We start from the raw sequence: 51,287 nt of genomic DNA, 5'->3' as shown, positions 1-51,287 counted from the left end.
CTTTGAAATTGAGGGGTGAGCTGTTGGTTGCAATTTTAGATGTCACTAAAATTTACACACACCACCTGTAAAGGTGTATGGAGATAAAAATAGTTCATTCTAAGGTGATAATAACGATACAGTTCATTATGCAAGGTCTTTATACACCTCTGATAACATAGTTATGTACATTACATTGCATTTCTGTCAAAAAATCTTTCTAAAAGTTACACAATGAGCCTTTAAGATGGGATTTTCCAGTTACTCTGGCTAAATTTAGCCCTGACTCAGTTGCATGAAGGTAGGCTAAATTAAGCTTCAATGGAGATTCGATCTTTTAGTTCTTTTTTAGCATGATTAACTATAAAAGAACTAAAGAGCTTTCCAAATTCAGCTTGTAATAAAAGACTGAATCCTTTAGCGATGTGCTTTTATAATGTTTCTATGTTGTGCAACTTGTTTTTGGGCAACATCAGTTTTGATTATTATTCCCTTAATGAGTGACGAGACAAACATGCTTAGGACCACATTAATGTTCCTGTGTAAAAGACAGAAAAAATTTTTTAACCAGCAGTAATAGATGTTATGTACAATAAAAATGTTACTCCGTGTGAAATAAGTTCCCTTTGAAGCAAGTATCCAGTTTTGTCTTATTTAGACAAAGTTCAATGTCATGATTTCTTTACTGTTCTGTGCATTGAACATAAATGGCTATTAGAAACAGTTGCATTTTTTTCTCTTTTGATATAAAAAAATCTTACTGCACATCCTTCATTCACCACATTCTTAAGAACTGCTTAAAAGGCTTGGTGTATTGTCAACTCCACAAAAGAGAGGAATACACCATCTTACAATCAAAAGAAAATAAATTTTTCTTTTTAATTAGTAATAAAATGTTTCATTAGCTGTGGGTTTAGGAAAAAGCAGCTGCTCCATAGTTAGTCTCTACAATAGTGTCTTAACTTTTAAAATCTGCGGACCCAGTACCGGGTCCAAAATGATGTCATTAAAATATTCTTTACATTTTCTGTGTCTGTCATGGACCCAGTACCCCATATGTGATACTATTTGAAAGCTTAGAATGTCTATTTTCTGCAGACTTGCATCACTTTATCATATATTTTACTCTAAGAAAGTTATTTACACTTTATTTACTACTAAACAATAATTACAACAAAATACAACATCATTTCACAAAAGATGTTACTTTTATTTATTTGCTGTAATCCACATCTTTAAAATTCATACGATTGCGAGGAACAGATCCAAATTCAGCCCTTTATCCAGCGATCTTGATACGAGTTCTCATCAGCAACCGTAAAGTCAGATCACGCATTCCTTGATGTGAATTCAAATATCCCGCCTCAAGAAGCTTTACGACACATTGCTTAACGGCAGTGATATCAAAAGCTTATTGGTTCTTTGAGTGCCACGTGACATATTTACGTCATTTCCATTTCCGTTGGATACAGCAATCTTGAATGAAAGATACGTCAATGTTCTACGTTTTTTAGCTCTCAAAACGTAATAATGCTACGTTTAAATGTTGTAAATATGTCTACATTGTACGTTTTAGCATCTATTTAAACGTACAAAAAATATGTTTTTTTGTTTTTTAAAGTTACGTGTAAATACTACATATTAACAGTGAGACCAGGCTGGTATTTTCTGAACGTGAGCATCCCTTTTATAATAAATGGTTTTGACGCGTGTGCAGCAGGCACTTATTTTGACAAAACACATGATGCACATGGTTCACATGACGCAACAAACACATATTTTGAAAACGCAAGCAACACAAATGACACTCTGAACACATATTTTGAATTTGTGCCCCTCGGATGAGCAGTCATGAGCCGCCTGTTGGATATTCATATTTTTCATATAGCTTAAATATGACACACATGTGCAAGTCTTATATAAAAATGAAAGCTTTAATTCCCAAGAATCCCAGGAGGAAAGCACCTTTTTTTATATATATATTTATTATAACACAGACAACATACAGTATAAAATCATTATTATCACTTTTAACAGTGTTTTGTGTAATTTCAAAGGGGTTTCTGTAAATTTATACCAACCTTTTTTTTATCTTAGCCTACACCTCTGCATGTGGGTATTAACCATCAATTAACCATGTTTTTACTACAGTTAAAACAAAACAAAAAACATGGTAGTAAAACCCTGGTAACCACAAAATAACCATGGTTCAGTCCTTGGTTAGTGTGGTGTAGTTTTGCTGATAATCAATACACCAAAAACCATGGGTAGCCTCCACTTTTACCACAGTAAAACAATGGTCGATTTTCGTAAGGGTTGTCCGAAAAACAAACAAAAGTAATAGCCCTTAAAGAACAAAGTTAGTTCAAAACTCTTTCAGACATAAATCAGAGAAATCGCTAATTGCCTAACCTTACTTCATCACTTTATAAATATCCCAAAGTGTCGCATTGCTAAAACACGTGCTACGGCTAAAGTGGATTTTTAACAACGGGATCTGGCAACACTGCAAATTCTTCACACGCGCCCTCGCGGCTTGAGTCAAATCTCCGTCATTTTACACGAAGTTATACAGTAGTAAACTGAACAAAATTAATTATATACGCGAATGATAATATGTCGTTTTAAAACAAAAACAAAAAAAAAGTCATTTAAAGAACTTTTAGATTTTATTTTTTAATATGAAAAAGGTCCGGACCTCATAGCTGGCTATCTATTTGGATTCGCAAGTGCTCTAATAAGATGACATTTGAACACTGTTTTACTTGAGATAGAAATAACTTTTCAGTTCCCATAGCAACCACAAGAGCGCCTCAGCCGCCCATAACACGCACCGGCTCTCTCACTCAGTAAAAAGGCTCGCACATTCAAGCAAGCCTGAGCTTTTCAAAGTGCTTGTCAAAGTTTGTGTCACTAGTATTTTAGTTTACAAACCCAGCGAGGAGACACTGAGTTTTTTGCCGTGTATAAAGAGGGATTTATTGGTGATATTATGGCGACACGCGTGCTGTTAGTGTTGATGCTGTCACCTGTGTGTGTGATGGGACATTTCATGTCATGTCCTCGTGGTTGTGAATGTTCTCAGTGGAAATCCTTCTCTGTCTCATGCACGGACATTGATGTTATTCCCACGTTTCCGGCAATAACAGAAGCAATGTAAGTATCTTTTATGATCAGCATTATACACAACAGTACATATAGTTCATGGTGTTGTCTTTGGACTTTTACAATGAGAAATTTGGATTTAACAATTATTGGGTAACACTTTTAATCATTTTCATTATCAAGATTGTTTTAAATTATTACTTTATTTCATGATGATTAGTGAAAAATATAAATGCCATGACACTTAATTTTCAAACATGTATCTATGCGAATGTACCCATAAAGTGATGACTGGGTTTAGTAGGTTTATTTGAACGAATATTTTAGTAGAGGATAAGTGTACCCATAAAGCCCACCAAAATCTAAGTTAAGGTGTTTATCATATATAGATAATGAGATGGTTTATAAGAAAAATAGTCTGTTGAAATGCCAGATTTATCTCTCATTTGAAAAGTGTATTAATTTGTATATATTTTTATTACAAAATAAGGATTATTGATTCAATGATATTTTATTAATAAAGTCAAAAGTCTGGAATGGGCTTAATTGGTACTTTGGCACCATTTTAACTTTTTTTTAAAGGAAGTAAAAATCAATATATGTATTCAGTCAGTGACAAGAAAATATAGAAAAAAATCATTTTACAAATGTTTTCTAGCTCATCACTTGTACAAATAACTTAGATCAGGTCTCCAATCCCTGATGAACATTAACTCTTTACTTTCTGCTTTCAAACTGATTTACTAATAGACAAATTCTAGGGTGCTCTTATGGTATAAGTTTTTCTCTCTTTTTTATTTTCTTGGTGAGAACAAATGATAAACAGAAAGCAGACTTGTTTAATAGTGCTTTATAGTGTGTGATTTGTAGGCCTATCTTAAGGTAAGAAGTAAGGTAAGGTAAAAGGTTGGTAAGGTAAAAGCACACAAAAATCTGTTATCATTAAACATTTTCACTGAGAAAATCAAATCATCAAAGTTTGTAATCAGAGGGTTTCCTCATTAAAACACATAATGTGGGTTTAAATGGTTCCACTGTATTTTTAAATGAATGTTAAATCAATCACAAAACATTTAGTGTTTGTAGTTTACATGCTTAGTTCTTCGGCAATCTGTTTTTTTAGTAAGGCTTACTGTTTGATTCTGAGAATGACTGACAGTTGCAGAAATGTGTTAATTTCTAAGGGTTCTAAAGGTTCATAGGGCTAATTCTACATTGCCAGATGTGATTGGCATGCAACAAAAATATAGTGAACTAATGAATCACTGGATTGCTTAAAATAATAAGCTGCATAAAATATGATTTTCCCCATCAAAGTTGAAAGTGGCCTTAAAGGCTACCTAAAGGGTCCGTGCCGGTGGGCTTAATGGGCATATTTTCAGTGGTGTAAAAAGTGTTGGCCCCTTCCTGATATTTCTTTTTTTTTGCATGTTTGTCACTCTTTAATGTTTCAAATCATGAAACAATTTAAATATTAGTCAAAGATAACACAAATAAACACAACATACATGTTTTTAAATAAAGGTTTTTATTATGAAGGGAAACAAAATCCATACCCACATGACCCTGTGTGAAAAATTGTTAAAGTGCACCTATTTCATTGCCAAAAAACAACGTTATTTTTGTGTCATTGTTTAATACAATGTGTTTGCGTGGTTTATGGTTAAAAAAACACATTATTTTCCACATACTGTTTTTTCCGTACATGTTAAAATTATGGTTGTCCAGTGTTTGTCACAAGATGGCGCCAAACAGCTAGTAATCTTTATTTGCGCGGAGCGATTTTAATCGTACAAGTAGTACCGGCTATGCGTTATTACTTTGGAGCCGTTATTATTTGAAAAGAACGAACCGAGTTGAGAAATGTCTCAACTGACCAATCAGAATCAAGCATTCCAGAGAGCCGTGTAATAACAGGAGTTAACTTATAGGCTGAGTCCAAAGCGGGAGGAATTCTGATAATGTTGGTCTTGTTTACATCATCAATCCCAGGAAGTAAACTGTTGCCTACAATCCGAGTGTCTGTTAATGTCCAAGAAAAGAGATTTACGTTGGAGACGATAACTTTGGGGTATGTACCTTTTTCATATTGCTAACGTACTAATTCACACCAAGGAAATGTAAAAACGTGAATCGGACAATAGGTGTTCTTTAAATCATAACTTAACTGGGGGTTATCACAAATTGTGAAAACATGGAACAGTGGTAAAAATTCCCTTCCGATCAAAACGACCCCAAGAGCGCAGCGACGACTCATCCAAGAACTTTGGTTCTACAGCAGGACAATGATCCAAAACACATCAGCAAGTCCACCTCTGAATGGCTGAAGAAAAACTAAATGAAGACTTTAGAGTGGTCAAGTCAAAGTCCTGACCTCAATCATATTGAGATGTTGTGACATGACCTTAAAAAGGCGGTTCATGCACAAAAACACCTCCAGTGTGGCTGAATTACAACAATTCTGCAAACATGAGTGGACCAAAATTCCTCCACAGCGCTGTAACAGACTCAGTGCAAGTTATCACAAAGCACTTTTTCACACAGGGCCATCTGTGTTTCCTTCATAGTAAAAACCTTCAGTTAAAATTAATCACATATAAATATTTGACCTGAGAACATTGAGAAGTTATTTTTTCACATGGATTTTTAGTATACCTGTCAGAATCCTGCCGGATCCTGTTGGTATTTAGATCTAGTTTAGCATGGCAGGGTTCTGACAGTACATATGTTCTATGTGGGAAATGTGTGGTTGTAGTATTGGTTTATTCCGACCACGCATTTCCCGGGTCTCGTCACTTTTTCCCCGATCCCTTACTCGTGATTATTTTCAGGTCTATGTAATTTACTTTCTCCCTATTTAAGAGTCCTTGTGTTTGTTGTCCAGTGCACGTTCGTCTTGTCCCATGCTTGTTTTATGCCCTGTCGGTTCCTGTAAGTTTTTGTATCATATCTAGTCTCGATCTGTTTATTGTGTTTGAAAGTTTTTTGTTAGTTTGTTAAGTTTAGTGTTAGTTTAGCGTCGTGTTTTCCCTTGTCTTGTTTTGCCCCCTCGTGGGTTTTGTTTTTCTGTTATCCCTGTGTGTTAAATAAATCCCTTTATTTTACGTCCGGTTCGTGTTCTGTATTTCCCCGATTCCTGACAATACCATGAATAATGACTGAATACATAAGCTTAAGCAACAAAATATTGTTTATTTTTGTTCAACCAAGTCGTTGTACCCAGAGTCGAGCTAATGTCCACGCTAGCTGCCATATGTTTAGCATTGAGATGATACTTGAGGCTCGATGTGCTGCGGGTGATATGTGAATTCCTTGTTGCATAGCTTACACACAACCATGCTCTTATCGACGCTTCCATCCGTTCGTTTTTTATAAAAAAATTCCCATCCACTGGGCCAACCAAAGCGATCTCATCAACTTCTTCGTTCATGTTCACTGTGGTTTGTTGTTGTCTGAAGTCATGAACGCTAGTTGGTGCTCCAGTATAATTGGTTTGCCGAAACTCATCCAATGAGAAATGTTCCGCGGTGCAAAAATAAGTGCGATTAAAATGCGTTAAAAATGTTTAACGCGTTAATTTTTGTGTAATTAATTAATCTTAACGCGTTAAAGTCCCGGCCCTAATATTTGCTTCATGATCTGAAACATTAAAGTGTGACAAACATGCAAAAAATAAAATGTTCAGCTTTGGGTAAAATGCTCAGTTCGTCAATGTCACTTTTCACTCAACTGTCCAATCACAGTGGAGAAGGGGCGGGACAAATTCCAAAACAACCAACCAAAACATCGTACAACGACTAATAAACAAAACAGAAATATCATACCAACCAAAGCCCTTAGCTGTAATAACACTGGCAAGCGCCCACAGTTGGCATCCCCCTTGCGTTTTCAGTCACAACATTTTTACATTTCTTTATCCATTCAATCTCTAGATAGGAGATTCACACTGATTTGAGACACACAATATGTACCTAAACACTTCCATAGCCGTTTATTTAGCTTTTGAATAAAGTAAAAAAGACCTTCCATTTAGACTGCATGTCGGTCATTACATTAAAGTATATTCACACTAAAAAGACTTTCTTCAATATACTGGAATATACTGTACAGACTCCCTCCAAAGTTTTATTTTAGCTGCATGATTTCATATCAAAGTGTCAAAATCTTATTTTAATAATATCAGATGTGCAATGCCTCAATAGCATTAGGTCAACTAGCAGCAACCTCCAGCGAAAAGAAAGTAAAAAAGATTGATGAGTTATTTGTTTGGGCTGTGCCACTTTGTATTTTCAAGTTTCTCAATATGTCTCTGTTCCTTTCACATCCATACAATCAGACAATGCTGAGCACTCCTTGCGTCTAGTAGTGCCTCATGCCACGCTCTGATCCATACGCTGTGGGTTTGTTTAGCTCTTGAGGAACATTCCTCCATGGCTCTTCTCTTCAAACTTTTTCATCCCTTCATCTCGCCTTGTCGGGCACATCACATAAAATTACACCCAAACGAGTGCTCCAATTCAGGCCACCTCTTGGCACTGCCAACACAAGGTTGAGCACCACATTCCTTCCTTTTGCTTGACAGGAGTTGGACAGATAAATGTAACTTTAAATACTTCGCCTAAAATAGATCAGACTGGACCGGTAGCTCTTTTAAAAGGTCCACAAAAAGTATGCATGCCAATCTGCCTTAATTAACAAACTGAGATGAAAGAGTGAGATTTTGGGAGATACACTGTAAAAATTATGTCAAATCAACATATTTTTATGTTACTTTAACTTAACAAATGAAATTAAACAATTTTAACTTAGTTATGTCAACTTATCATAGGTCAAAACTTAAACTAGAAGGTTAAATTGACTTGCAAAACAAAGTTGTTTTAACTTTTTTGCAGAATAACTTTTTTATATTGTAGGTAAACTTCTATTTTTAATTTTAATGAGTCACATTAAAAGAAATATTGGAAACGCACTCCTTTGTGAATGCACATATGTTGCCGGTAGCTAGTTATTTAAGTTTTAGTTTGTAAAGTTTTAAATATAGATATTTTTCTTACATAATCGCATTGAGATCTTTATTAACCCCCTAAAGCCGGGTGGATTACGTTTGTGAAGGATGGATGAACTTTTTTGGGCTTCAAATCAGAAGCACCATTTACTACCATTATAAAGCTTGGAACAGCCAGGACATTTCTTAATATAACTTCAATTGTTTTCATCTGAAAAAAAGATAATCATATACTTCAATTTTGGATGAACTATGCCTTTAAGTAGGCCTACATGGATTTACCGGTATTTTGTTGGGTAAATTCCCTGTAAATTTGTTGTAAGTGCATGTATTGGAAAGTAAAGTGAAACCTTAGTAAGTTTTCAAAAATAACTCAAAAATAATAATAATGGCTTTTCTTCTAAGTTTGCATATTATGACTGCTGGCTTTCTACATATAGCCATTTCCGAGAGCTGGCTTGTGAATTCAGTGCATTATTTACTTTCTGCCCACTCATGTAAACCACTCAAGTGTGTGCAATTTGTGAGCTCTGCAATAATGAAAAGAGGTCTGTGCAGAGCATGGACAATATTTAGGGGCTTTTAAAACATTTTGATGACATGAAATAGTTATTTTAGTTTATGTTAATTGAGTCTTCGGTGCACTTTAAATTACATATCTGGAATTGAAAAAAACCCTATAAATGCTAAAGTACAGTATAAACCTGAAAACTGTAGTTGGATTTGAAAAATTACATGTGTATTAATTTTATTGTAAAATGCTCTACATTTATGCTTTTTGAAATGAAAAAGTATGAATTGATAATTAACTGTGAAAATGTATAATTCATTTTTTATTTTTTGCTGTGTGCACCCTAAACATTGCTGGGTTATTTTCAGTTGGGTCAAAAGAGGGACAAACCCACCAATTGGGTTAAATTAACCCAGAAAATGTTTATGGTTTCAGCGGCAACAACAAACACAAACAGCTTTTGTGGCCCCAACGTAACTTCTGGTAAACTTCCGTAAAGAATCAACAACGGTCCTTTTTAGAGTAGATTATTTTAAATAACAAGGTCAGTTTATTTGCTACACTCTAAAAACTATTGGGTTGTTTTTAACCCAGGGCTGGGTAACTATTGGACAGAACACATTTCTGGGTTAAAATGACAAAAAAAATAAAGGGTTGTTTTAACCCAGAAATGTGTTCTGTCCAATAATTACCCAGCCCTGGTGTAAAAGCAACCCAACATATTTTAGAGCAAGGGTTCTCAAAGGTTACATTCAAAGGTCCATCATTTTCATAGGTCCGGAAAAACTGGTTATTACAAAATTGTCAAGCATGGTAATAACTTCATGTTAATAATTGTTTATATAACAAATCAACAGAAATAGTTTGGAAAAAAGTATTTTCTATTAAAGTACATTCATAATAAGTGTATTTTGCATTTTTAGGTAAAACATTTTTGAACATAAACACAAGAAGTATGACAAAAGTAACCAGGTGCCAAATCCAGAGCAACCTAATTAGAGAAATGGTTTGTTTTCCACCAGATGCATAAACCATGGTAAAAAAGGTGTGGTTGGTAGGTGGAAACACTGACCAAAATTATGAGGGCACCTATATGGCCGATGATGCTGCTGCTTCTCAATGAATTACGGTGAAATGCCGCTACATCCAAAAGCCAGAGGGCGCTGTAGTGCAGAAACTCAATATGCACTGCAGACGAAGAACCGTATGCACGCCAGGAGGGGCAGGGTTTCATATTTTTATTGAAGCTTCCCTGGGCTCCGCCATTGATTAGCGGACCCCCACCTGCTGTTAGCATTCCATTGACTCCCATTCATTTTGGCGTCACTTTGACAGCGAATAACTTCACATCTGAGGCGTTTAAAGACTCCATTTGTCCATTAATTATTTCTAAAGAAACACAAAAATGTTACGTTATGGCCCAGTAGAAGCAGTTTTTGTAAAAATAGGCTAACGATTGCGTCATAACTTGTGACTCTCTGTCGCACAGTAGAGAAATTACCGTATGGACAGGAGAAGAAGCTCGTAGGCAATCTTTTACTGTCTATGAGGCAATCGGGTGGACGTGGAGGCATAAAGTCAAGGGAGATTATGAATCAGAATACTTACCCAAATGTGTTCCTGTTCACGCTCGCCGTCTCTGCAAGATTCGGTGGGTGATTCAGATTTCTCGTGGCACAGCTATTAGAAGACTTACAATCGTCAGACAGGTTGCTCACTTGACATCTATGTCATTAAGCTCAGTTTGAGTCTGCGCAGTACGCTCGACCCCCAGGAAGTGCATGCTTCTAATTGACTTCACTTGTCTCTGTTGAATCCAATGGGGTCGCTGTGTCTATTTCTTTTACTGTCTATGACGCACGCAGCTTCAGGAAATGGCTTAAGGATGTATTTCTGTTCTTCAAACCTTTTCAGGTATTTTCATGATAATAAAGAATATGTATAAAGATTATGTTTGACGAGTGTTCCTTTTTAAATGCATGTTTTTAAACGACTCAAACCAACAGTGATTTCAGATTGATAAGGACTTACTGATCAAAAGCTGTAGTACATGTAATAGCTGTGCATAATATCTGGGTGTGATGGCTACAGCAATTTATTTTTGGACCAGGAATACTCTTAAAAAAATAAAAATAAACGAATGGTTTACAATTTTAATATGCATTTGTAAAGTATCAAATGCACACATTTAATCAATTACATAGAAATTAATGCACTTGCAATATGAAGTGGACGCGGGTCCGGATCAAATTCCCATCGAGTCCGGACTTTGAGAACCCCTGTTTTAGAGTGTAGTCAAATTGATAAACAAGCACAGAGCGGAAATTAACTTTGAACCAGGGGTCTCATTTATAAAAATGTGCGTAGAATCCTTACTAAAAGTCCACATATGCACAAAAGCCAAAAATGGCATACGCCAAAAAATATTAAGACTTAATATTTATAATATAATATACATGTTTTAAGTCTTAATAAAAGACTTAAACCAAAGCAATGTTCCCTTTATAAATCAATCACCTGCAAGTGTGCGTACCTCAGATCCCGCCTGAGTCTGATGAAGCTGTCAATATTTAACCCAACAATGGGTTAAAACAACACAGCATTGGTTCATTTAAAACCCAACGGGTTGGGTTTATCCTCTTTTGTCCCAACGCTATAGGTTAAAAATAACCCAGCATTTTGTAGAGTGTGTTGCCAGTCCCATCTATTCTTTTATGTTGGCATTTAGTAATGGTCCTGTTTCATGTTAGTACAGTGCATATTCATTTCAGTTTTATACCACTTAAAATATTTTGTACTACAGAATAAATTATATCAGACACATCTGAATCATGCACTTTGTGGCTATGTATCTCAGCCAAATTGTGAAGTGCTTTTTGGGTTCATCAGTTTATTCCACATTTACAAATAATGTTGATTTACCTCCATCCAAACCAGCTTCGCTTTCAAGGATTTCTCCCTCGAAAGACAAACTGAAGGACTGAGTTTCTTTAGGAAATAAGACTGGTGTAAATTGAAGGGGTTTGACAGGGTGACCCTCCCTTCCTACCTGTGCCAGTTTTGGTTGTGAATTAGCGAATCAAATTGAACCTTTAATTACTCATTTTGACATGTTTTCACAAACATAAAATTGACAACATGATTAGTTATGTTTGCCATTACAATACATTTCAGGTTGTGGCTATAGTCTCTATGCAAACAGGCTGTCAAACAGGTGACTTTTTTCTGTGGCAAAAACAGCTGAAACACTTGGCCATGATTAACGTCCATATGATTTTGTTTAAACTTCCCACTTCAAAGAACTGATCCATTCACTCAAGGAGAAAACCGGCATTAAGCAGAATAACACTTTAATGGCCTCAACATCTCATGGCAAGATCTGTCTAGGCTCGTCCTCTCTGTGTTTGGGTCAGAGGCATGCTCTTAAGCTTACAGTACATTCTTGAGTTACCACAGGTCTATCCCCTACAAGTTATAGTATACAAAGTCTATATATCTCTGTAGGCCTTGGCATCCTCTGAAAATCAGCTATGAGCGAGATTTTAATCTTAACCCTTTTCCTATTATATTATCCTATACATGAGTAATCCATTTATAGGCTAATCAAAAAGCCATGTGTGAATTTTAGGCAATATTTACTATTTTTATTGCCATTTTTTTTACATATAACTTTATCTCAATTGAGTGGCTTATATAAAATATAGGTAGGATATATTACATACAGTAGCTAAATCATCCGGACTGCTTTAATTTACATTGGCATAGCTTTAAATCAGGGTTTAAATTGGGGCGTGGCCGTCCTTGGCTGAGCCCCGGCACATAGACTTGAAAGTCTCACTTTACTTTGCGCATTTATTGCGTGTGTACTGACACGAAACGAGAATAACATGTTTTCATTCATACCTATAAAAAAGGAGGGTTAAGCTTTTACTGACTGTTTACGCTTATAACTTCCTTTACAGTTTGCCAGTTGATAAGATTTTATAAGCTTTGCATACCCTTATAAAGTTATTATTGGAGATGTATTATTGTTTCCAGTGGCAGCCGGTGACTTCTTTTTGAGGGCACACAATGCAAAGCCCGTAAACACATGCATTTAGCCTGTCATGTGTATCATGATGCACTTAGATTCACATGACACAGCGAACACATATTTTGAATGTGCACCGCTCGGAAGAGAAATCACCGGCTGCCAGCCCACCTCTGATAGTTACTGTATTATGGGTTTGGAATGACATGAGGGTAAATTTTAGGGGATAGATGTGTAACATTAATATTTTAGTGACCAAAAGTTATGAGGGAATAACAAAAGATATATGATTGGGATATTTAACATGCTATTTAACTGCCAGCGGCTGTATGTTTGAATGTGATCATTTTTTTTATTTCAGAAACTTCTATGAGACAAGTTTGACCACAGTTCCTCAAGATGCCTTTGCAAATTTGGTGAATATCTCAAGAATGTGAGTGAGGGGTTATTTACTTCTTTTATTTAAGACCAAATTTGAGCAAGTTATACTACTCTAAAAGTAGATTATTTTTATTATTTTTCTTATTATTTTTAATAAACTGTTAAAACAAATGTTCTCAAAACTGCTTGCATAATCAAAGACAAATTAGTTATATATTAGATGGAGTGTAGTAAAAGACACCATTGTTACGTTACCATAGACCAGATGAGACATATGAAACAGGTGAGTATTTATTGAACATGAGCAGTTGAACAGGTAAATGGAAGATGAATAATGATGGAATAAACAGATGAGATAAGGTATAGCTTCACACATACACTTCTTGACAGTCACAGACATACAAGATGATTAACTTTCCTTTTCTTGCAGAGACACAGACAACGATGAGACATAAACTTTGATTCCTGCAATGGTAAGTAGAGTCAGATAAGTAGAAACAAACGGATGAGAGGAATGTTTGAACGAGACCAGACGCTCACTGAATGACTGAGTGCTGCTTAAATAGTGTCAGTGTTTGGAATTTTGTTGATTCTGAAACAGTACCCCCCCCCCCCCACCATCAACCTCTGCCTCGGGAACAGGTTCCTCTGCGTGGGTATTATGGAAGTTTGTGAGCAGTTCTGGGTCAAGGATATCTTCTCTTGGGACCCAGGATTCCTCAGGTCCTAAACCTTCCTAATCCACTAGGTTCTCTAACACAGAGGTCCCCAACCACCGGGTCACGACCCAGTACCGAGTTGTGGACAAGTTGCCAACGGGACGCAAGAATGTCCTGAACATTTTTTATAATAGCTACGTAATAGCTTAATCTGGTATCTTGTCCTTTAAGGGCCGAATTCAAATAATATTGATCATTTACAATGTTGTACCGCACTCTTTCTCTTTCTCCATTACTTGAACTTGGGGCTTGAGTCCAACCTAAGTTTTGAGCTGCCTTCAAGAACAGCAAGCCAAGTTTGTTAACCTTAAATTATTAAGACTTGTAAAGACTGAATAAAGCAGTTATTAATTTTCGTTATGCATGGTTCTTTGATCTTTACTTCAGTATAAAACATTATCCATTTCGCAAAGGAGGATTTTCAGCTCTTTGTTCGAACAGCAACTCAGCAGTCAGTCTCCTCCAGGGGGTACTTCTTCCCAACCAGGTTCTGTGGAGAAAGAAGGAGAGATGGGTAAGTGAAATGGTTTAAACTGTGATACATGAAATACATGGTGCATGTGGTTGGAGTTCTGGTGGCTATGACAGAAGGTTCTGAGAAAGCTGCTCTCATCCTGAATCTTACGTTCTTTTTGTCCATTCGTCTGAGGGTGATAACCTGAGGAGAGGCTTGAGGTCACATCTAGGAGTACAATGTCTTTAGGAATGCAGAAGTAACGAAATACATGGTGGAAGAGGAGTTATGCATGGCAATAGGAAAACCTTTAAGCTGGGCTGAATTTGTATTAGTAGAAGGAACATGGATACATTTTTGTTGAATTCCCCTGTTTAAAAGGATGCCTAAAACAACGGTTCATGATGCATTCACTTCTACAATGAATGGCTTGGTGGGATCAGGATCAATGAGGATGGGTGCTGAACAGAAGGAAGTCTTGAGTGTTTGGAAGGCTTGGTCAACTTCAGGGGTCAATGAGTGGTTGGACTATGGAAATGTAGTTATGAATGTAACATTGATAGAAATGTGCAAACCCCAGGATCCTTTGCAGATCTATGATACTAAAAGGAACTTGCCAGGATTTAATGGTTTTCACCTTCCTTGCGAAATGTTGTACCCCAGGAACTGGATGTTTGACCAGTGGAACTCACATTTTTCTGCCTTGAGATCCAGTTATGGATTGGACCTTGATGCTATGTGGGATCTAGTTCCTACAGAACTGGAGGTGGAGCAGAGTTGAGAGGAGACGGTGGAGAACTTTCTTTACATGATGGTGATGTTCAGCTGGGGTTTTTGAGAAGATAAGTATGTTGTCAAAAAAGATTAATACAAACAGTTTAAGCAGATCTCTGATAATGGAATGCCTAAAGTCATGAAAAGTGGAGGGGGCATTCACTAGGCCATACGGCATGACTAAATATTCAAAGTGGCCAGTAGGGGTCACAATTTAGTTTTTTCATTCATCACCACAAGTCAAGTTCAGTGAAGATTTGTGCTCCTCTAAGTTGTTCAGGGGCTGCTGCGACAAGAGGAAATCGATATCTGAATTTGTTGGTGATTTGATTAAGGGCATGATCATTCATACCGGGACAGAGACCGCCATCCTTCTTGGCTACGAAGAAGGATGCAGCAGGGGAAGTTGAAGGTCAGATATCTTTGTTGTAATGCCTCTTCAATATACTTCTACATGGGCCCCTGTTCAGGGATCGTGAGTAAGTAGATTTTACCTTTTGGCACTGGTTCACCCAGCTGAAGATCAATCTTGCAGTCCCATGGCCTATGAGGTCGTAACTGGGAAGCTCTCTTGGGACAGATGACATCATGAAAGGCAAAGTATGCCTGTGGTATACTGATTGGAACATCTACCTTCGGACTTTCAATGGTGGTGGAGTACATGGGTAGAGCAGTGGACGATTAAGCAATAACTGAGGAAAGCAGGAATGGAAGCAGTGATCTCTTCACTTCACTGGTGTCCCAAGAGACCTCTGGATGGTGTTTGATCAACAACGGTCACTCTAGGATGACATCAGCTGTTGAATTTTACAGAACCAAGAGACTGATGTTTTCCCAATGCAGCAATACCAATGTCTGAGTGATGTCGATGGTACAGAAATGGATGGATGTTCGATTGAGTGGTTTTCCAGTTACGGATTGAACCTTGATGCTCTGTGGGATCCGGATCTTATGGATCTGGTGGTTGGAGCATAGTAGAGATAAGATACATTTGTCGGCTGACCCAGATTCAGAGAGGGCTGTGGTTGTAATGGAGGAGTCAGAGAAAGGGAGCATTACTTTTGTGGTTAAAGAAGTGTATCTGTGAGATATGGGTTGAACCATACTTACCAGAGCTCTTGGAGGGCAAATGGGACATTCGTTGATAGCATGTCTAGCAGACGCACCATACAGACAAAGCCCTTGGGTCAGCCCCCGTTGATGTTCTGATAGTGGGATGCAGGTTGTGTCCAGTTACATGGCTTCTATTTTGGAGAGGATGGATCTGTCTGGCAAAGGAAGGTGATGTGAGGGGTTCTTCAACTCCATCATATCAGGCATGCATGCAGTTATCCGTAGACCAGATGAGACAGATAGGAAACAGGTGAGTATTTATTCAACATGAGCAGTTAAATAGGTAAACGGCAGATGATATCATTTAGCAGGATGAATAATGATGGAATAAACAGATGAGGAAAGGTATAGCTTCACACATACACTTCTTGTCAGTCATAGATATACAAGATGATTAACTTACCTTTCCTTGAAGAGACACAGATAAGGACGACGATAAGATATAAACTTCGATTCCTGCAATGGTAAGTAGAGTCAGGTAAGTAGAAACAAACATGAGTGGCCTGTTTAAACAAGACCATGCGCTGACTGAATGCTGCTTCAATAGTGTGAGCTGAATGATGAAGAACAGGTGTCAGTGATTAGAATACTGGAGATTGTGATCGATGCGGGAAAATGCACAGAGAACCTGGTGATTCTAAAAAGTGATCAACTTTTCAAACAAAAGCTTTTACATCACTGTAAAGGATAAAAATAATTCAGCAATTATTAAGTTGTTGTTGTTGTTGTTGTACTACTACTACTAAGAATTGACGTTTAGAACAAAATTTCCTCTTTCCTCAGCTATCTTTCGGTGGATGTCTTTCTGAGCAGGTTAGAGAAGCATGCCTTCTACAACCTGAGGAAAATAACCCATATGTAAGTCAAAGAATGCTGATAAACCTTATGGGGCGGTTTCCCGGACAGGGATTAGACTAGTCCTAGACTAAAATTAATGTAAGAGCTGTCCAAACTGAAAGCAACTTGCACTAACATATTTTAAAATACATCAGTGCAATTTGTTTTGCCTCAAAATTCACACAAGTAATGTTTTTAGTAAGGAATGTTTGTTAAAACTAGTTATATTAATAGTTAACCTAAGGCCTAGTCCTGGCTTAAGATCATCCTTGTCCAGGAAACCATCCCTTAGTGAACTACAAATAACCACATTTTAAAAATTAAACACAAGTGATGCTCATTAATAAATTTTCACTACTGTTGCTGATTCCAGCCATGCTAAAACATATATTTCAGGAACAACTACTATCCGCAAGGTGCTTGGGATATCATATCATAACTGCTTTCTTACAGGGGACTTATTGTGTAGAATTCCCTTTTATATGGCGTTTGTTGTACTGTGTGTACACAACCACCTTATTATAATAAAAAATCCTCCCACTTAATTTTTTTTATTTCCCATGAAACTATAAGAGTCTCCCAAATCAAGCTTACAGTATTTGATTATCTGGTCAGTCCCATTTTGAAGGCCCCACCAATGAATCATACCTGTCAACAGTGGCGAAGCCAGAAATGTTCAAGTGGGTGGGCCTTTATAAAACAGGGTGGGCAAAGCATAAGTTTTTACGCCCGTACGTGGCCGGGCGTATGTTTTTTTCCCAATGGAAGCGTGGCATTTTCAAAACAGCCAGCAGCTGTCCGTTTTTTGAAAAAGCTCAGCTCGTCAATGTAAGTTCACAACACAGAGTCTGCCCCCTTAAATAGGGCTGGGAAAAAAATCGATTTGATTTTAAAATCGAGTTGGCAGGTCAAATCGATTCATATTTTCAAAAAATCGATTTTTTTTAGATTTTTTTTCTCCCCCTCTGCAGTATAGCGCAGTACATACAGTGTTTCCAAGCAAGCACGTTGTGTCTCTCCCGTTGAGTGTGCGTTCACGTGCTCTTCATTTCTCAATGAATTGGGTGCGATGCGAAGCAAGCTCAGTTTCACATTGTATCCTTTCATGTTTCTGAACTTGAGCAGAGTTTTACCATTAGAGGTCTTTCTTCCCTGAGAGGACCTGTACGGTTCTAGGTTTATATTCGAAATGGTCAGTCTGGTCCGGGTCGGTCCTAGTTTATTACTTTGAGTCCCAAGTATGATTAATATTGTGTGTAAAACCCGATTCGACCGGAGAACGGCCGTGAGCGCTACCTAAAGCTCGAGTGAAGTTTCAGCGTGCTTCCGGTTTCTATGGTGATGACAACTGGCTCTTTTTGCGACCACGCGCTGCATTTTCTTTAATCCATTTTTTAATAATCTAATCTATACTACTAATAGACCATGGGCCAGATTTACTAATTCCAAAAATGCGCTGATGGGAGTGGTGATATCTGCGGGTTATTTACTAAAAAAGCGCTAATTAAATAACACAGGCGCAACAGCTGATTTCCATAATGACCAACCAATCTACTAAGAGCAGCGCAAATTAGCGCATGGTTGCAAATAAGCAGAGATGATGCTCCTGCAGGTGCATGTGATATACAGGCCGATAAATAAAGGCAGAGAGACGCGTGAACTTATCTGGTAAAATGATGGCGGAAAAGACCAAGGAGAGGCAGCGGAGGGAGAAGTTTTCTGCCCAAGAACTGGATGTGTTAGTAGAGGAGTGTAGTAATTATAGTAAAATGCTTCAAAATCGCAATGTCCAAACTGCTCGCAAAAAGGACATTTGGAACTGTATTGCGAAAAAGGTAAATGCAATAGGGGGTAAATCGCGTTCCGCTGATGAAATTAAGAAAAGATGGCATGACCTAAGGAGACGTACAAAAGAAAAGGTTGCTTTTAATAAAGCAGCAGTGAAGAAGACCGGTGGTGGTCCTATTGAGGAAATGCCCCTGACGCCTTTAGAGGACTTCAGCACCACGGACAACGCAGGTGAAAATGCGGATTGTGAAATTCCAGCTAACGTAGCCACAGTAGACTGAAAAGAACCGGAGGACAAAAAATGAAGTGTTGCAAGAAGTTTTGAAACACCTGGGATTGCGTGACTCCTTCTAGTTGAGGGCTCCAGATCGTCTTGTATTTCTTCCAGCAAATTTAGAATAACATGGCTTGGCAAACGAAATTTTTGGATAATTTGTTGTTCTGGCATTCCAAATAAATTGATACGTGTGGAAAAAATCCTCTCCCTTCTACCATGCAGTCTCTGATTTCTGCGATGTCTCCTCCTAGCAACAACAATTGCAGCCATTTCGAGCGCAAAATGATTTAAGACATGCTTTTTTTCGGCGTTAAATAGTCGCGCAAATGCCATACATAACACATGCGCAAACATTAGTAAATCGCGTTGCGTGAATCATTTAAATAGTCTCCTCCCAAAATGTTTGCGTCTGAAAGGGAAACTCCTAGAAATGCATATGCAATCAGGTCAGTCGCAAAAAGAACTAGACCACACCTTTTCAGCGCTAATGATCCACTGCGCGTCTTTAGTAAATTCCGACATCGCTATTTACCGCCAAAATGATGGTTTACGCTGGCGCAACGCTTAGTAAATCTGGCCCCAAATCTTTTCTAAAATCTAAAAAGTTTGCACAGAGATTGTAGCAAAAAGCAGTGCTAATGTCAAGCCCATTGCACTGAACGAGCAAAGCTCTAGCTGACTCAGGATATAAAAAAACGCAAAGCTGTAATGTAAAGTCTGTCATCGGGACAGCAAGTAGACTTTTAAATCTGAAATAATGAGTGGATTAAGCTTTTTTAATCGGCAAAAGAGAAATAGAAAGCAGAAGCAGTAAAAGTGCCTATCTCTAGAAATTATTACCACTATAACATCAGTCACATTTATAATCTATAGACCTGCACTGTCTATTAATATACTGTACATAGTATTGTATTATATTGAGTTTGATAAAAGGGGTCATCAAATTGCTTCATATATCAGTGCAAAAACATAAAGTGTTTTCGTGGTGCTTTGACAAACAGTGTCAGCTTTGTTCATGACAAAGAAAGTTTGGGGTGGTTAGATTAATGAATTATAATGTGAAATTAATATTAATGTTCAATTATTCAAAGTATTGTGTTGTGTCACACATTATTAGTTCTTTGTCACATGTATAGTAACTGAACATTTTTTGTCAGTGGATTATAATGATTGCCCTTTTCACCACCATACACCACAAGTAAATTTCAGATCTGTGGGAAACACTGACATACATTTTGCATTCGCCAAATCTTTATTCCTTCCCAATTTTTTGTTGATGCATTTTAATTAAATATAATAAATATATATTTTAAAAATATATACAGTTTGCAATTATTTTGTTTTAAACGGGGTCGGGGAAAAAAAATCGATTCGAATCGTAAATCGAGTTTTTTATAAAAAAATCTCAGATTTTTTTATGGGGACGAATCGCCCAGCCCTACCCTCTAAATAGTTGATTGGAGTAATACTCCTGACTATAAACTGTAAATAATAATGACACCACTATAAACATTAAGAAAATGTCTGAACTCACCTTTACATGTACTATATTAGTCTGAGACAGGGCTTCTGGTTAAAGATGGAGAAAGTCTCGATCATAATAACAAAGTCCAATATCTTTGATCATAATATGTCCCTTCGCGCAAAGAAAATCAGAAATACATTTCTTAGACGAGCATTAAGCAAACTTCAGATGCTGAAAAACACCAAGTACAGGAATTAAACACGTCACGTGTCTTTACTGGATCTTTACGGTATCTGTGTGAACTAACACACAGGTTCTGAAAAATCATTAGCAGTGTGAATGAACCAAAAAGCAAACGATCCCGGACCAATCCCGTATGCATTTCCATGTATTTTCCGTAAATTAACTGGATTAAAAGAGTACTGACTTTTTATTCCTTAAATTGTGCTGACATTAAAATAATACACTAAATTTATTTTCAAAATGCCTTTATTAAATTTGCTTCAATTAAATTTGAATAAATGAAGCATGACTGAGGCTATTTAACACAAATGTGTGAAACCAGTTAGCATGACAGTACTAAAATCTAGTTTTTTTTTTTCGTATTGAGTGCCAGTGATTTATGAATCCCTGATTCAAATGAATCATGTCAGGAAGGCCTGTAAGATGTCAGGAAGAGTCATCACTTGGCCATGGGTCTGTTTCCCAAAAGCATATGGTCGCGAGTTCCATCATTAGTAGAAATGAAATGGTATGAATATTTCATATCATGTTTGTAGTGACCAAAATGATCATGGTTATTAGTATTATCACAGTTTTCTCAGTAAGTCAAAAAAGCAATCATCTTTAAGCATCGGTTAGCATGCAACAGACAAATAAAATACTTTTCTTAAGATTAAGGTTATTCGGTTTGTATTTGGAACGCAAATCGCCCAAAATTAAACAAACAGGTCTACCAGAAGTCACATGGGTGATCTCAGAGGAAACAAACTGAGAAAAATTGTGCTTAAAATTCATCAGATTGCATCATCAAATGTCAAATTAATGGGAAGTATGGTTCTGTCTAAAGAAATGTAAAGTTAACCCAATAACCTTTGTATTTAACTGTACCTTTATAAAGTATGTTGGGTTAAAACACCTGTTGTTTGTATGAGCTGCAGGGGAGGAAGGTGGTGACTGCAGGAACACTATTTATTTATTTATTTATTTAGGTTGACCAAATATTCATCCACATATTTGAAAACTTTGAGAAAACAATTGTTAAACAATGCTGGAATGAGTAAAGTTTTCAGTGGATGACAAATAAACGTCAAGTATCAAGGATGATTGACGCGTTTTTTACGTTGTCAGTCAGCTCCTTAGAGGTTTAGTGGCCTTTATTATGCAGCTACAAGCCTTGTTATCACTAATAAACGAGGAGATGTGAATGTGTTGAGTTTCTGTATTTTAAATGTTAATATACAGATTATTTTGCAAGTTGCTTTTGCATTACTTACATTACTTACTTAACTTTTTATTTAAAACGCTGATGGGGGAAAGAGTTAAGTAGAGCATCTTTCACTTAGTGCATTATGCAAAATCCACTTGTTCAAGGTGTTTGGACTTTATTTATTCCCCATTTAACCAAAGAAGTCTCATTACACATGCTATTTTGATTCTGTTGTTAATGTGACATCACACTGATAAAGCCCTGCCCACGACCACTGACTGAGTGGTTAATTTTACCCAAAAGCTTTTCTAAATTGTCCCAGACTGTATTCACAGGAATCAGATCTATTTTTAATCAAGAGTGCACTGTCTGTCAGTATCTCATTTGCATTTAAAGGTACAGACCCGAAAACAGCTCCCAAATAGGGACATTTTGGACTTGCCACACTGTAAAAAAATGTCTGTATAAATTACAGTATTACTGGGTATTATTGTCAACTAGCTGCCAGTAACTTACTGTAGATTTTACATTTATGTTATTTACTGGTTACAGTTTGTTTAAAGTTAAAGGAACATGAAACATTTTTGGTCTTTATCTTCTACAGTAAGTTACTTGCAACCAGCTGCATAATTACAGCAAATTTTTTGCAGTGCATAACAAATGATCCGTGGGGTATTTTTAGCCAAAACTTCACAGACACATTGCAGACACACCTGAGACTTATATTACATCTTGTAAAAATGTGAATAATTTGTGCCTTTTGAGTGACTACTCTAACTGGGTTTAAGGGGAACTGTTTCAAATAAGAGTCTAAGGGCTAGATTTACTAAATGGGGTAAATAAGTGTGACAGCGCAATTTCAAAAAGCGTGGATAGGACTGGTAATATCTCCAAGTTATTAACAAAACACGGGTGCAACAGCTGATTTCCATAATGACCACACAATCTACCGAAATTAGTTCAGGGTCGCAAATAAGCAGAGCTGATGAGGTGCGGGTGATCTACTAACACCTAATGCGCTTCAGTTCAGCCCCACGAACATCGCAGATGAAAATTTAGGGTCAGAAATCCTAGCTAACGAAGCCATAGTACACTGAAAAGAACTGGAGGACAAAAAATTAAGGTTTACAAGAAGTTTTAAAACACCTGTTGACTTTTCCTAGTGACTCCTTTTTTATTTCCTACAGCAAATAAAAAATAACTTGTATAATAAAAAACGGCTTGGCAAACAATATTTTTGAATTCCAAAGAAACTGTTACATGTTAAAACTATTCTCTGCCCTGTACTACACACTCTCTGATACCTCTTCTTTTAGCAACAAATGGCGCAAATACCAGTCAAAACACTCTTCTCCAAAAAATGTTGCGTCTTAAAGGGAAACTCCTAGAAATGCATATGCAATAAGATCAGTGTCAAAAACTAGAACACACCTTTTCAGTGTCAATCATCCACTGCGCCTCTTTGGTAAATCCTGACATTTGTTATTGCACTAGCTCAAGCTTTTAATAAATCTGACCCTATCTCTTTCATTCAAGAAATGCATTAAATATGCATTTAGTGTATTGATGTTTTGTGTGCATGTACACTGGATTAACATTTACAATATTCATGTTCTAAATTCTCTCTCTCTCTCTCTCTCTCTCTCTCTCTCTCTCTCTCTCTCTCTCTCTCTCTCTCTCTCTCTCTCTCTCTCTCTCTCTCTCTCTCTCTCTCTCTCTCTCTCTCTCTCCTCCTTTTTAGAGAAATCAGAAACACAAGAAATCTGACATTCATCCATCCAGAAGCTTTTAAGAATCTTCCTGCCTTACAGTATTTGTAAGCAAAACACTCCACAAATATATTAATGGAATGACATATACAGCAATTCATATCAACTGCACTTTTAGTATGGATTAACCAAATAAATGTTATCATACACATTATGTAAACTGTAAAACATATGTATAATATTTTTGCTGCCATCATTTTTGAAGTACAATCAAATTATTATTATATTTTCCGGGTCCAATGTTGTGGGCAATTTTCATCTTCAGTGTCCTTTGTGTCCCTTTAAATGCAAATGAACTGATGGCGATAGAAAGGGCCAAATTATGGGCCCTGTTGTTGAAAAATGTATCTTACAAAGGGATGAGAATGGTTACCCAAGAAGTGTTGTGTTTGCAGGGGTTTATTCAACACGGGCCTCAACATCTTCCCTGACCTGAGCAACATCCAGGCTGAGGATTCATACTTCTTGCTGTGAGGAACATTCCAATGCTTTTGTACAGGTGTGGGTTTGTGAAAAGATATTTCATTTGTTTTTGCTCTTTTGCAGAGAGATTAGCGATAATCCCTACATTGCAGAAATTCCAGCTAATGCTTTCCTTGGGATTACCAATGATGTCCTTACAGTGTAAGTCCAGAGTCGTCTTCATATATTGTCATACTCGCATACAGAGATTAAGTGGCCTGATCATTTTAATTCCAGTCTCTCCTCATCACCAATGTGCATGTACCGTAAACAAGGATGTCGAAAACAACGCAACTCAGCATATTTTGTGTTTTATAAATTTTTTGGTGTTTTCACGCACAGCATAGATAGCGACACCTGCGCATATGTGTTTTGGAATAATTCATAAGTTGTCATGGTAAATTTCCATTGGTGGAAACAAATAATCAATGCCACTGGCTAAAACACATGCGCAGGTTACTTTGCTTCCATGGACGAGGTGCTTTCACATTCATGTCACACCTCCTTTTGGTAATCTTGGGTTTGGTACCCCGGTGCACTCCTGGCTCTGCACGAAAGCTTTCCGATTACAAGTTTTTAATGCAAACTGTGCCCTGTTTCAAACTAAAACTTAATAATTATTTAACTCAATGCCATATCTTCCAGTTTTTATCGTAAACATACTCGGGTATGAATCATAAAATGAAGCATATGTGTAGTAGAATAATGAAAGTAGTAAAAAGGTAATGTACAAAAGAAAGTCCTAAGTTTACCTTGTCATTTCTTCCTTTTTTTCAGGAGGCTGTACAGTAATGGCTTTACAGAAATCCATAATCATGCTTTCAATGGGACAAGACTGGACTCAGTGTAAGGTTCACAGATTAACTATTAAAGTGCCCATCTTATGACTGCTTTTCCACAAGTTAAATAGGTGTATGAGTTCCATAAAACATGTTTCAAAAGTTGTTTGCTCGAAATAGCTTGTAGGAAAAGATTGTTACCCATCTCTAGTAGCCTCTGTTTCAGTGCATTTCAGATTGTGCCATTTTGAGGTGGTCATTACATATTTATGAGCTGCTGCTCCTTTGGCCACGCCCCACTACTAACGTCATGTGCGCATGCGCAATGTTATCACGAGCAGTACAGACTGTATTATTATTTTATATATTATTATTAACGGTTTATGTATTGCCAACAGACAAATCAAGCAAAAAAGTATCACTAATAAGTACACTCCAGGGGCCGGTTGCACCAGCTGTGCGTAAGTTACAACGTAGCTTAGTTACGACGTAAATAGGCACTAAGTTACAACTTACGCACTACTAAATGTTTTTGCGTTGCACCATTAAACTTAGTTTAAACGTAACAATACGTTGTAACTAAATATTTACGGAAGCCCCTGTCCATGAATAACGTTTGGAATAAGATGTCATCCAGATTATATAACATCGATGAGCTCGTATTAATTATGAAGAGCCGCAAATTCGTCAACGACTTTTCAAGAACTGTTTAATTTTCTGTGTATCCATCAATTAAAATAAGATTTAAAATTTCTTCCTGTTTATTTTCTCTTCCATGTGTGGGATATATATTTTCAATTAAAAGTGTAATGTTTTGAGTTCGATAACATATGCTTTAACGTCTTTTTTTAACTTTCAGTTTAGGCGAGACAAGAATGAGTTTGAAATTACGTACTGTTCAGACTATTTCCTGCTTGCCCATTATAAGGCTTGTGATTGGGCTAAGGAAAATAAACGTCATTCTATGCGACAACGCATTACTTTATGGAGAGCTTACGACCTACTAGCTACGTTCTGCCTTAAGAACAAGTGGTGCAACCGAATTAAGTAAAGAGTTAGTTATAAACTAGCTAGTAGTTACTAAGCCTCTAGTTTGGACTTTACGTCCCAGTTTAAGTAAGAACTTACGAACGACTGGTGCAACCCTACCCAGGAGAAGAAACTCATGACACATAATGATTCCAGAGTAAATTGTGATGTAGCAGTCTCAACAATACACTCGTTTTCCCTGGACAACGCTAACATATTCTCGTTATAAAACATTTTCAAACCCATTATTTTCGCAAATTACAGAAATTAAGACCTGGCGGGGGATGTATACTGCTTGTGGACAGCATGCTAATTGCTAGAAGCTAGCGGGAGGTCTGCTGTATCTTGGAAAAGTGATAGAGCCTTGGGGGTACGTTAGACTCATGGGAAAAGACGGGTCGGTAAGGCCCAGTCTTGGTTAGTTTGGCAAAACACTATTACTTAGTAAGTTCATGTAGAATTTTTAAATAAAGCAGTTAAATATTTATTTTAACTTTCGAAAAGTACGGTAGCTGGTCACTGGCTTTGCAGGAGAAACCACACTGCAAACTAACTAGCATAGCGGTTAGCCACCTCGTCGTTCTTAATGGCAAATGACTGCTAAAACACACACACACACAAGTTCACTCACTCGACGTGCACCAATTCGTGGGCGGGATGACGTCAGTTTTTTAACGCTGCTAACAATATCTATATAGCCTACTCTGTCTATAAACATGAATAATATTAACATTACTATACATCGTTTAAAAGGTATAACTTACAGATTTAGAATCAGTGTATGGTCTTTGTTTTGAGATACAGATGCTCTAGCATCATAAATGTTGTACTTTGTGACAGAAGTCCAGATGACAACATGCAGAATATAAACGTGACTTAAAGTACCTTTGTGTTGATATAACGATCGCGAATCGAATCCAGTCTGTTTCAGATGTGTGAATAATCCATGAAAACCATCCAATAAAATACATCCAATGACCATTTTTGTCCACAAATGCGTAAAATCCGTGAAATATAAATATATGGTCTGTTGTTTATATCAGATTTCGCATGAACTTCTTGTAATAGAATATAATATAGTCTACAATCTGAGGACTATTTACGTCGAAACAATGAGATTACACTTTAGGTTCCTGTAAACATATAAACACGCGTTAAACTTTGTTTTTAAAAGTAGGCGGAGTACATAATATCCAAATAGCGCTGTTATTTCCGTGTGACATGATTACAATATGTAAGATATCAACGATGACAACAGTAAAGTATGGAGCATTTTTGTGGAGTGACTGCTCTCTGTAGCTACCTGGTGGGTGGAGACCTTAGTAGTGGGGTGGTGGCGGGAAAATTCAAACAGAATGTGACGACAAGGCTAGTTATGTCACAACGGAGCTGATTTTGAAACTGTGCAATCTGAGACTCAAGGCAGAGGACATTCAGAAATCTGTATCTCACTCAAAAAAGCATGGATGGATTTTTTTCCAAGTTTGTATGCGTGTGGAAGCACCAGAGACACAAAAGAACACACCAAAAGTGAGTTTTTCATAATATGGGCATTTTAAAGACAAAAAATAATTAAATACACAATTGTAATTGTTTATTTGGTAACTTGTTACACCCCAAAATGGCCATTATTATAGTCATTATTTACTCACCTTAATGTCTTTTAAAATATCTTAATGTATTAAAAAATTTCTGTACATCAAAAAATAAAAAAACAAAACAACAGTTTGTAATGACCATAGACCACTAGCTTAACCCCCCCCCCCCCCCAAAAAAAAAAAAACAAAAAAAACAAACAAAGAAGTATCGTAAAATTGTCAATATGAGTCTTGTGCTATCTTTAAGGTCTTCTAAAGCCAATTTGTGTGATGAACATACTGAAGATTTTGCCTAGTCTGCAATAAAATGACCAAATTATTTTTGGGTGACCTTTTCTTTTCAGTAGAGTAGATTAAATGGATAACATTGTGTTTCCAATTACTTCCCATAGGAAAAATCTTAATCAACAAACCCACTGTTGTTCCCAAAAGTGGCTACACTTAGGGGCCATCATTATTATTGTAGTTTAGCAAATCTGAATACATGTTTCTCCTCTCATTGACCTCAGCTCCCAAGAGTATTTTGCTCAGAATATGAAATTTTAATGTAAGCCCTCCCCTCACTCCTCTAGTTTGTAACTTCTTGCTAATGTCTTTATTATATTTCTGCATGTGTTTACATTGGACTGTTAAACCAGGAAAAGGATGCTGCATTACCAACATTTATTTTTAAAGTCTTGGGGACATGTTTTGTCCCCCAGCAAGACTCATTGGACTGCATTATTGATATAATTTTAACAACCACATAATGGTTTCACGATGCCATAAATGAACCTTTTTTTTGTTCTTTGTATTGAAAAAAGTTCCTTAGATTATAAAAAGCTATAAAAGAAACTTTAAAGAGCTTTTGACTGAATACGTTTTTGAGAAACCAAAAATGGTTCTCTGTAGTTAATTACCATTCACCAAGTGAAGGAATATGTTGCTTTAAATTCAGTAAGATGATGACATAAATATATCTGAAATGTTACATTATTTTGTCCCCATTGTGTAACTAACTTAACCCTCCTTTGCTTTCAAAGGTACCTGCACAGAAATAAACAGCTGACGAGGTTGGATGAGAAAATGTTTGCAGGAACCAGCAATGGCCCAATGCTTCTGTGAGTGTCTTTTGTTTCTCCTGAAAGCACTTGAGATTCAGTGCCTACATGTAGGTCAGGCCTTTCTCAGCTTTCATTCTTGGGGGTTGCTGTCATAAATGAGTTTGATAGAAAAATCATTTATAATGAATCAAAAATGTTCACATGTCTTTTGTATACAGTTATGGACAAAAATATTGGCAGAATTTGGCACCCTTGGTAAATATGAGCAAAGCAAGCTGGAAAAAGAAAATCTCTTTATAAATGTTCTCCTTTTGAGATTTTATTTTAAAACAATCACAAACATTTTTAAATAATTTTTTTTTTCTAATACACACTGGACACAATTATTGGCCACCCTAGAATTTTTTATTAGTAAAATATCTCTGAAGTATATTCCCATTGATTATTCCCACAGTTATTAAGTTAGACAAAGCCCAAGTCCCCTTAATCATTTATCACAGTGGGTAAAATTAAAGACTATAGTTTTGTGCCCGGTCGCATGAAATGTCAATGTCAAATGTATTTATAACAGTGGGGAACCTTCAGGGCCTTCTACGCCTTCAGAGAAGGCCTTAAAAAATTAATAAAAAGATTTTTTATAAATTAATAATAAATAATATAGTATTCAATAAAAATATGTTTTTACATTTTTAAATTTCTATTTTATTCAATTTAATACAATACATGTAATATATTTTCTCTCATCTATGTTCTAACGTTAAGCTTACTGTCAGGTTCATGTCATGAAAACATCTAATCCAATCAGAATCGTCTGTCTCTATTAAGGCCCGGTTATCTGGCTCATTCATTGGTTAGGACTTCATGAATCCCAGGGAAGGCCAAGCTATGTGTTTTGGTGTGGAGAGTGACGGGCAAATTGACCAATCACGTTTTGATTTCAAGTGGGCGGGCAAAAAACAAAACATTGTAAGCCTTCATGAAGTCCTAAGCATGCAACAAACTGGATGCGAGCTGCCGTAAAACACTAAAGACGAAAATCATAGACCGTTAATATTAATACAGTCTAATGGCCCGAATCTCTGCGGTGAGAGTGGTTGAGGTAAATGGCGGAAAACGTGATTGACGTTGTGGTTAGCTTGATAGGGCTGAGGTAAAAACGTAATTACTTAAGCGCGTACTCGTGAAGAGCACAGCTGGAAGAAGCGCGTGCAGAGGAGCCTGTGCATATGACGCGAACACGAGAAAAATAATGGGTTTAATTATACTTTTACTTCCTGACAGTTTCACTTGTTACGTGAGGATAGTAATGACTGACAAACGACGCCGAATTACATACAATATAATTTCCTAACTAAATCTGAGAGAATGCGAAAACATTCAAATATTTTTTTCCTCGCTATACCCGATGGGCAGGGCGGAGATACATTTTGGTAGCCCGACAAGAATTTGCAATAGCCCCGGGACCTCGGGGCTCGGGCTAGCAATTTTGCGAGCCCTGGATATCTTGTAACAACAGTTATAAACCACAAGGAGGTGCACTGAGAACGCAGGGTGCTATATTTCCCCTTATGAAAAAGACTAACAAGGTATCCTACAGCTAAATATATATTTCCAAAAAATAAAAAATAAATTAAAGAGCATAAATTAAGCTTGTTAAATGCAAATTTACAGAGCCCCTGTCATTACAGAGCAGCAGAGTCTGTATTTGTGTTTATCAGTTAGATTAAAATAATTTTAAACTTTAAAACTGCATTTAAAGGCAGAAAATGCCCATTCTGTAATTTAACTTTGCGTGCTCAGAATTTTTACACGTTCATTGTATGATTTAACGAAATATGAATAGCCTAGTATTATGGATGGAGAGGCATTTGCACTTCATTGCATATTTTGAAGGCCCAGCTGAAGTACCCACGGTTCGCCACTGTATAAAGCACCATTTCTACAACACAGATTGACCAATGTGCTTTACAACAGATACACCAAACACTCGCACAATAAAAGATAAAATACTAAAATAAAGTAAAACACGTCAACCATAATGTGTAAAATATTAAAAATAATAATAATAATAATAAAAATGTGTAAAATAAAATATATAAAATATAAAACAAAGGTAAAAGAAAGACCTCAACCAGATAAAGTATGTTTTTAATCTTGACTTAAAAATTGCCACAGAGGGAGCCATTCTAATAGAATAGGCAACTTGTTCCAAAGTCTTGGAGTGATTGATGTAAAAGCGCGATCGCCCCTGCATTTCAGCCTCGTCTTAGGCATAATCAAGAGTCTCTGGTTAGAAGACCGGAGAGATCTTGTGTCACTGCGTTCAATCAATAGATCAGATATACAGTATAAGAAGGGGCCAGCCGATGTAGCGACTTAAACACAATTAATAAAAAAAAATTAAAAATCCACTCTGTAGCGCACAGGCAGCCAATGTAAGTCCTTAAGTTAAGAAAACCCTTAGACATACAATAAGGTTAAGGGTACCCTTGATAAAAAATCACTTACAGAACTCTCACTGGCACTGCACCGGCATACTTTCACACTTTCCTGCATTCCTCCACCCCATCCAGAACCTTACGTTCAGCAAAGGACTTTGCTCTACCAGTTGACGTAACACGCAACACATGCAACAGTGTCCACAACAACCAATAAGGTAGATGAAACCTAATGACATTGCTGAGAAGTTAACGTATGCGTGGCTTAAAATGTGTCTCAGTGGTAACATTGCATAAGAATACATACTGTAGGCCTATACAGACAAACGACTACAGGCAGACAATATATTTTAGTGACTGAGGGCAAAGCACTGGCACAATACTTTTTAATAGCACAAGCATTTCTCATGTTGGCCCTGAGCCATCGGACAGTTATGTTGAGCCCTACATGATCTTGAAATATGTGCGTATGTCCATTTTGAAAATGTGTTGGGTGGCTGCAAATATTAACCTACGCTCATTACTCCACGTTTTTTAAGGGCATACTGAATACGTGTCATCAAATATAAATTAAATAAGTTTAAATGTATTCACAATTGGATTAAAAAAAAAAATATTTCTAAAGAATTTACAAAAATAACAACTTAATTTTATTGCGCTTGCAGACAGGATTCAGTTATGTTTCCTCCACAGCTGCTCTTATTTAGAGCCAGACAGTATTTCCCATTGGTTTTGGGATGGAGAAAACAGTATTTTCATGTAAAAGCAGCAGAAACAGATGCCTTTCAGATAAAGACATATGCGTGGAGAAAATTAAATCCTTAACCATTGGCTGCGTTTACACTTGGCATTAACATGCGACCTGAATCCGGATGTTGTCCACATACACATTGAAAAGACAAGTGTAAACGCATCTGTGATCAGAATGTTATCCGATCTGTGTGTCCTGATGAAGAGGTAGTCGAGGATGCTTTGTGATCGGATCTCAGTGTAATGTAAACGCAATCCAGCCATCGTATCTGCATTTACAAGTCAACGTCACACAACGTCACACCGGCTGAAACGTGCATCCCCGATGAGGACGTTGCAGATAAACAAAGATAAAGCCTATAAAGCAAAAAAAATTCAGCTTAAAATGCGAACATCACGGTTTTTGGGTTTGCTAGTTATTCTCTGCTGTTGGCTTCTCAGTAGAACTGTACAATACGGTATTGCGGTTAAAAAATCCTCTGCTGCAAAAACACTCCAGAATATTTATTTGCCGTACTGGAACTTTAAACAGAACTGGGTTCTGTGGCCATATGAAACCAAAAAGAGTTTTTTTGGCAGCAGGAACACATGATGGCTTTGGTGCACACAGGGATTAAAAAGTGCTCCATGTCTTCCAGTGGTGAGGCTACACATAAGGGCCAGGGTGGCACTGGCCCACTCAGATTGACGACTGGCCCACCCAATCAAAAGAGACACAAAATTTTTTTGTGGAAAAGCATAAGAAATCATGCATTATTTAGAATCATCTCTAAAATAATCGCTTAAATACACATCATTCATAAATAAATAACTATTTATATAGAAGGTATTTATATAGAATCATATGTGTTTCTAAACCTTACAAATGTTAACATTCAAACTCATTTTTCTCAATTTAATAAACTTTATTGGACCTGAACAGTTTACAGTTTCAATGCAGTTTAAAGGGATAGTTCAGCCAAAAATGATATTAAACCCATGATTTACTCACCCCCAAGCCGTCCGAGTTGCATATGTCCATCGTTTTTCAGACAAACACATTTTTGGATATTTTATCAAATGTTTTAGATCTTTCAGTAATATTACGGGGTCCACGACCTTCAAGTCCAAAAAAAGTGCGTCCATCCTTCACAAATTAAATCCAAACGGCTCCAGGATGATAAACAAAGGTCTTCTGAGGGTAATCCGTGCGGTGTTGTTGTAGAAATATCCATATTTAAAATGTTATTAACGTTATAAACTACCTTCCGGTAGCGCCCCCATCTTAGTCGCGTCCGCATTCAGGATGAGAGCTTACGCAGCCTACGGAGGCTACTCTGCTGCTGCTCTGTGCCCCCGCCCTCCGAATTTGTCATACGTCACTAAGAAAAGTGCGTACACTACGCTAATACTCTCTCCTGAATACAGAGGAGTCTAAGGCGCTACCGGAAGATATTTATTTACGTTAATAAAGTTTTAAATATGGATATTTCTACAACAACACCGCGCGGATTACCCTCAGAAGACCTTTGTTTATCATCCTGGAGCCGTTTGGATTTAATTTGTGAAGGATGGACGCACTTTTTTTGGACTTGAAGGTCGTGGACCTCATAACATTACATTTAATCAACTGAAAGATCTAAAACATTTTCTAAAATATCCGAAAATGTGTTTGTCTGAAAAACGATGGACATATGCAACTCGGACAGCTTGGGGGTGAGTAAATCATGGGTTTAATATCATTTTTGGCCGAACTATCCCTTTAAAATCACAGTTTCAACGCAGCTTTAAAGGGCTCTTAACAATCCTAAGACAAATACAAAATAAGCACTTTTAAACCACAACTTCTTGTCTTGCACCAGCCGTGTGACACGTAGAAAGGTCACGTGTTTTTTCATTTCATTTTTTTTAAAGAGGACAATGTACATTAATCAATATTACCATAATGTAAATGTACCCAAGTTAGCGTTACATATGTAAAACGCACACTTGCGGACCATTTTAAACTATAAATTGACACGAAGACATTAATTGGTATCATTCCACAAACAACGATGTCTGAAAGCTCCTCTTTCTCCACACTTATAAACACTGGAGCAGTAGTTTCACATACATCATGCATGCACATCCTGTAAATAAAGGTAAAATGAATGGTATATACAGTATACAGTCTTGTTCAAAATAATAGCAGTACAATGTGACTAACCAGAATACTCAAGGTTTTTAGTATATTTTTTATTGCTACGTGGCAAACAAGTTACCAGTAGGTTCAGTAGATTCTCAGAAAACAAACAAGACCCAGCATTCATGATATGCACGCTCTTAAGGCTGTGCAATTGGGCAATTCGTTGAAAGGGGTGTGTTCACAAAAATAGCAGTGTCTACCTTTGACTGTACAAACTCAAAACTGTTTTGTACAAACATTTTTGTTTTTCTGGGATTTAGCAATCCTGTGAATCACTAAACTAATATTTAGTTGTATGGCCACAGTTTTTTAAAACTGCTTGACATCTGTGTGGCATGGAGTCAACCAACTTGTGGCACCTCTCAGCTGTTATTCCACTCCATGATTCTTTAACAACATTCTACAATTCATTCACATTTCTTGGTTTTGCTTCAGAAACAGCATTTTTGATATCACCCCACAAGTTCTCAATTGGATTAAGGTCTGGAGATTGGGCTGGCCACTCCATAACATTAATTTTGTTGATTTGGAACCAAGACTTTGCCCGTTTACTAGTGTGTTTTGGGTCATTGTCTTGTTGAAACAACCATTTCAAGGGCATGTCCTCTTCAGCATAGGGCAACATGACCTCTTCAAGTATTTTAACATATGCAAACTGATCCATGATCCCTGGTATGCGATAAATAGGCCCAACACCATAGTAGGAGAAACATGCCCATATCATGCTCCATGCTTCACTGTCTTCACTGTGTACTGTGGCTTGAATTCAGAGTTTGGGGGTCGTCTCACAAACTGCCTGTGGCCCTTGGACCCAAAAAGAACAATTTTACTCTCATCAGTCCACAAAATGTTCCTCCATTTCTCTTTAGGCCAGTTGATGTGTTCTTTGGCAAATTGTAACCTCTTCTGCACATGCCTTTTTTTTAACAGAGGGACTTTGCGGGGGATTCTTGAAAATAGATTAGCTTCACACAGACGTCTTCTAACTGTCACAGTACTTACAGGTAACTCCAGACTGTCTTTGATCATCCTGGAGGTGATCATTGGCTGAGCCTTTGCCATTCTGGTTATTCTTCTATCCATTTTGATGGTTGTCTTCCGTTTTCTTCCACGTCTCTCTGGTTTTGCTCTCCATTTTAAGGCATTGGAGATCATTTTAGCTGAACAGCCTATATTTTTTTGCACCTCTTTATAGGTTTTCCCCTCTCCAATCAACTTTTTAATCAAAGTACGCTGTTCTTCTGAACAATGTCTTGAACGACCCATTTTCCTCAGCTTTCAAATGCATGTTCAACAAGTGTTGGCTTCATCCTTAAATAGGGGCCACCTGATTCACACCTGTTTCTTCACAAAATTGATGACCTCAGTGATTGAATGCCACACTGCTATTTTTTTGAACACACCCCTTTCAACTAATTGCCCAATTGCACAGCCTTAAGAGCGTGCATATCATGAATGCTGGGTCTTGTTTGTTTTCTGAGAATCTACTGAACCTACTGGTAACTTGTTTGCCACGTAGCAATAAAAAATATACTAAAAACCTTGATTATTCTGGTTAGTCACATTGTACTGCTATTATTTTGAACAAGACTGTACATACATGCTGTCAATTGAATGGTATACCCTTAGAATATTTTTTATTGCTGTTACAGTAAAGTGCAGAAACAATTCACAGTTAATACAGCAAAGTTAATAATCCAGCTTTATTGTTTGCAAAGTGCACAGCATGAACATAAAAAAAGCATGTCAGGCAGTTCTGGGAAGTTATTCCCAATCATTTTAACTCTTTCCCCGCCACCGTTTTTAAATAAGTTGCCAGCCAGCGCTAGCATTTTTCATGATTTTCACAAACGTTTAATGCCTTCCAGAAAATGTTCTTCTTTAAATATATAAACAAACAATATATCAGATGAAAGAACAGACCCTCTGCTTTCAAAAAAAAAAAAAAAAACTTTCATCCTACCTTCATTAGTTCTCTTGTAATCACCTCTCAAACATGGGTAGGTTTCTTCAAAAACACCCAATTTTGAGCAAAAAGCTGAGATAATTCAATTTTTGCGAAGGACTTTTGATAGAGATCAGATGCTGAGCGATCTTTAAAACATACACGGAGTTCTTTCTCTTTCACGGGAGCCGCTACTTCCGGGTTGTATACGTTGCAGAAGTGCGGTATTGCGGTATTGATAATAGCGGTATTGAGGAAAGACGAAAAATCTCGTCATTGGCGGGGAAGCATATTCTCTTCAGTGGCGGTGAAAGAGTTAAAGACAGGCTTTGCCTCCTGGTAGATTTTTGATCATCAGAGAATGATGTGCAAAAATATATCCACCGCAGGTGAGGGTTGTTGGAGTGAAAAGTTCTTTAATGCATACTTTAATTGAACTTTTATCCAGAATTTTTAATGCAATTAAAAATATGTACAGTACTAAAATATCCTCTACACTTATTTCAGGATGTTGACCATATGATGATATCTTATCTGCCTGCTAATATGGGTCTGCTGAAATCATGTTTTTTTAATAAGTTAAAGTAAATAATGTGATCTCTCATGAGTCAGGCCTGTGAGAAATCATTGCCATGAGGTCACCGGCTAAATATCTCAAAATGACAAAATCAGGCACAAGCCGGCTGCACAATGGGCTTTATTGGGACATCTGTTTAATAAAAGGCAATTTCACATGTAATGGATATGTTTGCCTCCTGGTGTGTTATGAGCCTAATAAAGATTGATGATTTTCACAAGCCAACAATTATAGATGCATGGATAATCCGATTTATTTAGTGTGTTTATTCAGACTGAATGAAGAAAATGATCTCCTTTCTGGGAAACTGAAAGTGACCTTTAATACAGTATTACAGGCAGGGGCTAAAAAGGAAAGAGGCACACTTACCGTCTCCATTTACCTTTAAGACTGTGAAGGGTCAAGAAGTTGCTGGCTAGCATCTTGTAGCAAGGTACTGGTTAGAAAGCTTGAGGTGTCCCCACCTCCAAACCCCAATTTAACCCTTGAATGCATCAGGGTATAAACAAAGTGTTTTCCGCTTCTAATCCCTGTTTCTAATGGCTAAAAACAAGTCTGGGAATAAATACATTTAATCAGGGCTTTGAACCAGAATTTTCCCCAATTGGTTCATTCCAAACAGAAACAGTATTTTAACGTTTCCGGTTTTTGGTTCAACCCTTAAATTGACATTCCTGAAGCGGTTAGAACAAAAAATAAAGTTCCCGAACCAGATGAGACGTTCAAACAAATGTTTTTATTAGGAAAAAGAATACTGTGGTATTTCGAGATCGTTTTGTTTATATGTGTCCTGTCAAGAACAGAAGATTGTTCGCTTGATTTTTGAAATGAGTCTCTCCGTGTATGCACTTTTGAGTGCACTTAAACATGTGCACACACACAGACAGAGGACGAAATCCAAACAGCGCTTCGGGAAGAAGATGCAGCATAAACAGTCGCTCCACATAAAGTGAAAACTACGTTGTTTTTCAGTGCTTTATTCACCAAATTTATTTTAATGAACTACAGTATGAGGCCCAATAGCGCAACTCTTTCTCAAGTTTATACATCGAGAGTTCTGATCTTTGAAGGGCATAGGGATAATGACATTTGATTGGAACGGGACACATTTAACCACATGTGAGTCTGTGCATACAGAAAATTGCTCACTTTAGTGCCTTTTTGTGGTTAAATTGTTTAAAATCACTTAAGTGTTAACATTTGAAAACCTTTGAAACACGTTTTTTTTAAGTTTCTGGTTTCGTTTCTGTTCCTTGCAAAACATCAAAAGTTTCTGGTTTTTCAAAGCCTTGCATTTTAAAGATCAGAGATGCAGCATGTGAAATGGAGGGATTATCAAAATCAATGGGCAAGTAATCTGGAGACTGCCTACTGATTTCTGGACTGAAAATCTTTGTTTTTATCTTATTAGGGATGTTTCCGAATCAGCCATCACTTCCCTCCCAAGCAGAGGCTTAGAGTCGCTTCGAGAACTCTGCGCTCGGAACGTCTGGACACTAAAAAAACTACCACCAATCAAAACCTTCAGACACCTGGTTACAGCAGACCTGACGTATCCCAGCCACTGCTGTGCATTTAAAAACCTGAAGAAGAAAAGGGGGTTTGTGAGATTCTAATAAATTTTCCCCACCACTACTAAGTTGCCAGCCAGCGCCAGCATTTTTTAAGTTTTTCACAAAGTTTAATGCCTTTCAGAAAATGTTCTTCTTTAAATATAAACATGACCCTCTGCTTTTAAACAAAAAACCTCTATGAACTTCATTTGATTTTTTTTATCACATTTCAAATATGGGTAAGTTTCTTAAAAAATACCACATTTTGAGCAAAAAGCTGAGATAACTGCATTTTTGTAAAGGACTTTTGTTAGAGATCAGATTTAGAGCGATGATCATAACACACACAGAGTTTTTTTTGTTTTTGAATTAGTGGATACTTCAGTGTTGTCAAGTTGGGTAAGAGCACCACCTAATGGATAATAGTGGAAATATGGATTGCCGTAAAAACGTGTCGTTGTCAAGGAAGGGGTTTCTCTTAATTGACGAGATAACTCAACCATTGCTATGAAAGAGTTAAAAGAGATATAAGTGTAAATGTTTACTTTGAGTTGTTTAATTTGAACTGTGTCAACTGGTTGCCAAATGTTGTTTAAGAACTTATTGGAATGCAGTAAAGACACCAGTTGAACCTGTAAAAAAGTCCACTTGAAAAGATCAACATTGCTTGTTTCTCAGTTAGTTTCATAAGATTATTGAGCCAATTACACTAAAGAAAAACATAATAGTTGGCCTAAAAGTTGCTGGTGAACAGCACAGGCCAGAATCCAATTCATGTTGGTCTTTTCAGCATGGAGTATATTTTTTGGCTTGCATTCATTCTGTGTTTTTTTAAATGGCAGGTTCTTAGAAGACATCATTTGTAACCTGACTGCAAGGTATAATCAACTTCAAAAACGATCTGTGGGTTCTTTTACGATTCCTGGCCTACACAGCAGTGTTGAACCTGGATTCGACTCGGACGATACCCTCTTCAGGGACACCTACGACCACCAGGACTTTTACAGCAGCCTACATTACCACACCTACTTCGGCGGGCACCCAGATGACGACATAGGTTTCGGGGAGACGCTGAAAAACCCCCAGGAGGAGGACAGTCACGATTTCAACAGTCGTTACGACTACATCGTGTGCGAGGAGGGTGAGGAGGTCGCCTGTTATCCCGCTCCCGATGATTTCAACCCTTGCGAGGACATCATGGGCTTCAGCTTTCTGAGAGTGTCCGTATGGTTCGTCAGCTTGCTGGCTGTGGTGGGGAACCTGCTGGTACTGTTGGTGCTGCTCACCAGCCACTACAAACTATCAGTCTCGCGATTTTTAATGTGCCATCTGGCCTTCGCTGACCTGTGCATGGGCATTTACCTACTGCTCATCGCCTCCGTCGACCTTCACACTCGTTCCGAATACTACAATCACGCCATTGATTGGCAGACAGGTCCGGGTTGCAACCTGGCTGGGTTCTTTTCCGTGTTTGCCAGTGAGTTGTCGGTCTACACATTGACCACCATCACCCTGGAGCGCTGGTACGCCATCACCTTTGCCATGCGGCTGGACCGCAAGTTGCGACTGTCCCATGCCACAGTCATCATGGCAATTGGTTGGCTATTCTGCCTTCTGCTGGCCCTCATGCCTCTTGTCGGTGTCAGCAGCTACCAGAAAGTGAGCATTTGTCTGCCTATGGACACCCAGACTTCTGTGGATCAGGTCTACATCCTATTTGTTCTTGTACTTAACATCCTGGCTTTTGTGGTCATTTGTGGATGTTACATCAAGATCTATTGTTCTGTGCACAACCCCAATCATCGTTCCGCCAACAAAGACGCCAGCATTGCCAAGCGTATGGCCGTGCTCATCTTCACTGACTTTCTCTGCATGGCACCCATATCGTTGTATGCCATGACGGCTGCGTTGGACCGCCCGCTCATCACCGTTTCAAACTCCAAGATCCTGTTAGTGCTCTTTTACCCGCTGAACTCTTGCGCAAACCCTTTCCTCTATGCCATCTTCACCAAGGCCTTCCAAGGTGACGTCTTTATTCTGCTCAGCAAAGTGGGTCTCTGTCAACAACGGGCTCAGCTGTACAGAGGTCAGACCTTATCCTTCAAGGCAAGCAGCAGACAGGAGAGGGAGCAGGCAGGAGCTAAGGAAACCCACATCATCCTGTTGAATTACCCAGGAAATGTGCAAGTCACACAACAGCAAGACGAGAGTGATGGGTAGGACACGTCACGTGGGCCCTGTAGACGGTTTCAGCAGTAACAACAAACAAACGGCTTTTGTGGAACACACGTAACTTACTGTAAACTCCGCAAAAGTCCTTTTAGTAGTTTATTTCTGATAACAAGCTAAATAAGTGGATTACCTTAGTTCATATCACAGCTAAAGTGTATCAAAACTACACTGAGCTAACGTTACTGTGTAAAATGTGTACTATATAATTTATACACTGTTAACTACAGATCGGCGCCAAACTTCCCATCAAATAGCGGTGATCCATGATCGCCGTTTTTCCTCGTCTTTAGGAAGCCAAAAGATTTGTTATTTTTGATGAGGTATTTGTTCCAGAGTTCAGTTTAGACACTAGTCAAACCATTAAACAATCAGAGACCAGAAGTTAAGTTTAGGCCAGATGCGTAATCGCATCACCTCATGTGCGTCTGATGAAACCGTCTATAGGACACAAGACAAAACAACTGGAATGTACTTTTGGAGGATTGGAGTCAATGCAATGTATAGAAAAGATGACAGTAGTGCTATATTTTGTTAATGTGTACTTATATTATCTAGGGTGACCTATATGCCATTCTTCCCTGTCCAGGATTTCATGTGCGTCTTCTGGAAGTCGTATTTGTCGACCGCATACGTCATAGAGGATTATTATTATTATTACAGAAAAGCAACCGTTCCATTTTAAGTTAAGAATGAAACTACGATTGTATGTCTTATGTTTTTAACTGAATGGTGTATGCGGTCAACAAATACAACTTCCAAAAGACACACCGAAATCCTAGCCAGGACGCGTCCGGGAAGAATGGCACGTATGGTCACCCTATATTATCCCAGATGTTTTCAAGAATGTTTGAATTCAGAGAATTCATGGTTTTTAAGCAGCGCTCCACCCCTGTTCATAGGGTCGCTTGCTAATTGTGTCATGTCCGGCTCTCTTTTGCTGCTGTATAAACCACAGGTGTGTTTGACTTTATGTGGCACTGCGCAGACCGATTGATGTGTGACAACAAAGTATCACAAGTCCGACTCTGTTGTTGTTGCTTCTTCTCTCAAGCCACACTGTGGGATTACACTATGTTACTGTATTTCATTACATCATTCATGAACATGACATCGTTCTACCACTGAGGTGGGTGATGGTTGTTGTTTAGCAACCTCTAGTGGCAAAAATGACATATTGTAACACTATGTAGTTTTTTTACCTTTAAATAATGTCTCTAAAATTATTTCAGTGATAGAACAACTTTTAACTGGACAAATTGTACTGTTGCTGCAACCTGAGCAGCCTCCTAGCTGCTACAAGCACACTCTGAAAGTGGCGGTGGAGGGTAGGAAACACAGCCTCGCCCCTCACCCTGCTTGCAGAAGAGTGTCTGATACCAGACACTGTTGCGCTTTTCAACCACATGGGGGAGCTGTAAGTCTTTTTTACATGGAAACTACATAGTGTTGCTTTAAACCCAATTCTGATAACTTGTTGGTGTAAAGACAAGCATAGGGAAATTGTCGAGTTACATTTGTTTGTATAGTGCTTTTTGTGTTTCATATCTTCAAAGCAGCTTTTTAAGAAAATGATATGCTATGCTGTCATTTGCATAGTTTAAATCATTTATTAAACCATTCATACGTATATGGATGTATTTGATTTAATACAGTACTTTTTGTAAATTATGTTTTAACGCAGAAATTTGTTCTGCTTGTGTTTATTAATGAAGTCTGGTGTTTATAATGTCTATGTTGGAGAGCCTCACATTCCTACATCATGAGCCTGTGTGTAGACCATTTAGTTGTGTATGATATGTACTTGTTGTTGAAAATCTCATTAAATGTAATATTAAATGTATTTTTCATATAAAAATTGTAACAATTTGTAGTAAGGTTTCATTAACATTAGTTAACCACTAGTTGGCACGAATCAACAATGAACAATTCTTTTACCGTATTTATTAATTTTAGTGTTAAAGGGACAGTTCACCCAAAAATTAAAATTCTGTCATTATTTTCTCATCCTCGTGTTGTTTTAAACCTGTATGAATTTCTTTTGTCTGATAAACACAAAAGAAGATATTTTGATTAATAATGGTAACCATTGACTTCCATAGTAGGAAAACAAATACAATGGTATTCAATGAGAACCATCAACTGTGTGCTTATCATCATTTATCAAAATATCTTCTTCATCATTTATCACAATACTTACATAATATTTGTTTTCCTACTATGGAAGTGTGGGAAAATAACTTTAAGTCATTGTCTTTATCTTATATGTATATGTTCATCATGTATTAAAGTAACACTGTCCTTTAAATGATAATGTAAGTGGGTTCCTGCAAGTTCCTGTCTCATCTTAATATGAAAGAAATTGGCCGGTAACTGTGGCCCTGGTTCCCTTTGTTCCAATGTTTGAGTGGGTGGCAGGGTGGCAATACGTGCCATTCTCGTTGGACATGTCTATGTCCTCCGGAAGTCGTATTGTTCGACTGCATACGTCGTCAGGGATCTCACATTTCAGTTAAAAACATTAAGATTTATTTCTCTTAAGACATACAATCATTATAGTTGTATTCTTACCTTGAAATGTAACAGTTGCTTTTTTGAAATAGAACCTGAAACCTGAGGTTGACCAATGCGATTTCAGGAGGACGCACCCCGAAATCTTGTCCAGGACGGATCCGGTGAAAATGGCACGTATGGCCACCCTACTTGGTGGCCATTTGCTTAAGCTTGGGCCAAGGGTCTGAGTCAAAGGTGTGAACCCATTTCTATGATAATGAAATGGTCTGAGTAAGACAGTGGGTGTGATAGTAATGTTGATTGGGATTAAAGGTTGGAATGGGATTGGGAATGGCAGGGTTACTTCCTTTTAATGCTTTGTTTAAAGTGAAGTGCTTTGTTTTCCATTTAGGGGACTGCCCCCTAAAATCTGTATAAATGCAATGTAGTGCTACTGTAAGTCTTGGTGGCTGCAGCGCCCCGATCTCTGTGCTCTGATTTGAAGATCGCTTTCTGCAATAAAGACTACTGTTCGAGGAAATCCAAGTCTCCTGGTCTTCGCTAAAAAAGGTTTCCAACCAAAGTCAATGGTTACAATCAGCTTTGTGCTTACCATCATTCATCAAAATATCTTCTTGTATGTTTATCAGAAAAAAAGATTCATACAGATTTAAAAAAAAAAATATGAGGATGAGAAAATGTAGACAGAATTAAAGGACAAGTTCGGTATTTTAGACTTAAAAAGCCCTGTTTTCAGATTGTTTATGATGAAATAGAACGGTTTTGACTGAAATTTGGACATATGTGTTACGATACAATTGAGAGGAGGAAGCAAGTGCAGGCGATCAGAACAGGTTTATTGTAAATGATGGTAACACAATGAAACAACAGAGTAAATGACTGTCCAGGATGATGGCAATGGTGATCGAAGGTCTACGGTGGTTTGAGGAAAGTAGCAGAGTGAAGTCGGTGATGAGTGTGATGATGGCCAGTGGATGAAACCAGGAATGGACCCGAACACTCACACAGAGACGACGACACGAGACACTAATCCAAACACACGAAGACGAGAGACGATAATCCAAGTGCAGTGGCTGGAACATAAATGAGGATCTGACAACAGGAAGAGAGATGAGTGAGTATTTGTAGCTGAGTGTAGATGAGGATCAGCTGGAGCGAGACAATCAACGCACAGGTGACAACAATCAACTAAACGAGCACATGGAGACTACGCGAGTACAAACACAAACACAAAACATGACACGGAGGAAACAGTGGATTTCCTACCGTGACAATATGCGGCTGCCCCGAGAATTTTGTAGTGTTTGTGTTTCACCTCCCACCTTTACAATGGGTTTAATGGTGCACTGGAACAATCCTTCCTAAAATGCATTAAACTTTCGTTTACAAAGACGTGAAACTCACCGAGTGGTCAGGGGTGTTCACTGATATGCTCACACAAAAATCGTTGCATAAGATGCAACATATTGTGCCTTTAATACAAAACGATTCTGAATGTATAATATTGAGTAATTCATAGATTGTGACTGTTTAAAAGTGGTTTCAGACTGTTCAATAATGTAATGATGGTGTCATTTTTGCACCACTTGTGTCACACAAAAAGCAAAAAACACTGACTTTTTCAAACTGATAGTCCTGGTCTAAACTCACACCATTGGTTGAGTCATGATCGTTATCTGATACTAGTAAATAAAAAGTGATGTTTTGATACTGAGCCACAATTGTTTACACTTTCAGGGAATTCACCTGCCAGTGGCAGCTGTTCTGTTTAAATTGGGCAAGTACATAAAAGCAGTAAAAATCCTTTGTTTTTTTTTTCAACGTTATCTTTTGAGAATACATGTGTATTTTTACATAAAGTGTAGTTGTACCACACATACATTTACTTATGTAATAATAAACACTGAAACATTATTTAATCATTTAACCATTTTGTAATATTTAGTTTGTTTTCCATGACATTTTCTCCTATGCAATAATAAAACACAACATAAATTCAAGATCATAATTTTATTAATTTGCTTTAAAATTGATATGATTGTGAGGAACAGATCCAATTTAGTCCTTTATCCAGCAATCTTAATTCCAGTAGGCTACTACATATTAACTAAGAGACCAGGTTAGTTTTTTATATTTTGGTTGACATCTTTGGTTAAATGCAAACAGTAACTGCAAGCATTAAGCTCCGTTCTTGTTAGTGAATGATTGGAGAGAATGGCAAGATGAGGCTTTTATGAACCTTTTAGTAAATGGTTGTTTGACGAGTAAAAAACACAATTTCCGGCGTGCGGACCCCCCCCCCCCCCCCCGACATGAAAGCGCACCTTCTTTCTCAATGTATCAATCTTTATTTCCTTATTGGCTAGCAGTGCCAAACAGTTTGTTGGCAGTAAACCATAGCTGGTTGAAAATCAATCTGTTGAGAGCAAAATGAAGGGAAATGATAACGGGACTTCGTGTTAAACATCTGGTTTAATATTTTAACCAGGCCAGTTCCAAGAAATGCAGACAGAAAGCACTTTTTTTAATATTTTACACCCACATGTGCTCTCATTGGTGAATTCTGTCTCAATTTTTAAGCATAAATTAGGTAAATGCACAAATTGAACAAGTGAATAAATAAAATAAATACTCTAGATGACATTTAGCATGTAAAGGGTCATAGCAAACTAAATATGTATTCTTACATGATGCTATCATTTGTATAAATATGTAACATGTAATGATTTTATAATAATTGTGTGAAAATGTATACATTTTAATGGAGACTATAGACATTTGCACCTCACTGTAGGCCACACTATATGCCGCCCATCTGTTTGTATCTAAACGCTGTGGATTTAAAGTAATGAGATCTTTCACAAATTAACCTATGCTACATTCTTACCTGTGTTTCCCATCTATGATTATTTCTCTAATGGTATTCCAAATAAATCTTCCTGAAACCCACTCATCGCCCCGGTGATGAACCACCCAGCAGTTTCTGAGGAAAAATACTCCTGAAGACTAAAGTAAAGATCAATGCTGTTTTGGGGATTTGATCCTTTCACGTATTCAATTGAATTACTTTAACCAGGGCCAGTCCAGACCTGGAACTTGTAGAATATGTGAGCATTTATGACTTGAATACAGATCAGAGGTAGAGGACCTTTTTTAAAGGTTTTTTTTTTGTCCTTTTATATGAGATAATACAGCCGTGAATAAAGGCATGGCTACAAAGGTCCAGTACGGCTAAGACAAAACTCATCCCAGGCCCTTGAACACTCTCCAAAAAAACAAGTGCGCCTTCCTTCAGCCACATCATCGGCAGCCACTGTCTGATCCACAATCACACGGTGCCACCATGAGCCCTTATGCTGTTATTTAGTGGCCTTGTTCAAACATTTCAGTTCATGAGAAATTAAATTAACCTGGGAGACAAAGATAGCAGCTGCTTAGACCCATCATTTGAATGATGTCAAATACTCTTTATGCTTTTAAGTGTTTGAATAAGTTCAACTCTTTTACTACGATTTATTTATCGGCATAAACCACAAGACATGTTTTCACTCTCAGGTCTGGGTGAAAGTTAGTAAAACACAGTTTGAATATTTTTTTAAATTAATTCAAATGATCTCCACAGAAAATTGGACTTGCATGGCTCCTAAGTATGGACCGTGTGTCTTTAAATGCAGCTGCTGTGTAAGTAATGTCCAATTTGGCTTAGTGAGTGTACATACTCCAAACGCTAGAATGATCATTTAATGTGATTTTGAAGTTAGTTGTCCTGACAACCAAAGAAGAGTTTGAGTAGTTAAAGAGCTCTTACAGATGCTCGTCTTTTCAGTGGTTGGAAGACATGTTGGCGTCAGGGCTCTTCAACCGGTAGACCCCAGGTGATCAGTTCATCATTAAGATTTAACCCAAATTGTACTATTTTATATTGCTGGGTGGCCTAATAGGCTGCTTAATGCCAGCTTCTACTATGACAGCATTACTATAGACCAATTTAGAGTAGACGTCACAGTTACGTCACTGCAAGCTGCGCGCGCAATGCGGTTGCAGAAAAACAGTGGAAATGAATTAGACACGAGTGAAAAGAGCAAGATAACTCACTGGAAAATGTCCTGTTGTGCTGTTAAGTGTCAGAATAAGAATGCCAAAAAAGATGGCTTTCATCTTTATAGAATACCATCGTCAAATACATCATTTGAAGATAAACGTAGGTGTTTATGATTACAATAAGCCCTTAAACGGACAGAATGGAGCGAGGAAATCATCTGGAAATCTTTTAATAATTAGAATAGAAAATATGTAGAGAAGATGTCCGGTGTTCTGTCGAAGTCTGTTCCCTCCATATGTTTCTTATAGCGTTTTTATCATGTTACAATTATAATTTATTAAGGAAGAAATAATAAAAAACTGTAAAATTATTAAATATTTAATAAACGCTATTATATATAATACATGATAGTATTGCTTTTATATGTACTTTAGCGATTCAGACTGTAAAAATATTTGATTTAGCAAAAAAGAACAATACATATACATTACATACATATCAGTAGCCAAGCCATTTAAACTTTTTATCTATCTAAAAAATAAACGTAATGTGATTAAACGCTATAAGAAACATTGCACTAAAGGGAAACATAGGGGAATCAGACTTCGACAGAACACCGGATCCATAAAAATCACGGTTTAATGCTAAAACACTTCACAACCCTACTGCGGAGCAGTCACTTTCTGCAACCAGTTTGGCTCCACCCACAAAAACGTCATCTCTGTTTGCAAACACGAAATTGGTCTATATGTCCATATAATGATGTGTTATATTAAAAGGTCAGCATTTAAACTGGCCAATAGTGCTAGATGTTTCTAAAAGCATTTAATGTACAACGTGATCTCATGAGAATGCGTGTGTATTTTTCAGATACACACTAAAACGTATAATATTGATGTATTGAAGGGCCTAATATGTTAATTATTTACGTATTAAAAGGCTGCTAACCTAGATGTTTTCAGCAATATATAAAAATAGTCTCTGGTATCCCCAGAATGTGTCTGTAAAGTTTCCGCTTAAAATACACCACAGATCTTTCATTATACAATGTTGGCCTTTTGTGGCTGCAATGAAAAACGCACAGTTTTTGCGTGTGTTTCTTTTTTTTTTTTTTTTTGAGAATGACAACAACATTAGTACTCCCATCCACCCCAATCCTCCCTCATACATTCAAAACAATCACTACACATCATCCACACATTCATGATATTATAACAAACAAAACAAAACAAAACAAAACAAAAAACAACTCATAAGGAAACATAATACAAATAAAATTAATAATAATATTAAATACCTACATACACATCCATAAATATACATATTTATATATAATATGTACATAACCATGTACATATGCATACACATACATACACAGATATACACATGTACAAATATCCACCATTCTAATCAAAATCAGTAAACAAAAAAACAATACAATAAAAAAAAAAACATTTAACCAAACACATGGCACTTCTTTAGGGAAACATACCTAATATTTATATTAATAACTCTGGTAAGCAGACATTCCATTTCTTATCATGCTCAGTTATTCTATTATTATTTGTCGCTATAAGCGTTTCTAACATATATTGATAATAAACTCTATTCTTAAAGTATTTTATACATAAATTTGATATAGTTTTAGCTTTAAAAATAAACATTTTTCCCATCAAAATAATCATATTCAAAAAAAGTATGCATTTACCCTCAAAGACACATAACAAAATATTCTGAGGTGTAATTCGCAAAACAAAATCCATAGACTCTAACCATAATTGTATACTGGCCCAAAACTTAGCCACATATGGGCAAAAGTAAAACAAATGCATCAGGTCCTCCTCTTCCTCCCCACAGAACCTACAACAGGGATCCGTTTCTATCTGCCATTTAAACAGAGAGTTTTTTGTTGCAATAATTTTGTAAAAGATTTTAAGTTGAAATACTCTGGAATATGAGTCAATTGTAGTTTTATAAATATTCCTAAAATAATTCTTCCACAAAACTATAACACTATAACTTGTGTGTGTTTCTTTATATGCAAAGAAAGTTTTTGTTCCCCTGCCCGAGTGTAAAGTAAGGTGTAGAGCGCTTACATGTGCTTTGGACTACATCAGGACATGTCTCTCTGGCGAAAGATTGAACTACACGCTCATAAGGCAGAGTCTGTGAACGGTCATGGGTGGGGCGTAATCAATGTGACATCACATTGATAGTGGATCCCCAACAGCCTGTTTTGTGACTGTTGTGGTTTAAAGGAGATTACACAAAGAAGAAGAGATGGATTTGTATAATAACAGGATTATTCTGAACACACACTGGCAACTCATTTTCTGATAGAAACACATTTAAAAGTGCATTTTTTAAGTTAGGGGGGCTTTACATATATATAGATTGGTACGTATTTATATTCATAAATATTAAAACCAATAGCAGGCATTGGCGTTTCCTATTCATATTAATGGCAGTGTTTTTAATCGTATTTTCTGTCAGATTTTTTTTTTTTTTTGAAGTTTACTCATTTGCCTATTGAAATCTTCATGACTTTCACAGAATTACAAAATAAAACAACACTTTGAAACCTTAAAATGAAGAACATTTCTGTAATCATTTAACCATTTTGTAATATTTATTTTGTTTGCAATGACACACAAATGGCGTTTTCTCCTATGTAACAATAATTACACCAAAACACAACATAAATTCACAGAAGATGTACATTTTATTTCTTATAGTAAGTTACATGATTTTAATAAACTGTTTTGGGTAGGACTGTATTAGTGGCTTAAAATATCTTTTAAATGCTAAATTGTTATTATTGTTAAAAAAATTCCCTACATATTTCTCTCCATTACGTTGCAGAAAATGAAAAGAATACAATGAATACATTACATACCGTATTTTAAATTTTTGTATAAAAAGGGTTTGGATTTAGGGTAATATTTAAACGTACAAAAAAGTACATTTTGTGTTTTTGAAAGTTACCTATTATTACAACGTATTAGTGAGACTAGGCTGTAATGTATTGATATTTAGCAGGTTTACATTAAGGCAGTGGTTCTCAAACTTTTTTTGTGTGGGCCCCCCCCCCATGTGTACGGTGCATTGGTTCATGCCCCCCAAAAAAATCACATAAAACATTCCAAAATGTAAAATTTAAATATAACAAAGCATATGAAATTAAGCAATGTAGTGCTGTTGTTGTTGCCTTATTTTTCTGAGGTTTAATTACACATATTTAATGTATTTTATAAAACGTCATTAATCTGGGGGCCCCCTGTAGGACACGGCCCGCAGTTTACAAATTTTTCCAGGGGTCTGTTGAATGCTGTATTCTGATTGGACCATGAAATGTTCCATGGGTGTTGGTTTTCTATAAAGCGCACATCTTAAAATAACTCCCAGATCAATGTTTGTGGTAACCCTGGTATAAGTGGAATAATTGAATTGGTCCTTTGAATTATTTGAAAGTAATGCACACCGGTGGTGTAACAGCACAATGCGATTACCACCTTGGGTGTACATTATTTTGTATTATTTATTATTATTTGTATTATTTTAACGCACCCTTGTCAATTATTTCTTACATAAACCCTGCAGAGAGTTGTTCCAACCCATTATCTATATTATTTAACCAAATGGTTTTGTTTGTCCATAATATACCCAACCAAGAGTTGAAAAAAACCCTAACATTAATTAGAGTGCATGTTTAGTGGAATAATGATGTCTGTCTTATGTAGTATTCCTTAAAGGGACAGTTTACCCAATAATTTAAATGCCGTCATCATGTACTTATCCTCATGTTGTTCTAAACCTCTATAAGTTATTTTTTTGGGCCATTTTGCCTTTTTTATAGGCAGTAACTGAGAGACGACAGGAAAGTACAGGGTGAAGAGAGGGGTATGGGATCGGCAAAGGACCTCGAGCCGGGAATCGAACTCAGGTCCCCGGAAGTGCGTCTGCACCATATGTTGGAGCACTGTCCACTACACCATCGGCTCCGACCCGTATAAGTTTCTTTATTTGTTGAACCCAAAAGATGATATTATGATAAATAATGGCAAGCACACAGTTGACTGTACGAATTGACTTCCATTGTATGAAAACAAATACTACCGTCAACTGTGTGAATACCATCATTCATCAAAATATCTTCTTTTGTGAACCTAATACAGGTTTAAAACAACATGAGGTAAGTAAATGATGACAGAATATATTTTTGGGGTGAACTATCTCTTTAACTGCAATGTGATTACTTTATATTTTGCCTATATAAGGATTCAGCAATCAATCCAAACATATTTCTGAATTAATATATTTAATTTTTGTCATACAGGAAGATGTTTTAAATGTTCTTCCTCCCAGGCCAAGTTTTACAGACGAGGCTTAGATCGATTATTCAATTAAGGCTTTTAAGCAGCTTTACTTGTGTGCATCTTGAGACAAAACAATGGCACTGATATGTTTTAAGATACAAGTTTTCAGTTAAGAAATCTCAAACATCACCAGGCTAGTCTAATGTTTTTAC

General features: G+C 37.1%; 1 protein-coding gene across 1 annotated transcript; it reads left to right on the top strand.

Moving 5' to 3' along the window:
- The first annotated feature begins 2,926 nt into the window (after positions 1–2,926).
- Positions 2,927–43,230, top strand: tshr (thyroid stimulating hormone receptor). Its single transcript, XM_065268886.2, has 10 exons — positions 2,927–3,135; positions 12,992–13,063; positions 16,855–16,929; positions 23,609–23,683; positions 24,032–24,106; positions 24,183–24,260; positions 24,876–24,944; positions 28,527–28,604; positions 37,833–38,021; positions 38,817–43,230. The coding sequence occupies exons 1-10, from the start codon at positions 2,972–2,974 to the stop codon at positions 40,192–40,194; spliced, it is 2,253 nt and encodes a 750-aa protein (XP_065124958.1). The 5' UTR covers positions 2,927–2,971; the 3' UTR covers positions 40,195–43,230.
- Positions 43,231–51,287: the final 8,057 nt, after the last annotated feature.

This window comes from Paramisgurnus dabryanus, chromosome 12 (genome assembly GCF_030506205.2).
Source record: "Paramisgurnus dabryanus chromosome 12, PD_genome_1.1, whole genome shotgun sequence".
Classification (NCBI taxonomy): domain Eukaryota; kingdom Metazoa; phylum Chordata; class Actinopteri; order Cypriniformes; family Cobitidae; genus Paramisgurnus; species Paramisgurnus dabryanus.
The sequence above is the reverse complement of the archived record's forward strand: the minus strand, read 5'-3'. Positions and strand labels throughout refer to the sequence as shown.

What these genes read in the sequence shown, in the direction of transcription:
- tshr (XM_065268886.2), top strand. Translation starts at nt 2,972, where the DNA reads ATGGCGACACGCGTGCTGTTAGTGTTGATGCTGTCACCTGTGTGTGTG. An exon ending in CTGAGGAAAATAACCCATAT is followed by an intron (nt 16,930 to 23,608) that starts GTAAGTCAAAGA and finishes CCTCCTTTTTAG; the next exon opens with AGAAATCAGAAACACAAGAA. An exon ending in ACCAATGATGTCCTTACAGT is followed by an intron (nt 24,261 to 24,875) that starts GTAAGTCCAGAG and finishes CCTTTTTTTCAG; the next exon opens with GAGGCTGTACAGTAATGGCT.